This window comes from Leucoraja erinacea, chromosome 14 (assembly GCF_028641065.1).
Source record: "Leucoraja erinacea ecotype New England chromosome 14, Leri_hhj_1, whole genome shotgun sequence".
Taxonomy (NCBI): Eukaryota; Metazoa; Chordata; class Chondrichthyes; order Rajiformes; family Rajidae; genus Leucoraja; species Leucoraja erinaceus.
The window spans coordinates 17,956,770-18,028,858 of NC_073390.1; the positions used below are offsets into that span (position 1 = coordinate 17,956,770).

Below are 72,089 nucleotides of genomic sequence, written 5' to 3' on the forward strand. Positions count from 1 at the left end.
TGTGTGTGTGTGTGTGTGTGTGTGTGTGTGTGTGTGTGTGTGTGTGTGTGTGTGTGTGTGTGTGTGTGTGTGTGTGTGTGTGTGTGTGTGTGTGTGTGTGTGTGTGTGTGTGTGTGTGTGTGTGTGTGTGTGTATGCGCGTGTGTATGCGCGTGTGTATGCGCGTGTGTGTGTGTGAGTGTGTATAGATTTGTACATGTGTGTCTTTCTTTTTGGTGGGGGTAGGGCGGCTATCGTGTGCGCGTGTGAGAAGGAGAAAGGAGAGAAGGATGAAGGGGATAGAAGGGAGTGGTCAGAATGGAAAATAGGTAAGAGGCACCAATGGAAAGAAAAACAAATGTGTGATCGCAAAAGCCATACAAGTTTATTAAAATAATAAATTAGGATAACTCCTATTTAGACAGTTACTCGCATACCAGGTGATTGTATTAATTCGCCATTTCCTCTTTACATTTGTTTCCAACATTATTGGGGGAAATATTGATCGTCTCATTCTTGTAATTTTTATCATGTGACTATGGTCACTGTGGTGAATGTTTATGTTAAAATGTATTTTGTGTGTTTCGTTGCTTTTTATTTGTATGACTGACTTGGCAAATGAAATTCCTCGTATGTTGCAAAACATACTTGGCTACTAACGTATTATTGTGATTGTGATATGGATGCCATAACTTGCTCACGGGCATATCTGAGGCATTGATAATAATCATCCACATTGTAAGTCAATGTGATGTAACTTAAATTGTTACTAACACGTGGGCATATAATAACATTATAAATATTAAATCTATCACATACTTATACAAACACATGTGCAAGTAAATACAAGGAGCTATGACTAGTCTGAACGGAATGCAAGTATGCTTCCAATTTTAAATGTAAAAGCATTCCCACAAAAACAAAAATAAACATACTAAATATAAAAGGAATACATTCATTTACATTCTGAACAATCTTAGATAATAATTGTCATTTATTCCTCCTCCCATTTTTATTTCACTCAGGTATATTGTGATGTGCAGAGCAACTGGTGCTCACCTGAAAACTTTCAAGTCACGAACAAATCACTGTCAAGAGGTAACATTAAAAACAAGTTTGATAACGGAGTTCGGTGCATATGGAGGTCAGGGGTCCATATTTTTAGGAAGTTAGAAAGGACAGCGTATATATCTTTTTTTTTCAAAGTAATTACACTGAACTTTGCTTGGGGGTGAGCTGCAAACAGCGGACTGTCGTTTTCGACATCTAGGCTTGCTGCACACCGTATGGGGTTGTACAGTTTCTATACATTGACTGTAGACTATAGTTTGCGTTTGTCATCGGACTAGACACGACTAAGTTACGTTGAATCTAGAAGAGATACAATTTACCAAAAAAGTTGTCTTCTTAGCATGTAAGCCGCGAATCTTAAAGATTGTTTCCACATAAAAGGTCGTAAGTCAGTCCATTGCTGTCTGACCCTTGAGTTCCTTGTTAAAAAGCATTATTCACACAGCTTCTAATAAAACCTCCTCAGCTTTCACGGAAATGTTTTTATTATTCTATTTTCTTACATGATTCGTTAATTAAGAAAGCTGAATGATTAGAATAGCACCTGCGTGTTGTCAGGACGATTTCTGCATACTAATCTGTACATCTTTATATCTAGTAATTATAACATAAAATAAGACATTGAATAGAACGCAAAGATTTTTTCTAAGGCTTCTACTAATCCCCTATTAAAGGAGTCTTGTTAAATAATTCAGGACAGTTTCCGGAAGTGGGATTAGCGACTCTATTATTTTTCAATGAAATGATATTTCACACTCAAATGAACCTCTGTATTTCTATAACAACCTCTGAAAGGTCAGCCTCTATTTTCCAGAAATTAGAAATCTAAAGGGGAGCTTGATTCTTTTATGAACACAGGATGACAATAATCTCCTTACCCGCAGCCGTAATTAAAAATGCAATGAAGAAACCAGGCTTTTCTCGTCCTTTAAAGTGGAATTTCACTATTTGACCGCATGTCGCCAAATATAAATGTGAACTTCCCTATCAGGGTGCCCTGTTTATTTCAGTTATCCAGTCATCTTAATACGTTAACCCCACTAGATTGATAAGGTTGGGTGTGTATATTTTCTGCATCAAACTCCTAACATGTTCTATGCGGACCGAATAGTAAACCTGAATCACTTAGGCTAAACATTATTTTGTCCAAAGAAGGCAAGCAATGGAAAAGTCAAAAGGACAATTAAAACATTTAGCTTTCTCTAGTTTCAATGCCGGGTAGATACTGTAAATGTCATTGACATGTTAGTAAATTAGAGTTATACTGCAGTGGTTTCTTTTTCAACCAACGTGCTCGGCCTGTTCCCAAATATATAATACAATTCATTTACGTGTAATATCAGATATGGCAGAAGGAGCTCATATGTATGCACCTGAAATGTTGGTAAATAGAATCAGGCACTGTTGCACCAAACATCATATTGAGATACATTCATGATTAAGACATGCCTTAAAAGCACCAGACTGGCCGTATTTATTATTTCTGCAAAGCTGAAGTTTGCATGCTTGATTGATTTATGTGGATCAGCACAAGATGCACGAGAAATACTGGAGCGCATAAAAACAAAGCTGCATGTTATTCATCTAAACTTTGGAAAATGAACATCACCATATACATATCGCCCAAACTTGCATTACCTAAATGACAGTTGTGGCTTTATTCCCCGAATAAGGATTTCAGAATGTTTACATATTTTAGAGAAAGAACAAGTTTGCCATAAACTAATATGATAACCCGAAAGCATCATCATAACTGAAACAACACACATGATGGCCAGAATTGTATTTATTGAAATCTTTCTAAACATGTACCATAATACAATTAACCAATTCACCTATTGTGCAAAGTATGTTTATATGTTTGATTATAAATCGGTTCTGTCTATTTTAAGGTTAGATATCACTTTTGAAGTTCAACATGAATTTTCTAAACAAAACATGTTAATTTGGGTATATAATTGCCTTAATTAAACATACAAAACTATTACAGGTTACCAGCGCGCTGAATGCGCCATTAAGAAGTTTTCAGTTATCCAGACGTGCATATCTAAGCATTATACCTACATAGTTGTAGATGGCGATAAGAAGAAAAAATAAAACATATATTTATTTTCGTTTAATTTTATGTTGAAAATAAAACAGTGCGGGTGTTATTTTTTCGAAAATATGTAAACGAAATCTATTTTGTTTGCAATTGATTTATTGCAATTTATATCATATCTTCAACAAACTGTGCTTCACAGGTCGAATGTAAATGCTAGCTATTTAAAGTTGTGCGGTGGTGTTTCACGATTGCCCCTCTGCATTATTAATCCTGACGAACGTAGTTAAGTGTAAGAAGGAAGTGCAGATGCTGGTTTAAACCGAAGATAGAAAAGCTGGAGTAACTCAGCGGGACAGGCAGCATCTCTGGATAGAAGGAATAGGTGACGTTTCGGTCGAGAAGGTTACGGTTCCTTTTCAGTGGAATTTTAAAAATAAGGTCGGATCTGGTCTTGGTAGAGCAGCAAGATTATTTATATTTATTACCATATAAATCGAAATTCACGAATATAATAAGTATTATGCCAAATCTGGGCGAGCAAATGTATAGAACCAGTCTAGTTGAACAATACCCATCCTTTATCTGAAAAGCCAAACACTGAAATATCGCTATAATTGTTTGTTAACACTACAAACCGTTCTTTACTGAATGAATATTTTTCCGCTTTGATATTTGTTTTGATTATGTACGTAATCATTGATGTATTCAAAGTAAGGATTATAAACTTAAGGTTAATAAAAGTTATGGCGCCTTCTATTGTGAGTGTGATATCTTCCAAAGAAGAACGAGTGCTGGATTGTTCAATATTTTTGAGACATGCCTCTTTTTATGCTTATAATATAAATAAGTCACATGAATAACGTTTAAAATAGTTCCTGAAGTAAAGGCGTTATTTGTGCTTTTGGAATGACAGGAAAATAGAATGACAAAGGATTTTGAAATGTTTATTGCCTGTGTGGGAGAGTAAATAGATTTTAACTATCACTTGGATTCTACGGAGACTCAATTCAGTCTTACTCGTTGGTTTAACAGTGCCTTGCTTTGTCTTTATTCGCCATTACGCCTTTACACCTAGTGTTTAGGAACCATATTCACCACATAATATCTGACGTTACTACGGTTTATTGTGAATTGGATAAATCAACATATGGTCCACAGCTTCAAAGGTTGACCGAAGCTGTATGATTTTAATAAGTCATGTGGGTGACATTGAAGACGTCAGATTGTCTACCAGGGGTGATTGCTTCGGACAAATATTGTTTCTTGGAGCGAACTTCCGTTATTTCTGCTCCTTATTAGATTCACCATAACCAAGAGTTATTCAGCAGCATTATTGAAATAATGTTGTGGCCAGTGTTTTTTTAACCAAGTTGCGAATATTCCCTTGTCACACATTAAAGAAATATAAATGGCAGGGTGAATGGTGTAGGATCAAACGGCGTTCAGCTGATGCGCACTGAACATGATTTTTTGAACCAATAATTTATTCGCTTTGCAATCTGATGTCTTTAGACTAGCATTGAATAATGTGAAATAGGTTTCGACCATTCCCGACGATGCCATTCTACTATTAACGTTACTTGCATTCTACTGGGCAGCCTTTCCCAGTAAAATTCATTCGAAATCACAGTGGATTTTTTTTTTTGTTTTACTTTAAACTCGGATATGATTTGTTTATACATCTAGAACTCCATCTTATTTTTTATTATTATTCAAGTTGCCGATTGAAGGCTTAAACTAAATGCTGTACCACAAGAAGCGGTTAAAATCTTCAACAAGCCTTAAGAAACGCATCGGGGCGCTGGGTGGGGGGTGGTGGTGTGTGGGTGTGGTGGGGGTGTGTGTGTGGGGGGGGGGGGGGGGGGGGGGGGGGATGGATGGATTAAATCTCGGCATTTATTCATAATCGATCACATATCATTTTCACGTAATATGTATAATGTCTATGAATGGAGTTTGTCTCTTCTCTCATAACACATTATGCTTTACATAAGTGTATTGGATCAGATATTTGCGGTGATTGTGTTCTAGTCGATCTGTTGCTGAAATTCAGTTTTGATGATCAATTCTGACGTCAAGTTCCATGTCTAATAAATATCACAAAGAATAAGGTATCGTGCTTTTGATTTCTGTGCAAAATCGATACTTGAATAGCAAAATGACTACTTGCACGGCAAAAATATGGGGCACAAATGTTTGACGTGATTAATTTTTACATTGTTTTGTATTCTGGTCGTCTTGTTGTTTAGGATACTAGTCCTTATACATGCATTGCTTTGTTGTCACGACTTATCAGTGAATGGACGTTAATTAATGCTCTCCAGAAGCTTGGATTGGGTAGATGATAGGAAGCAACAGGGGATGAATCCCTCCAAAATGGTTTGTCAACGATGAGAAAGAAAAGCCAGTGTCAATAAAAGAACCACTAATGATGGCCACACGTCTCTCACCATGTTGTCTAACGTGCCTTTCCATCTCTTGTTGACTATAGTCAAGTGTAATAACTGCATATCCTCAGTCAAGCATTATAGCCTTTCACCGTGTGGATTAATTAGTAAGTGTTGTCACCTCTTCACTTTTTGTGACCACCATTTTGGACAAATATCGAAGGAAGCAAGTACGTGGACATAGGGTGAATGTGGGATTGAATTTCGATTTTCGCTGTTCCTATCACTTAGAAATCCACTTGGTTCTTAAAGGTTCTTAAATTAGAAACGACAGAAAAATTGTTAAGTCACCGGAAAAAATGCTTGCTCATTTCACCATCAACCATAGCGCAAATGAGAGCGCATGCGTATGCTTTTAGACTATATTGTATTTTAACCAAGAAATAGGCCGAACTGGGTTTTATGTGCAGAAAAGGGGAGAATCCTTCCCAATAAAATCAGTTTGCTTGTAGCTCGTAATGACACATGCATATTTTAACCATTTTTGTTTACCAAAACAGAGATATTCGACTGAAATAAATCCAGCTCTAACCAAATTAACTTGGCTGAAACCTTGCATTCATTTTGGTAATTTGCCATCTATTTCACCATCGCGTGACTGATTCGAGGAAGCACTTCATCCGACGTAATATCACATACCGCAGAAACAATTCAAGTTAAATCATGTAATCTTGCAATATTTTAACAGAGAACCGCAACATTTTGACACGTACAATTTACACAGAGATAACATAACATGATGTAATGCTTATTTTTTATCTATTAGTTACCAGGGAAAATATGACCCCGAGTCATTTAAGATCCACGCTAAGGGGGTTGCAGTAAGCATGCGCTGTTTGAGCAACAACTGAAAGAAAATTTGACCACTGAAGAACACAGCAATTTACAATGAGGGTGGGTGGCTATTGATTTCAACAAATATCTCGCTCTCCGGCAGCAATTCGAGGTGATTTTCTGTATTCATTATGATATGGCACTAAGAAACATAATATACTTAATGCAATTCCCAATAATTCCATCGAAATGTATTTCCAACAATTCATTTACCTGCGATCCAGGTCTAAATTTCAGGTCCCTGAATGTCCATGCAAAATAAGAAAGTTTTTCGTGGACTTGGGACGGGATTATGCTGGGCGAAATCTCGAAATCATGGTAATAAATTCATTAGAAGATTGCTTCCCTACAAATTGCAACGTGCCTGTCATGTTGAGAAGCAGCTATTTGCTAACCGAATAGCCTGCTAACTTGTTTCATTGTCAATTTACTCAAATTTGGAAGCGATCGATTTGTGACACGATGCTATAATAATCTCATCCGAAAGAATTCCTGATTAAAAGTTAATACCTATTGTTTCCGTGTGCCTAACTTAGCGTGGACTTTAACATAAAAACTAACAGGACGGAATTGTGGCCAGTTTTAAAGGCGACAAGGATAGAGCTATGAATAGTTTAATTAAAACTAGCTTATATTGTTAAACACGGTTTGGTGAAAAAAATCTGCTGAAAGAATCTGTTTCAGGTTGAATGCTTTTTAACAGATTCCTTTTTTAGTGGTGTCAGGCGCAATGTAATGCTTAGGACTTATTGTATAGTGCCCATTTTCCGTGTTCTCAGAAAACCCCCCCTACATAATCAAAAAGTGAACAGCAAACAAAAGATGTAGGCATTACAAGCGATTGAAGAGAGTGGGGAAAGTGCATTTATTTAGTCAGGAGAACTCGGCCCTAAATCCGCTCAGGGATAGTACACAACAAGAGAAATCCACATTTATCGTGTTTTTATTTATGTTAGATGCGATATGACTGTTTAACAATTGTAATTTAAAAGGCCATCATGTAATAAGCAATTCTGTTGTACATTCAATGCAGCCCATATTATTATGCTTACGTTTTACGTTTACTTTTTAGGTGAACACTTTGTTCAATGAAGTTTGCCCCATCTTTGATTTAAAGCTAGATACAAGACCCCAAAGGCAATGCTGTTCAAGACTATTTCGCTAATAGAATGTGGGAGGCAAATTAAATGAAACGTGGAGGGGGAATATAAAATGGTCTTTGAGTAATAGAGATCACTGCGACTAAACCTCACTACAATACTGTAGAAAATCGCATTGAACAAAATGGCGACCGTGTAGTAGTTTGAAATGTAAAGACCGAGAGTTAATGTTTCTCCACACTGATATTGCATCACCACCAGAACATGAATTTGGTCGTTATTAATGCAGAGAACATTCATGTAATGAATGTATACATTTAGGAAAAATCTTTGGCAAATGTCCGACTCTTCACTCAAAGATTGTGACCTTTTAAGCCACAGCACTCTTTCGAGAGCAATTATTTTTTATCAGTTGAATACATTTGAACTTTCAAGAATGGACTAGCATTTTTTAATACAGAATTTGAACAGGTATAGCATCCTTACATCGGCGCACAATTGGCCTGTAGTCTAAAATGTATCAACAATTCCAACACTGTCCGGTCTGTACACGTCCTTCTATCTTTTATCTCTTTAGGAACGGTTCAGAACTAACGGACAGAAAACGCTTGACAGAGAGGAGAACAAATCGCTGACAAAGAACGCTTTCCGTTTCATCAGCGTCGTTAAGACGACGAGGAAGAATCTCTTAGATAATAACTCCCACTTCAAAGAATTTTGCCCTGAATAGAGAATGTACCATCCTTTTTATACAGCCACAAGGGTTTTCACTAAAGAGGACTCGACTGTTTGGTTATTTTTCACCGTGTTTATTTTTCGCCATTCACTGGGTACTTGTATAAAATAAACAACAAGACAATTACTAAAAGACGAATTCCCAACTTATCTGCTCACGGGGCCCAGATCGAACCCGCTGTGCTCCCTCTCGGAGGAGCCAAACTAGTTCGATTCAGACCATGCCTAATCCGCCTGAGAATTCGTCCCAACCCCAAAATATTAAAGATTATGATGAAGTGAAGATTGACTGTACTAACCTAGCATGAAACCAAAGGTCAACGCAAATGTATCTTAATAGAGTGTCTCGAATCGAATCTGCCTCCTTTGAAGGCAGTTTGCTATTGCTCTGTTCATTACCATAGCGATCCTAGTGTGCGGTGTTGATGTACCATAAAACTCGCACTTTGGAATTCTAAAACCCGGCTCTTTGAACAGCCCGAGTCTGATTAGAGTCCTTGTGCCTTTTATTTTCTCTCTCTAGTTCTTTGGGGGGGGGGGGGGGGGGGGGATAATCTCCAAGTGTTTTTTTTAAGTTTACAGAAAGTTGAACTCACTCCCTGAGTAACTATATCAAATAGGAATAAGAAATAAAACAAGTTAATTGACACTCTATCACAAGCCGTCCCTTTCTCTTCGCTAGGGGTTGTGGGGTTACACTTGATGTTTCATTTATGTTTGTTATAAGTCATGCTTCGCACGAGACTTTCTTTGGTCTCTAAAATAGTAACGCCGTAAAACAAATATATGTATACACTCATATAAATGCACACAAAAACTTGCTTACATATGGCTCTTAAAGAAGTAAGCATTCCGTCCTTAATGAGAAGACTGGACCAGCTCCAGACTTGGCTTTCAGTATTTAAGTATGACTTGTCTATTGCCATAGAAAGCCTAACTCACCATGAAGATTCACCGTTGCGAAGAAATACTTCTTTGTAGATTTTTCTGCTTTGATGTTTCCACGAGTATATTCAGGCTTTTGAGTTGAGGCTCCCTGGATTACCTATAGCAACTGAGTGGACATCTGCAACAAGTAAATAAAAAAAGGTGAACGACTATCCAGCCTAATGATTCTATTTATAAAACTGAATACAATGTTGTAACCTCTGTGGCTCCAAAAGTTAGCAAAATTAACCAAATGTTGATTGAATTAATTTTAAACGTTTTCGCGGTTTTCCCCCCCAAAGTGCATTAAAATAAATATGTGGACACTTTCTCGCCCTACAATTATTCTACTTTAGAATATAGTGGACTACCCCCCCCCCCCCCCCCCCCCCCCCCCCCCCCCCCCCCCCCCCCCCCCCCCCCCCCCCCCCCCCCCCCCCCCCTCTTGGGTGTATTACTGGTCAAAAAATAGGTTCGGCTGCTCACCATGTTTTTCACGTGAATTTGAACACTTTAAGACATAAATACTGCCAATGACTTTCTGACAATGCGCTTCTTCACTTTAAAATTTCGTTTCATGAATAGATTCTTTTCTGTCGTGCAATGGTTTTCGGCGCTAGATCTCTCAAGAAAACGTAATTAAGGAAAAAGAACAATAACTTATTTAATAAGCTGTGAAGGAGGTCAGACAGCCTTACACACTGGCGGTGCAACAGAGCAAACTGAGGAAAAGATGATTGGATTATTAATATCTTTTCACAGCTGTCCAGACTTTACTGGAATATATAGTAGATTAGGCTTTCTCTAAGGGAGAAACGAATATATTAACCCCATATTATTTATCTTGCATAGCAACCTAGTCCCCTTACTGTGCAACACGTTATATGCCCATTTGGTAGGCCCCTCACCAGAAAACGTGAAGAGAAAACGGCCAGGCTGCTGTAACTGCTAATGACAATCCTTATACTCCTGGTCTTTGTGTGTACATGTTTGAAGAATAGAGAGAGAAAAACAAAGGTCCTTATTTCAATTACTATCGCAGTTTGGGTTTATGTAACAACGTTTATTTTGTAGTTCATTGGATTCCCGAAGGATTATAATTTTTGTCAAATATAGATTTTGATTCATCAAATGTGTCACAGGGGGACATTTGCACTAAACTGATACGGAATTAATTTGTGCATGGTGGCGATTAATCAATGGTTCCTTGTGCTGATTAAATGTTTTCAGCAATACTATAATCACGAAGAATGTATACATCTGTATGTCTCTGGTTTATTACTACCCTTCTGTTTATCGGCAATCATTTGTATAATTGGCATCTACGTGGATTTCGATTTCCAATCCCAAGTGCAGCAAACAGTCGGTTTTAATCTTATTTTACAAAATTTATTAATTTTCCAAGACGCATTTATTGGTGAGTTATTTGACAATACATTAAGAAACTCTGCACAGTTCATTCGTACATTGGCAAAATACAAAGTGGTTTCAGTACACATTCCAACGACTTCTGCTTAAATAGTAGCATTTCACCGTAACAATACCTCGGCCATACAACTTTTTCACCAACTATGTTTAGGGTTCCACAAATAGGAAAATGTGCGTCGCCGATGTTACTTATTTTCGACGGAAAATGCGCTTTGAATAACGTGTTTGTGGCGTAAAACGATGTATTAAGAAATGTGCTGCTCCTGACAAAAAAAATGACCAGGTCAACGAGTTGGAGCTGTTCTTTAAATGTGGTTAATCATATATGTCACAGATAGGACAGAACCAATGCTTTACTATACATATTAACAACAAATATGTAAATAGCTAAAATGTCTTTAAACCGTATTCATATCATTATCAATTTATTACAAACCAGTACTCATGTATATCAAAATAGGGTCAAAATACAGAAAGAAAATTATCCTACCTAGTCAAAACCGCCATTTATAAATCACTATAATTTACAGAACACACGCTAATGATTTAAAATAATCTACGAAAAAAATTTACACTAACTGCCCTGTAATAAAACACTTTGGTTCACTTATACAAAATGTGTTTTATTGTAACATTTTAAATAAATTATGTCAAGAAAAACAAACAGGAAAACATGAACGAATTACTTAACAAAGACGGACGGTGCATATCAATACCAATATTTATATGATTTACAAGTTTATTCTGTAAAACCTCCAATACGAAGCTTTTTTTGTGAAATGCTGAAAGCCAAGGAAGGCTTTTAACCAGACAGTATCCATCTTGTTTCGGCCTATAAAGGCTTCTGTACGTTACTATTCACATCAGGTGCATCTTCTAACGCTCTCCTGTCGTTCAAATGGCTATGTAATATATTCCCTCAACAAAACGATATATTGGTTTATTTTCTCCAAAAAACAGGAAAATAACCAAAGAAAAATCAAAAGTAGTTGGCCTTATATGCAAAATGTTATGGAAAATAATTCTACACGGTAATGGGGTGGGAGAGGGGTAAGGTGGGGGCTCTTGCGATCGGAAATGTTTTGTAGTTGAAGGTGCATTATTCCTGACCATTGACTTCAATTTATGTAAGATTTCATTCAGGATACTTCCTCTTTAATACACGTCTGTATCATTTTGTGCATGCCAGTGCATTACATAATTTTCACATTACCTACAACCTAGGCGCTGGGCCTCCAGAAATTCATGTATTTCAAGTCAAATGTTGCAGTAAGTTTGGGATTGCAAACATCTAATGAACACATATTTAGTTAAGAGTTCTTATAGTGAAGGTATGTCCAGATAGTTTGCGTTCCGCGTTAGATCATAGTTCTGGGATCAGAGTTCCTGTAAGAATGTTCTCCTGGTCCAGGCGATGATGAATTGCTTGGAGGAGTTGGAATTCCACTTGCTCCCGTGCTCTGACACACATACCATTCGCTCAGGTTAGCTGCGTGGGAGGATGTGATGGGGTCAAGCTGAGAGGCTGGAGCCGGGGGGTCCCGACCTGAGTCCGAGGACGGAGATACCAGCGAAGGGGTGGAGGATTCGTAGCCCGAGCTTGGAGGAGGAGATTTGCAGTGGACCTTCATATGCTTACGGAGGGAACTGGGGTGCGTGTACGATTTATCACAGCCCCTTACTTTGCAGTTATAGGGCTTGTCACTTGTATGCACATGAGAGTGCTTTTTTCTGTCGCTGCTGTTAGCAAAACGTCTGTCGCAGCCTTCAAACTCGCATTTAAATGGTTTTTCACCTAAAAGGAAACCACAAGGGGCAGCATGATGAGTCACAAACGTTAAGGTATATTTTTCATTATTGACGATAAGGTATTATCTTCCACTATTAAAAGTACACATTAGTCACTAACCCGTGTTTTAATAAATAATGAAATAACCACTTGAGGAATTATAGTTCTATGTTGCGGCCACTGTCTTTTAGATTACAATATACGTTATTCTAGCTGGTATCCATCATTCAGCCACGCTCTTGTGGTTTGCAGTAAAGTCCTGGCGGACCAAAAGCGGAAAAATAGCAAAAAAAAATCATATTGATAATTAACTTAATTTAAAAATTAACTTCATTAAATCTAAGCTTAACACAATGAACGACATCAGCAGTCAATATAAAACAGTGCAGCTACAGTGAAAAGCTACGTGCTTTGCAACTGAGTTCTTCTCCCCGAACTCTCAAAATGTCGATTTAATATTGCACCGTAATTAGCCAAACGTTCAGAAAGCCGTTAGAATAATTTGACCTTCACTTGCTAGGTTGAGACGGCCAATCAACGATATTAGTGTAGTACAAGCTAGTAGTAAGTTAGTGGGCCCATGGGGAAGCCCAGACGCATAAACACTGTTATTGTGCCGTGTCTGGAGCGTCCGACACTACGAGCATGAAGTCTGCTCTGACAATTCCCGGGAGCTCTAAACTCCTCCTGGCTACACATTTCTCCTTCTTTACTATTAATGCTGTGTATAAAAGAATGAGTAATGTAAGATTAACTGCGACCAATCCTTGTTAACTGTCATTTCACCAGCTAGCTTAACCCTGGCTGAAATATTTTAAAAAATTGTCTCAATAGCCTTCCTCAACTTTGCATCAGATAACTTAGGGAAAGATGGCTACCTGGTGATAAACTCCACAAGCTGTTTGCACATTCTAATAAATTATTTTAATATCTACGTTTAATTCCGGGTTTAAACCTTAAGTGGTAATATTTTATAAGTGAGGTGACAGAACTACTGAAGCCTTTGTTTACCCAGAGGCGATCTTTTCATGCTTGTTGAAATAAATAATGTAAAAGGGACGGGATTTCAATTCAATAAAACCTGCCTATAAAGGACTGAAGCCAATCAAACTACATGAATATTTTACAAGATAATTACTTTGTTAATAGAATTAGTATACTTGCTATTTTTTATTTAAGAATTTAGCAACATTAGTATTTTCAATTTGAAACTGAAAGAGAAATGCAATATTTATCATAATTACAGTGATTAATTGCAACATATGGAGAACGCTATTTAACTGAAATATGGAAATGTGTGAGCAATCGGCGCTGCAAAACATTCGGCCCTTTCATTGGTTGCTATATTATTTTAAATAAATAGATATACGGTGGGTCGAATGGAAAGCACTTGTAAATTAAGTGCTCAGCACTCTAAACTGCTGAGCTGAAGTCGATGAAATGCTGGGAAAGTTTGTTTAGGCAGGCACAAGACAATGCTATCAAGTGTCAGCTACGCATAGGCAGCGCGCCTGCCCTGCGCCAGCAACGCCGAACACATTTGCATATGTAACATACTCCACCATTTAAAAATATGGGACGGAATAACGCCATGGCCTGATACATTTCTGAAATATGGTCTATGCATTTTCTCCCCCCCCCTTTTTCCATAAGCAGTTTTATACAGCGCCATCTGTGCTGGATCGTTTACAATATATAGAGGAAACATTTATTTTGTTCTTAATATGCACCCATGATAATTCATGTAAACAAAAATGGTCACAAACCACCTCTTGATCCGATATACACTGAAATTGGACTTCGATCGATAGAAAGCTAACCCACATTTCACGATTACGGGGCGAATAGACGTTGTAGTGCAGCATACTGCCTCGGGTTAAATTATGTCCATTGATTTCACGGAGAATCCTTCTCTCTTTCACCACTCCAAATATTCGCCTCCCCCACCTACCCCCCCCCCCCCCCCCCCTCCTCCGTTTTCGTTCCCTGGCCCTCCCCCATACTTCCCTTCGCAAACTATACTTGGAGTAACCACCGGCCAACAAAACATGTTCTGCTGCCCTCCGAATAGATAATGGAACTGAAATATGTGCAGCGTCTAAAGAGATAGCCGGTATTGGGTGAGGGTGGGGAGCAGAGGGTGTGAGGATTTACGAGTAGCGGGAAGGTGGGAGGTGAGGAGGGGAAGGGGGGGGGGGGATAGATTTCGAGGGGTCTACGTTACCCTTTAATATTGTGTACCCCAGCAAGGCCGCGCGCAAGCAGAGCTCACTGCGAGGAACGTGCCAGCGACGCGTCAGACCGCTGCTTAAAACCAATTAATAGAAGCTGTTCTCGAGAGTGTGAAATTTTTACGTGCAGTTTCATTACTTATAGCTTGTCCTGGGAAGTTCAAAAACAGCTTTCAGTAAGCTTCGATTTACTTGCGGCTAACTAAAACTAGCAGATGTTTTTTGACACAGGTCCAAGTTTCACAAATGGTTCTGCAAAAAGGCATTTTTCGAAAAACTAGGCCTGAACACTTGCTTTCTTTACTCTTGAGGCTTATAACATGTTTAGCTCTATAAAACATAATCAGTGGAGACGGTAAAACTCGCATAAGTCCCGAACAGATGCAAAATATTAAATTGAACATTACAACATTAAAATGATTAAGTTTGTATTTCTAGATTCTCGCAAAATTAACAGGAAATATACGCATTACTTTCTCTTTAAAAAAATCAGCAAAAGTTCTAATTTAAAGCTACTTTATATCAAAAACAATGTTCACAGATACTTGAGGATGATGCGTTGGCAAAAATAAGCCTGCGCCTGAAAGATAAAAACTTAGTGTCTTAATTTTTTTTACAGAAATTGATCCTGCGCAGCTTCATAATTTGAACCTATAAGACTAGTTACAGCTAAAACATTATCAATTATTTATTACCCACAACATTACGAAGTTCTCAGAGCTGCGTCATTTATATATATGCTGGGAAAATTAGGCTAAATTCCAAAACACATAACACAAACAGCGTCACTCTGCGTTTGTATTGAAGTCCCACTGGTAATAAACCGACAGATATATTTTATTATTTTGTTAACTTCTGCACATCGGAAATGAAATACACATGAAATAACGATCCTTCTAAGGTACTGACCTGTGTGAGTTCTTTTGTGGATCTTGAGATTTTCTGATCGAGCAAAGACTTTGCCGCAGCCGGGGAATGGGCAGGGAAAAGGTTTCTCGCCAGTGTGGACCCTGATGTGATTTACAAGTTTATATTTGGCTTTGAAAGGCTTTCCCTCTCTTGGACACTCTTCCCAGAAACAGATATGGTTCGACTGCTCTGGTCCCCCTACGTGTTCCACAGTTACGTGAGTCACAAGTTCGTGCATCGTGCTAAAAGTTTTTGAGCATGGTTTTTTAGTGACAGGGTCCGGCTCAGTCCACTTGCAGATCAGTTCCTGCTTGATAGGTTGCCTCATGTAGCGAAAGAAAGCACCTGGGCCGTGGTGGGCAGCTAGGTTCATGCCACCGTAGCTATGTAGAGGGGAAGAGGCAAAAGGATCACTCCTGGAACTTGCCACTTGGCTGTAGTGTTCAGACCTGGCGTACATATCTCCAGGTAGCCCCAGTCTTAACTGTCCGTTCAGATGGTGTCCAGTTGGGGCTGGATGGGGAGTCTGATCATGGAGTCCGGGGAATAGAGAGTGGCTTCCAGCTTCGGGGTGACCATGGTGTCCGGGATAGCTACCTGTTGTTGATACAAACATTCCGTGGTGAGAACTCGTGCCAGGATATTGATCTGTGAGGCCAGGCATGACTGAGGATGTCAGATCTCTGCGGATGAGGAAGTCTCTACCTGCCGAGATAGCCTGGGCAGTATAGCTGGCGTGAGAGTGCGAGACCGAGTAACTGACTGCTGCTGCCGCCTGCGCTGGGCCAAACGCTGCCGTTGGATTGGAGACAACCTCAGCGTGGCCTGCCATATGATGGTGATGGTGGTGGTGGTGGTGGTGGTGGGGATGGGATGGGCTGAGTTTAAGTGCCGCGGCGGCTGCAGGGTGCCCCATGTGTTCAGGCCCGAATGGACTCGGCCCCAGGCGGGGTTCTCCAGTATTCTCCCCAGGGTGCGTGTGTGCCATTGAGTGGGGATGGCCGCTGAGCCCCGGGAAGCCTGTCATGCTCTGGGGGGGATGGTGATGATGATGATGGTGGTGCGCTCCTGCCAAGTCTACTAATCTCAGCGCTGGGTTTCGCTTGGCGAACGATGGGTCCACCATCGGAGCCCCCAAAGCATCCATGCTTATAATGCCTGACTGCAGGAAAATAATAAAATAAACTTTTTTTTTTCAAAAGTTACCGAACTTTTGAAAACTCGCCCTTTGCCAACGTGGAAAGCCATTCGGTGTAGAGAGTGCAGACGGATGGCAGCAGCAGGAAGCATTGAGAAACTGAATTGAAATTCATGAACAGCTTTGTAGCCCGTCGGGCTCCGCGAGCAACACGCCGTCTCATTGGTGAGTTCCCAATGATAGACAGTGCCAGTTACGGACCCCAGACGGACACATGCGTATTAGACATGGGGTGCCAGTAATGGGTAAGGGGGGACGAGGGGGGGGAGGGGGGGGACGGAATGCAGTTAAGAACATGGAAAAATGGCCGTGGACCGGATGGGGGTGGAACCCCCCTGCAGGGAGCCCGTCGGGCTCCGCGAGCAACACGCCGTCTCATTGGTGAGTTCCCAATGATAGGTTACGGACCCCAGACGGGGCGTATTACACCCGACCGATGTTTGAGGGGGGAGGGGGGGGGGGGGCAGGGCAGGGCATTGGTAATGGGTAAGGGAGGGAGGGGGGGAGTTGAGGGGTGAATGGGAACATGGAAAAATCTTTTTGGCTGAAGGGCGTGGGATTTTTCTGCTAGTTTCTTGAAACACACTAATTTTATTAGGGAAATCTGTAACCGTTTTCGCCTATTTCTGCTCTTCTAAGGGGAATCAGCTAAGGGAATAACAAAAAAACTGTACATTTTAAAAGTTGATCAGAGCGGGAGTTGTTTTTTTGTGAAAATATCATAAATAGTGAATATTTGCCGTTTATTACCTCATTTCTGTGTTTACTTTTGCTAAAATCTGGTCGTTGCCGGGAGCTTCCGCCAACGATAAATTGGGAAGCATTTAAGATTCTGGTCTATATAAAGTATTCTCAACTATGAAATTAAATTATATGCGCCGATTATTAATCTGGATCTCACTTTATTTTGGCGAGATTAAAAGGACACAGAAAGCAGGGATTCTGCATTGCTGCAGGATTTTTAAAAATAATATGAGGTGTTACAACTGTGTTTGTTTTACGGACAAATATACAGTTAGACGTGTAGGAAAGTTTACCCGGTGTCTGAGCCAGTCAAATACCAGTATCTGTTTTGCAACATCAAACACTGTGTCCCGCTCACCGCTGTACTGAGCCACAGCAGATCCTGTGGTTTATGCAAGAATTTAGTTTTTGCGGGCAAGACGGTTCGGCACTAAACCTTAAAATGAGGTTATGGCCTGTTATACTCCGGCCGGATATTAGTTAGTGATTTTTTATCTTTCCTGACACTCGCAGACTGCCAGGCGTGTTATGTTTTTTTGACAAAATCAGACGGCTGGTGTTCTTAGCGGCACAGACGATCAAAGAGATTCCCAGTCAGAGGCATCTGTTAACTTTTTTTTCTTCCCGAGACTGAGTATGAAACTTTCTCAGCATGTAATAACTTATTGAGTTCTCTTGCCCGCAGTCCCGGCTTGGTAATTCTGTAAGCTAGAGTCCAGGGAAAGTTTGGCTTTTCGTGGAGGATGTTGGATCGGACTTGAAGGTGGGGATGGGGGAGGGGGAGGGGGAATACTTCTATTTTCTTAGGCGTTGTATTTTATTTATTTTTTACCCCGGTCGGTACTGTTTTTCTACAGATTGGCAAGCGATTTGAATTACTGCCTACTTCACATGGATGCAAACGTGTTTCGTTTTAAAGCTAAACGTGTTTCCAATTCCAAAGCTACAGCTTGCGAAGGCGATCCCAGACCGTGCTTCGAGAATCTATACACACAGCGTAATCCGCAAATAGGAAACCCGCATCGCTTGTGGTGGAAAAGAAAGTAAACTGTAGAGTGTTTCGGGAGGCACGCAGAAAGATAACGTGATGATAAATGACTGTGTGCTTGTATCATTGCACGGGCACACGTGAATGAAAGGCTTTTAAAGCGATCTCCCGTCTTCATATCAACCTTACGATTTCATATTTTTATTCTAATACCCGAACGCAATGCTGCTTACAATCCCTCCCCCAACATACAGTCTTATGTCTGCATCTGTAACTTGCTTAGTGCAGATCGTCTGTGTACGTCGCCTTGAGTACAGACGTCTGCCATCTAAGTGAAAAGTAGTTTAGACTTTGATTTTTCAGAGAAGACCAGGGTGACAAAACAGGCTACTAACTCAAACATGTACGTTGTGGCTCCTCAGATTATTCACCAAGGGTACAAAAGGGGAACGGAAACCTAGTGCTGCGATATCCGTGGATTTAGGCCGTCGTTCTAAGCTGATCAACGGCAGGGCTTGAAGCCTGCAGCCTTGCACACAGCAGACCTACAGTTCAAGAGAGAGAGAAAAAAAGGTAGGTTTTCAAAGGGAGGTGGGAGTTATAATGTGGAGAGAAATTTGTGGGGGCGGGGGTGGTGGTGGAAAGAAACAGAAATACCAAATTTAAGCTGGGAGAGAGATAAGAAGGAGAAAATGCGTAAGCAACGTTATACGTGTGGGGAATGTATCCAGAGACACAAGAAAGAAAAAAATGGTTAAAAAGTATGATCAGATGAGAACACGTGGGGGAGGGATATAGGCATGGCGGTGGGGGGAAAGATCACAGTTGTTCAAACATTTCTCTTTAGTCATGGCAAATATGTTGAATATAATGAAAGATTTGCACAATTTGTAAACACTAACCTTCAAAACGCAAGGAGGGTCAGGAAGATAATTCAGAAAAAATATGTTATTAACGCATATTCACTGTCAAACAATAATTTCACATATGGGTATTAAAAGGCTTTGGAATATCTCATGCAATAATACTTGTACTACGGTGTATGCTATATATTTATAAACAGCAAATATTTCAATAGTTGACGTTTTTATTTCTGTTAATTCACGTACTATTTGCATCTACCATAGTTTGACCATCAGGTGGAATCACAAAGCGGGTGAATAATCTATAGATTTTTTGCGTGTTTTTATTTATCATCCAAAGAAAGCTCTGCTGTGCAACAGAGAAGGATGCAGTGTAGATCTGTGAATGCTGACACGTTTATATCTTAGCCTCTAGGGCTTCACACTGCTGGCTTAAGATGGGATTTGTACATGTGCGTCTGCATTACCTGATCGAGCCCCCACCTTAGTGTCCGTTTGCCTGCTGTCTTCCGAGCAATTTTTCAGCAGCAATTGTCAATTCCTAGAAAAGAACAGACTGCTTATGCACGTTTCAATATATAAATGTTTCCGTAAACGTAAATATACGAGAAACATACAAGTAAATTATAATGTCGAATAACATGTTCACATGTTGTCACTGTGGATACGTTATTCCACGTATGCATGCACTATTACACCTAAAGTATCGAGGGCTGCAAATTTTGCAGTATTGTTTCGTGTCTTTGAAGTTAAAAGCACTAGACAGTAAGAATATTCCATTACGGTAGACTTTCAAATAAAAAAATAGTCAAAGTGAGATATACACCTCGCTAACGTTGCTAATGCTACATAATAAACGCATTTTAGCCAGATGAAACATTCTGTGCTTTACATTAAGTATAGGATATATTAGATACGGTGAGACGTGCACTCATACCTAACAATAAGGTTGATGTGATTCAACAATTCACTTTATTGTGTTATATAATTGATCCCTTCACACAATCATATGTTTTATTTCAAAAATTAAATGTAAACATCGATAAATTATGTGAGATTTGCTTTTCTGGAAGAGTAGTGCTAAATTTTCCCCAAATTATCTAGAAATTAGAATGTTACTCTTATTTTCATTTACTAGATAGTTTTCCAATGTGATTAAAACATCACATAACAAAACGAGCTAGATTTTATATCCTCCTTATGATCGGCAGTTCACTGCTTCCTGTACCCCATTATAAACAGGAAATTATTTCAGAATTCCAGGTCTGTAGACTACAGGATCAACACGAAAGAAGTCCAACTGAGATACCAAGGAACTTTGATTATACCTTTGTGTTGTATGAAAAACAACGGAAAAAAAACACTACGATGAATGCAATAAATAGACATGGTACTCCGCATAGTTAAAACACTACTGAGCAGTGTACATTCCTAATTATTTCCTCGCAAAATTGTATTTCGAAGGACACATTATAAAGGAACAGATTAGGGAAATAATCTTTTTTGATAAAATCTTGGTGCTGGCGTTATTCTGATGCAATGTGTTCATGTCCTTTTTGACCAAATTTGATATGAAATATAGCGGAAAATCTCGCTATTTTGGGTCCATGCGTTATACTCCTTTCTTTCAACCCACTCATAGAACGTTTAACGTAATGAAGAGGGAAATTCTTCATTCTACTACAGTTTAATTCAGCTTGTTGCAAGTGCGTGAGTTGGTGCATGTTTGCAGTTTAAATCATAAGGTCTAATCTAAGGATATCGTGATTGATATTGCAAATAAACACAATGGACTCATTATATTTCTGGCAAAGGGCAATAGGTTGTCCATTAAATCACCCCAAAAACTTAAAATCGAACAACATGAAGCATTGGACAGCATTTTTAACAAGCAACATAATATGGGATAGTATGTCTAATAGCTAGGATTGACTGCGCACACTCAAGCTGTGAGTGGTTTACGTTAGTGATGTGCGGTGTTGGAATTCCATGCCATTCTATCTTATCATGATACATTTTGCAAATATTTAACTAAAGAAGTTTGATTATGAAGAAGGGTATAACATGTTTTATGTGTAAAATATGCAAACTGTCCATGTTAACTAAAACCAGAATAATACCCCAGATTAAAGAAAGTAGCAACTATATCATACTGAATGATAGATACATCGCGGTTAAGTAGCAACATCAGCGTGGTGCACTTTATACAGAAAGCAGAGTTACTTTTTTACCTTTGCTGCATTTTTAAATTAGATATTTATTCTGTACTTGGCGTACATACGATGCTACATCCAGGCCCCACCCCCTTGTAACTGAGGATATTAATTTCATGTACCAATAAGTCTTAGACTTTTGTCTGGCTAATTATATTGTTGAAAATAATCTTCAAGCAGCACCAATTGAGTGCATTGTTTGGTTTTGCCTGAGCAATATATCAGTATCTCCGCCGTATCTGCTTTTCACTCGTCTTTTTGCAGACGTCAACTTAAAAAAAAAAACAGTTAAACATTTTTATGATACATTTCTTCTAATAACTGAAACTATAAAAGCTATAAAAGCAGGATCGGGGGAGTACAGTTGTTTTCGATGTATTTATAGACGAAAAAAAAGCATTTGTTTCAAAATATGCTTTAGTTTCTCCGAAGGAGGCTGGGGTGTAATAACAGGTTATCGCCATGGTAGAGAAAAATGGGTGCTCTATATACAGTTCTCATTAGGGTTAAGATCACTAGTTGCACTTTTAATGCAGCTACAATATAAACACACTACATATAAAATGCTAAATTATACGGGATTTTGAGAGAATTCAACACACTTTTCAATGTCAGAAACAGATACACGTGATTAGTTAATTTACCCGCTGCGTTGACCGCGGAGAATAGATACCGTAGTCTATATCTCACCACTAGTTTATGACTGGAACTGATTAAGCAGCGGTGGAAAGAAGCTAGAAACCAGATAACTTGTACCATTACGATTGTATGTTTGTAAGAAAAGTGAAACTATCTAAAGATATACTATACTTCCCATGTCTAAAATCGTCATTGCAATTCAGCAACTAATGTCAGCACTCTTTTGCGAATTATATTGAAGTATTCCACATTCATACCAAATTTAGAGAATCGATGCCAATGAATGTCTATAACTTGAAGGATATATATTTTGGTATTGTTCTGAAAATATCCCTATACCTTTAACGGTGACCATGTCCACTAGTAGTGCGTTGTATTCCTTTTTTTTTTTGCAAACACAGAACAATTATGGAGAAAAAGATCTCCTCGTTCAATTTGTTGCCGAATTACTGCTAACTTTACACTAAAAAATAGTCTTGGTGACACTAACCCGAAAACGCGTTTTGCTAACAATATCATTGTTAAATAGTGGTGATGCAGGAACGCTTTTTCTAGAATGAATCGGGGAATTATGGTTGTGGTCATACATTTCTATGTAGTTACCTGTAAGGCCGATATTTAGGAAGATAGAAACCCACCAAGAAAACCAAAGCTCCACTCCAAAGTTGGTCTAATATACTCTTCCAAATCACATTGTATTCAAATTATCCGTAAATGAACAAAATAATGCAACTGTCATGGAAAAATATGGAATCTACGTAGACTGGGTCGAAGGTTGTTGTTACAATACTATGGTCGTCAAATATTAATACTGGTACTTTCAGGCAGGGTACATTGATCTACAGCAAACAGCTGCTTGCGGGATGTACTGTCACTAATTTATACAGTGAGCGACGACATAAAACAATGTAAATGACCACGATTCAGACTAGAGGTCCAAAACGATGCCAATGGAGATCCCATTATGTGTGTGTGTGTGTGTGTGTGTGTGTGTGTGTGTGTGTGTGTGTGTGTGTGTGTGTGTGTGTGTGTGTGTGTGTGTGTGTGTGTGTGTGTGTGTGTGTGTGTGTGTGTGTGTGGGTGTGTGTGTGTGTGAGTGTGGGTGTGTGTGTGTGTGTGTGTGTTGGTAGTTAGACTAATAGTTAGGCTGTTGTGTTTTTTTGAATGGGCAGGTAGATGGATAGACAGACAGACAGACAGACAGACAGACAGACAGACAGACAGACAGACAGACAGACAGACAGATAGATAGATAGATAGATAGATAGATAGATAGATAGATAGATAGATAGATAGATAGATAGATAGATAGATAGGTAGGTAGGTAGGTAGATAGATAGATAGATAGATAGATAGATAGATAGATAGATAGATAGATAGATAGATAGATAGATAGATAGATAGATAGATAGATAGATAGATAGATAGATAGATAGATAGATAGATAAACAGAGAGCGAGAGAGACTGGGAACAGCCAGATACACATGCGTTATGAGGACAACATTATTTTGTGTCAACAGCTTATCAAATAAACAAATTACTACTTAGTTTATTGGTGGTATTTCATTGAAAATGCGAAAATACCATAGAAAGATTTTTAAAATACCTTGATTAGTATAACACGCGGTTTCAATTGTAGTTATATTAATTCGAAATCTATTAATTATTCATTTTACAAGCTTGCATCTTAGTGGTTCGGTTTATATTTTTGATATAAGAGAAATTCGATGATGCTAAATGTCACGCCGGTACTGGAACTGGTTTTGTTCAGAGTTCATCGTGTATTAAACAATGCTGAAGATAATCCAAGAGCTGGCAGTCATCGTCTTAAGTAAAGAACGTCAATTCAAAGGAAGTTAAAACAAACTATGAAATAATATCTATCATCTTTACACCATTTGGGGTGTTTTTTGGATGTCATTTCTTTCCAAGTATGTGTAGGGGCGAGTAAAAGCGTGTAAAGACGTGTAAGCGTATCAATTAAAAAAGTGACTAACCTGCAAAATGCTCATTGTCATATTTCGCCGTGAGTATGCATTTTACTCCAAGGAGGCACCAGCAAATCTAGGGGATTTTGACAACCAAATAACAATTCCAATCGTGGTAACTTTTTGTAGCAATGTTGCAGATAAATAGATATTTATATTACTAAATAACTTTGCGGGCACAAAAGCTTCAACAAAAAAGTGACGTTTAAACGTATAGGGCATGTATTTAGGGCTACAAGTGTTCATTCGGTAAATAATATCAGCAATGCATAATACACAGCGAAATTACAGTTTGCCTTTCAATTTCTTTATGACAATATTTTCTGCGACAACATTAGTATCGCAGTGGATATGAGTGCAGAGCAAATGCAAACTCCATTTGTTTTGAATAGTCCAAAAGCTACAAATGTAAAATGCATATTGCATAAACACCCCCCCCCCCCCCCCTCCAAATATATTATTTATCTACAGATGAGTACAGTGATCATAGCATCTTGCTTATACCGTTATGATTTGGGGTATATTTTGTTCTATATATTAATAATCCTATTAACATCTTATTTGCTACGTATATTTTAGTCAGTTTGTGTCGTAATTTCAATATCGTAGTGTTGAATAATCCTTACAATATCCTCCATAATGTCTATCCCTCCATTCACTTGTATTTCAAAAATTCTGGTAAATTTTCGGGAGCAACATAAAAGGATGTTGCGCCTTGTCGTGCATTAAGGTCATTTTTCAGTAACTATGAAAGATCGACGTCAACAAAGCGCACTGATTTCTAAAGTTCTGTTTCCTTTCCTTGTTCAAATACACCAAACTCGCTCTTCCCGTAATTCACGAATCTCCAGTTTTTAAGACTTCGAGCACCCTTCAGCATCCATAGCTGAAGAATAAATTAAGAAAAAAGGAAAGAGAATAAGTGATAAAGACCTGTTTTGTTTTTCGATCCCGCATTGGATTTAAAACAAATCCCTTTGAATATCGTAGTGTGAAATCCCTGTCGAATTGTAACTATACTAGAAATAATTCAGAATATTGTAATAACTCTGCATGTACAAATTATCCAATACACTTTTCGCACCTCCAACGTCGATGCCATGCACAGATTTCCGGGCAGGCAGTCAAATAATGGGTAAAGTCAGGGGTGGCCTTCAAAGTTCTGCCTCCCGCCCCTAAACTAGCTCAGGCAACCTTCCGATAGTTGCAATTTTAATACAAAACTATCTGCTGAAAATCTCAATAATGTGTCCATTATAGAAAGTCTAATAACTCTGTCTAACTTCCAGCTTCTGGACGTTATTTTAAACAACAATTTGAAATGATATTGGACTTTAGCCGGAAATCACCAGAATACCAGTTGAAAATTATCTTTGCTTTGATGACATTTTAGTTTAGTGCCAGTGTCCAAATCATACATATTTCCGGTTGCATGGTTTTTTTGTCTCAAACAAAGCAAATAGATAGCAAACAGTTCACAGAAGCGCCCACCACTAAAATCCTGTTATTTCTACTATTATGGATATACCTAATGTTAGTGTGGAAACATTAAAAAGTCAATGTGCGTTCAATTTGTTAATTTATATATAGAACAATTCCATATTGAACAATTATTTTCCAGTTCGACGTTTTAGTTCGAGGACAGCTAATATTTTTCGAAGGTATACATTATGTGGCATTGTGTGGCTTTGGCACATGTGGTCGGTCACGGGTCATGGGTCAAACGATATGGTATTTCAAAAGTCGGCGACTTCAGAGCTATCCTTGCGCGCAGAAGCCAACTGACTAACTTCATTTGAATCAGTTTTGATAGAGATAAGTATAATAAACGAAACGATAACACACTGGCTCAGGAATCAAACAATACGATCAACACGAAGAAATTCGGCCTCAGAAACATTCAAATTAACTTTGAAATAATTCCAATGTCCATTCCAATGCTTGGAATATTTGCTTAGAGGAAGCAAGTAAACAATTATCAGTTAATTATCTTAGAATTCTAATGCGTTTTGCTTGCAGGAAAAACACCGATAAACGACACGCGTTGACGGACGCAATTGTTGAAGAGCTCTCTCACTGTACTAGAACATACATTTGAACACAAAACAATTCTAGTTGCGAGTGTGGTTTATAAGCGTAGCTGCGTTTTAAGAAGAGCATCAGTTAATACATGTTTGTCGCAAATAAGCGATTGAAAGATTAACTTCAAATTAGAAATCAAATTTAAGTTTTAAATTGAATTCATGGAACACATCGAATTTTAAATCAAGTTAAAACAATTCCTTTTTTAAACTAGTACTTCAGCCTACAGACGTATATCCCCCCACCCCCGCTCCTCCCTTCATAGAACAACCAAATGCTTTGCTATCCATCGACCGAAAACAATCCGAGGGATAATATCGGTACACACAAGTGCTTTCGAATGGAAATGCATAATTCAAAGCCACTCGCACCTAGTTTTGCTTTTATTGGAACATGATGGCTCCTGACAAGGGCTATTCTGAGGAAACAAAAATCTGACTGATATCTCTATTCTCTTTTTAGTCAATTGCATTTACATGAAAGATGATGGAAATTCAGGGGTCAGGAGTCGTTTAGTATAAGTCACTTGAATACACGTGCCTCTCTTACCGTCCGCCACCTGTTGAAGAAGATGTCTTCGATCATTTAATTCAGGTAACTGAAGTTTTTAAAGAAATCTACTTTGTAGCGGCAACTAGGTAGTCATTCTTCATTTCGCCTTTTCAAGGTTTCTGGAAGCAGTTAGGGAATGTATGATGAAGCAGAAATGAGCCGTCAGGATGATATTTTAATGGCTTATATGTCACGTCGGTGCATGCGGCTTTGAACTCAAGCAGCCTGCGTTTCCTGCGGAGAACGCCGCAAATCCCACTTGATAACTTCTACCATCCTTCAAATTTAAAAATCAGTCCTTCTTTGTATATTGGGAGAAGTAGTCTAAAGATAATGCTATGGGAAACGTTTACTTTTCATACTCCTAAAGTGTCCCTTTAGAATTTGCACACTCAATGAGCAGTAAATCTTTTTGAATCAAATTGCTCCAGCTTCTGCTTCTAGACTGCTGTGATTTTAATATCAATGTTATCAGTATATTGCATCATTTAAAGTAACGCTATGTGGCTAGCTATTGTAATCACCCAGCAAGACAATATTATGTTCTACTTAAATCTTTAAGAACGCAGGAGATCCAGATATCCAACCAAAGCAGACAAATAAGATTTCTTTTTGTGCACAAATATGGGACCTATCGCGTCAGAATAGTCAGTTTAACCACAATTAGTATCTTCTCATAAGGCAATTTTAGACCATTAAAGTACCTTAAAAATTACACTAATTCCCTATTCAATACCCACACCGGCCTCGTGCTTTCGACAAAGTAAGCACGTAGCCTCAAATTGTTGTAAATTGGAAACTCAAGTGGCATGCATTTTAATTTGTTTTTGGTATAAGCTCTTAGTGCGAACCTTGTCGTCAGGTTCCTACCCCGTAATGATAAACATGCTTCCTTGAGCAACAGCGCTACTGTAAAATATCTATAGAACTTTGCTGCCGAATAACGTCCTAAGGTGGTCAATTAAACGCTGGGCTTTCGCATACTCCAATACCTTCGCGCGAAATATTTTGTTCGAAGTTAACCTGTTGTACTTTAACAGTAAATACTTTTTTTTTTAAGTGTTTGTTTGAAAAAAAAAGCGTGCAAACGTGTTCGTGTAAACTGGGTAATCACAAAACTGAATTGGAAAGAGCATAGATTGGAAGAAATAAGACAAGTATTTGAAAGCACTGCCCTTCCAAAGTGATGGTTTGCTAACGGAGATAATAGTTAAAGGATGCGGTAAGATCTCTTTGTTATAAAATAAGACTTTAACTCGGAGGTTTAGCTTCAAGGAAGTTCATTGAAGTGGCGAACAAAAGGTAAATTGAACGATTCCGATTCTGTGTTGGCTTTTTACGTTTCTATTACTTGAATGTAATTAGACTTAATGAATATGCAAACCGTTGGCCTCACTTTAAAAAAAAACTTTACAGGGACACAGTAAATAGACTTTAACAAATTTGGGGCAGCGGATGGGAAAGTGTAAACTAAAAGATGATGTTGTAAAAAGCTATATTTTCCTTTACTGACGATGTGCATAAACAATTTCCGCATTCATTGTCCGCAATCAATGAAAAGCGCACCACTTTTTATACATAAAGGGGGGAAATCCTTACTTCCAGCTATTCTGCGATTGTGTGAGGACCTATAGATATGTATAGAGCAATTCATCGTCACCATAGTAAAAAAAAAGGACCAAGCAAGATGTTTTCAATCGCCTTTTACATGTGGAAAGACAGGTTAATCAAGGGTTTCGTCTCGAAAACAACCGAGTGTTGTATGTTTGTACTGAATCCAAACATATGCATTTTCCAAACCCAATTCAATAGAGTGTTCTTTCTCTTTTTGCTCACTCATCTGGGTAAGTGAATTTTCACCGGCGATCAAAAAGCTACTGAACAACAAAGGAAGCCGCCCGCTTTTTTTTTTCTAGTCTGGAGTTGTGGCACATTAACGAATTTCAAACAGTCTGACAAGGGGTGACTGAATTGTGAAGTCGAAGAAGACAAGAGTTTTCTTCTGTTCTCTCTCCCACCCCCTTTCCCTCCTCCTCTTTCCATATTATATATATAAAAAAACGGAGAGGGGGGAAAAAGAAAGAAAATGCGGACGGCAATAATTTATCAGGAGGGACTGTCACGGGTGCACAATACCTGGGATTGATGAGGCGGGCGGGCCAATCAGGAGGCGGGATGTGCGCCCCAAGCTGGTGATTGGCGCCAGGGCACAACGGGGCAGCGCCAGCCTGGCCAATTGGTGGAGACGCCGAGCGCCACGTGACTCCTCCCCCAACTCCCATTCATCAAGGGGACGGTGTTGTCTTTTCAATTCATTTATCTGCAGGAATGATTGCCGCTATCATTCTCGAGCTCACCGCCCGGCTGATGAGGTGAAAGTTTCTCCCCAGGAAGATAAACCGCAAAAGACAATATTGCATGATTTGCGTTTGCAGAGGGGGAAAATATCTTCAGCAAATTCCCACACGCTGAAGAGAGAGAAGAGAGAAAAATAAGGAGTTTTTGCAAGTCCTGCAGACAGACTCAGAGACTATTTTATATTAAGCAAGTTTCGTTGTGAATTGTTTGTAGTTTGCCTTTCTATATATTATTGTTCACTTTCTACCCCCATCGCCAGACGATGCTTCTGGACGCTGGACCTCAATATCCTACTCTAGGAGTGACTACCTTCGGATCATCCCGACATCACTCAACAGGCGATGTCAACGACCGAGAAGTGGGACTGGGGATAAATCCTTTCGCTGACGGGATGGGTGCTTTTAAAATCAGCCCCAGCACTCACGATCTCGCATCGGGTCAAACTGCCTTCACGTCGCAGGCACCAGGCTACGCCGCGGCTCTGGGTCACCACCCCGGCCATGTGAGTTCGTACAGCAGCGCTGCTTTCAACTCGACCCGGGACTTCTTGTTTCGCAATCGGGGCTTTGGGGAAGCGGCGGCGGCAAGTGCCGGTCACAGCCTCTTCGCTTCGGCCGCGGCTGCGGGCAGTTTTGCCGGACCCCATGGACATACCGACGCTGCGGGGCATCTACTCTTCCCGGGGCTTCACGAGCAAGCGACGACCCACGCTTCTCCAAATGCACATGTAATGAACGGGCAAATGCGCTTAGGCTTTTCTGGGGACATGTATGGCAGAGCAGACCAATACAGCCAGGTCACTAGTCCCAGATCGGACCACTACGCCTCGACCCAGCTACACAGTTATGGTCCCATGAACATGAACATGGCGGCCCACCATGGGGCCGGGGCCTTCTTTCGATATATGAGGCAGCCCATAAAGCAAGAACTGATATGTAAATGGATAGAGCCCGAACAGTTGACGAATCCTAAAAAATCATGCAACAAAACTTTTAGCACGATGCACGAACTAGTTACACACGTAACTGTGGAACACGTAGGGGGACCAGAACAGTCGAACCATATCTGCTTCTGGGAAGAGTGTTCAAGAGAGGGAAAGCCTTTCAAAGCCAAATATAAACTTGTAAATCACATCAGAGTCCACACTGGCGAGAAACCTTTTCCCTGTCCATTCCCCGGCTGCGGCAAAGTCTTTGCTCGATCAGAAAATCTCAAGATCCACAAAAGAACTCACACAGGTATGGAGAATTATTTTAAAAAATCACGGAGAAGTGAAATGTTACGGAGCGTTTATAATCGTTTCTATCATATTAATAAACAGGTCTCCCATATTATTTATTCAATAGCAATTTTAACAATACATATGCAAATAAATATAATGTCAGAATAAAATGCACATGTTTAGCACTTTGATGTTCCTTAACTCTTGATGTTCCTTGCTGTGGCTGCGGTTCCTTAAAAAATAAGAACATATATATGTTTACCGCGGTTCCACGTCATGAAATGCTATACTTTAAAAAAAAAAATTAAAGTGGAATCAGTTAACATAATATACGTCGTAGTAGTATTTATTTTCAATTAAATTGTCAATTTTATCTAAACATGAGAATACCTTTGGTTGCTTGGTTTCGTTAGAAATTCACACCCGAAAGAGCATATACTTATGTTTTTTCACTCCCTTTAGTTTGGCTTCTTTATTGATAGTAATTAATTTTACACATATATATGTTAGTGGATTAGATAAAGCCGCGAAATCAACTTTCGACGATACAAAGTTCTATTCATGTAAATATATTTGCGCGTAAATATTATGTGCGCGTTTGTAAATGTGTACGAGCGCGTGTCCGAGTATATATGGGTATAATACGTTCCCACCGTGATACATATATATTGGGATCTTCCCGGGTTTATCGTCTTGTTAAAACTTGGTATACAGTGTGTTTGTGAAAAAAAATGCACTCGACAACAATGTCGATGTTAGTGGCACATAATGGTGAGGTTGTTGTAAAGGTTTAACAAAGTCGAGATTTAACATTTTCTCGACTGCAAAACCACCAGGGGCACTTAACAACAATTCACTTCACTGCATGAGATGTCCACTAACTCTTATTTTAAATAAACAGAATTGGAAACGGTTTAATTAAAGCGAAAATGCAAATAGAATTAGCAAATAATCATTTCCGTTGTCTGTTTAAAATGCTATTTCAGCATTTGCGTTACAAAAGCTGTATTAGTCTATTAGCGAAGCTATGCTTGTGTCAGGGAGAATCAATGTTTTAAATAAGAATTTGAATCCAAAAACTAGTCAGGTACCTATTTACAACTTTATTTGAGATACTATTGCAATTAAAACAAAACAATTACTCGTGGGCATATATGCATGTAAGGCCGCTACGGCAGCTGCAATGTCTTGTAACTAGTCAGTGTCGATAATATAAATTAAGTAAACGATCAACATTATTAATCTGTGATTCATCCGCCATAAAATTCTAAACAGAGAAGATGGGGACATAACCTAATCATGCTGCAGATATTTAGGAGACGTGAGGCATAGTTGAAAAAATCGTGAGGCATGGTGATCCAAAATACGTATTTGTTTTCATGATGGCTGCTTTTCTTTGTTTTTTTAAAATAAGTTTAGTACTTTTGTATGTACACTCACGCACATACCCGGTCACACAGGCACACACACACACACACACACCCACACACATGTAACGTACACAATATATGTGTAAATAATGAATTTCCAAGAAAAAAAACCTAAAATGGTATTAATAAAAATTGTCATCGTTTGATAGGGGAGAAGCCATTCAAATGTGAGTTCGAAGGGTGCGACAGGCGTTTTGCTAACAGCAGCGATCGCAAAAAGCACATGCACGTGCACACTTCTGACAAGCCGTACCTCTGCAAAATGTGTGACAAGTCCTACACTCATCCCAGCTCTCTGCGAAAACACATGAAGGTAATTAAAAAAAATGCGATTTGCATTGCAAAGTATTTAATAAATACAATGTTATCAGGAAGCGGAATGGTCATTTTGAATACCTGACAGCTCCGTGCAGATTAAATTATGGAGCAAGATCCCTTTTGTAACCATGTATGGTCAATATATTTTACTCTACCATAGGTCAAATTTAAATATCGCCTACAGTTACGAAAACAAATCTATCAAGCATTTGTGCTGCATTTGTTTACTTGGCAACTTTTGGCGATTACATTTTTGAAACTGAATTTTGCAAAGGTCTCATTGTGTTAAACGATATATTATATAGAAATACATTTTACAAATTTAAGGGAAAGCCCTCACACAAACGCTATAGTTGTCTATAAGACTATTTTTATATGGTGGATGGTTTTTGTAGGTCCACGAAGCAGCCTCTCAAGGGTCACAGCCTTCTCCTGCGGCAAGTTCTGGCTACGAATCCTCAACACCCCCTACCATCGTGTCGCCCTCTACAGAAAACCAGACCAACAGTTCAATGTCCCCGACATCATCTGCAGTTCACCACCACACATCCAACCACAGCACGCTCTCATCGAACTTTAACGAATGGTACGTTTAAGTAAACCTACATAAAAATACAAAAAAAAACTTTTCAAAAAAGACTCCAAAGTTACGATCGCGAGGAATCAAAGACAAAAAAGCTGCCAATAGACGCCGAAAGGAATAATAAAAGAAGAAACCAAAACCTTTCAAAGGTTTAGTAGCGAATCTTAAAATGCATGTAGGACGATGCTATTTCTCTAGCCATTGCCAAGTGCTAGATATAGAGAACGATCTGATAAAGCTCTGAAATTGCATGTGTTCTATGGCAGCGGTCTTTTTTCTTTCCTTTTTGTAAATATAGATTTACTAGTTTAAGAGTCTAATGTTTGAATCCTGTACATAGACATATCACAGGGGATTTGTCAACGTGGTATTTGCATATCTGGGTGACGGTTGGAAAAAATGCAATTATTTGTTTATGGATGGCAAAAAGTTACTATAGTCGATGTGTACCAAAATGTGAATTACTTTGTATTTGTCTCAACTGAGCGTCAGAAAGTTAGCAGATACTATTGTTATTAATGTGCTTTTTGTATCCAGTGCAAACCTTTCGTCCCAAAGTCTAGTCAGAGTAGTGAAGTGTTCAAAGTGTTGCTTGTTATGTCAAAAAAATATCGTAGTGCAAGCTTGGAACCCCGTGTTAAAATGTAACTTTGTTTTATGTAAGACTTGATATTAAAGCAAAATAAGAAATTTATCTGTCCATTGCCTTCGCAGTTGCGATAAATTTATGTATATATTCCCAATCTCCATATTTATCCGCATGTACGTAAATTACCGGTATTACGTGTTACAGATATTCGATATTTATGAAAAATGCATTCGTATGTAAGACCTAGTTTACAAACTGTTCCATAACATTTCGTACAATATTAAAGATTCCAAAATCCAATGCGCTGCATTCAGTATTTTTATTCATACGGCAAACTATTGCACGTCACAGAATAAAATAATCGAGGAAACATGGGTAACTGAAATATATTTGCTGGAATTTTCTCTATCAAACGACAACAAAAGTGCATTTGGAGATATAAAAAATGATGGACGTACATATCCCTTCTGAGCACTTGAAATCACTTAATTAATATTCATACCGAATTTTTTGAAATCAAAATTTTGGACCATTGTATAAAAATAGTTTGTATTAACATTGCGATTAACATTATGAGCCATAAACTATTAGAGGCAATAAAAATAACCCAATTCAACGTAAATATTGGCGCAAGATATTATTTGTTGCGTAGTGTAAAAACAACCGCCTGACTTCACAGGAAGTTAGCGGAAGAATAATGTGTCTGTTTTGGGCGCTGGTGTTTCTGGGAATACGTTGATAAATATTTCCATCAATGTTGCAAATTTTGAAAGGCATTTTAGTTTAAAAAGATCAACAATGATTACACATCCCTTTTAACTATTCAATTATGACATATTTCCCAAACTTTTTCTAAGGTAGGGGCAACGAGAGAGCATGGGTTTTACAATTAACTAAGGCATCTGCAGCTTCATATCTTTGCGATTATAATCGTTAATAGCTGGCATTAATTGAAATAATTCTTAATTTATGTTCTTCACTGAATTATAACCAATGGTTCTAAATCCAACCACTTAGTGTAAAATTAAATCTACAAGAAGACAATTTATTTTATGTAATCTGATTTTCTTTGTACGTCTTTACTTATTTAATTCGCATCCAGTCTAAAAAAAAATCCGTTCCATTCGATGATGCTCTGATAGCAAATTACTAAATGAGGAAAAAATAAAAATCTAAATTACTTATGCTTAATGACTGTAGCCGAACGCCTGTTTCACTAAATCAGATTGTCTTCTTTGCTATTTACTTTGATAGATTTGCAGGCTATATTGCTTCCACTAACTTAGCTACGCTTGTTGGAACTGTTAGGCTTTGTTCTTCATTGTAGCTTGCATGACCGCCCCATTAAGCAGACAACATATCAACAGACAACACAAATCATGATGCTAGCTAAAGTTACGAATTCCCGTGATGTCCATGGAGTACACAACAGAAATTGACCTTCCGGGGGATGAGATTGATAGTTTCACTGTGTTTTTTTAAGAGTAGAGTTAGCAAGGCCAGGGCTATATGGTAAGTAGGCGGGTTTGACAGAAAATATAATTTCATATGGTCCAGGAACTGTAATGTAGCATTAAATGCAATTAGATTCATAAACATTAGTTCAGCAATCATACTCTGAAATATGATGTTTGTATTTTATAACATCTTAATGAAATAGTCTTAACTTATTAATAGGCATTTCGCCGAATGCTGATTTTGCCCAGCGAAGATAAGCTTCATCCAATATTTTTAGTAATTAATTGGCTTGCATACTATTTTAAAAAAACGAGTGGCATGTTAGTGAATAATAGCACTTTTGAAAATAATCTTTACAGCAGCTGGTAACAGTCAGCCATAGCAGTGTTGAAAGTAAAATCAAATCATAGAGCGCCACCTTGCAGAGAGAAGGATTGCGAGATTTCTGAAGGCAGAGTGAGCAGCGAGTGGGTTGGAGCTTCACAGAGCAATAACATTAAAAAGGCCATTCACATCCAGGCACACGTATAGCTGTATTCCCCACCCCCATTTCTGGATCAGAGCGGTAGAAACATCAAAATCAGAATGTGGAATAAAAGTACACGAAAAAACCCACATAACCCATTTAAAACAATTCAATGCATGTTTCGTGTAAGCATTTAACACGGGTTACGTAAATGCACAGCATTGCAATACCGCTCCCCACCCCACCCCCTCTCCAACTCCCAGCCATATCGTACAGGGGAGCTTACTGTTTGTAAACATTTTTGTTTTAACTGGTTCCACTGCCCGTTACTAGAAAGGACATTGCCACTACAAATTTATGTGTTGTCCTAATAATTTCTGACACATCAATAAAAGAAGCAGATTCATTTTTGGCGCCCGTGCGAGGTTCACCACTGGTAAGATAAACATTGCGGGAAAGACGCAACGCGTTTTGGATCCGGCCTGAAGGTTGAGATATTGCCCTAACACGATAGCGGATTTCCAAGTTCTAGCTCGTGGTAAATGTCCAATGCACATCCAGCTCACTCTATATACCCTTTTTTTGTAGTTGCAAATGCGAAATATAATATTCATTACTACGCTGCTCGAAACCAATTGGTATTTTGTCGAAGATTAGGACTGTAGGGCGAGTAGATTGAAACCAAAGTTTGGCAAGCGTAACTTATCTGAATAGAAATGAAGCACCAACAAATATATTTTCAATTTCAGGTTATTACGAACAGCCAAATAGCTGTTTTTAATTGTACGACATCTCTCAAATGGGCCTGGACGTTGAAGACCAATCGTAATGGCCAACTATATTAAACCTTCTTGCTTAAATTGTATAATGGACATAAATAATTATTGTTATCGTTTCATAATTTATCAACTATGAACCCCTATGAAGTATTGAGATAGAATGCATTGTGCCACATTATTTAGCCGAAACTGTAGACCACGTTTTCAATAGTCTTCTTAAGAAAATATCAATCCTCACCTATTTTTTGATATAGACGTACGTACTTTTTACTTTTGCGGGGTGTTTTCATTTTCCGTGCTCTATTCATTTTCGGTTTTCCAAACACAACTCTTTTTTTTTGTTATTGATATAATACTGGAAAAGGGGAAATAACAAAAGGGTCAGGATTTCATCGAGAACGTTTATCTGCTCGCAGCGTTCTGAATACAGCGCATACATTGGTGCTTCTAATTAACGAGTTCTATCCTTAATATGGTGGGGCGAAAAAACTGAAGGCATAACTATAATAATAATTGCAATGTCCTAACCTTGTCTGTGCGGATTGATTAGCCTGTATACTTTGGATCTAGGTGGGTTCCGGCTATCAGAAGTCTTCGCTGGCTTATTATGTTGCTCCATTTGTTCTTATTTTAGCAGCTAGTATCTGTTATAGTGCCACAGTCACAAAAACATCCTGTTTCATGTTGACGACTCGAATCAATGCAGGTAAATAAGATTATAGGTACGTATTTGTAAAATATAAAGATTTCGCCGTGTACATTGTCACATACAAAACAAGTGTATGCAAAACGTGTAAATAGCGACTGGCTTTTAAAACCGCGCTTGGAACTTTTTGCCTTTTATATTTCCCTACTTAATCGAAGAAAGCAAATTGGCTGCCATGGGCTCCTGAGAGCTATGCAATCCAATAACTAAAGAAACACGATCAGCCTGTGGAATATCACTGCTATTTTTAACATGCAGCTGGAAGCTGTCATCAATTTGTAATATTTATTCCATCGCACGGAGTTTCCAGATGACGCACTCTGCACAAAAAAAGAATTAAGTGGAATTAGTATCAAAAACATGCTACAATTCGCGTTTTAAATCCTGCCACGTTAACATTAACAGATTCGCCGACGCGATAGTTAAAGGAAAATAAATGGTTTGGCTGCTATATATTTTTTTTTCTCGCGCTCTTTATCCCAAATGATTTTTGCCTCACAGAGAAATTTGCTTTAGTAAACCAAAATATATTTCTGGTACTTCTGTCTGGTGGAGTAACCGTGAGTTGTGGAACATGCGCAGTACGCTTGGCCAACAGTGCCGCACGTGCTGGTGAATATTTATTACAACCAGCATCTCCTGACCTTATAGCAAAGGCTGTCCACTGATTCCGTGCAGGACAAATTAGTTGCCAGTCACTTACGGCAGCTATTAATACAGGTTAATGTGATACCACAATAATTAAATCTGCATAAATTATGATACTTTAAATATCCTCGCATCGATATTTACAATCGCAGTCGATACTCACGCAGAATTAAAACGTTACTTTCCCCAGTTCCTCGATGTACAACATTTATCCAAATCAAGTCGTTTAATTTATTGATGTACGTATTTTAACATTTCAGCTGGTTTGCGTAAGAGTGTTATGAGCGTCAGTTGTCTGTTCAAAAACACCGACCTGAAATCTTTATACTTGATGGAATAACGCTCATATGAAAACTACATTTTAAAAATGTTGACGAAGAACATATTTGGACCTTATCAGAGTTTGGTAAAACGTTTCTGATATGTACAATTGCAAATTTCAAACAGAACTACGATAGATAGATAAATATTCCTCATGTTAATTCTAGCTACTTTATCGATAGGTTGATAAAGTGTGATTTTATATCATGCATTAAGCCATAATTTTAATGCTGTATATTCATTTGTTTGCGTGTATGTGTGACCATATATTATATTTACATAGCTGACGATTATATGATAATGATACGATTATCATTGGTATTTTATGGAACTATGATTGCAGATCATATGTCAGAACAATAAATAATCTGGTCTATTGAATTTGACTGTTCGCTAGGCCCAGTTCAAGTAATACGTCAACTTACACTCGCTTTCTTAATAACCATTTAATAAATATAACATCGTTTAACAATATTTCAGTTTTAATTGTCGTGTTTTATAAACGCTCTCATGTTATGTTTAATATAGATTTCAGCGAGAACATTGAAACATATTATTAATCATCGTATGACCAAGAAATATGCCGTTGCAATAACTATAAATGTAAGTCCGCAAAAATATAGCAACTCCAACCAATATAAAAGGAAAACCAATCGGTGATTTGTTGTTTGCTGCATTTCCCCCCTCGCTTAATCTATCTGGCAATGAACACCCAGATTCCAACTGTATTCAGCAATTGATTGACGCACAAGGACTTAATGTGGATTAAAAAAAAAAAAAAAAAGTTATAATATGATATTCCCTTCAGGATACACCCGTGTTGTTTGGTTTGCCGTGGTCGTAATATTACAAATCGATTTTACTAAGAATTGAGAATGTATAACCATCGTAATGTTAACAACGGGGTCGCATGTAAATAATCTGCAAGCAAGATGAATTTATGGTGTTTTTGATATTTTAATGTAGGATTTTCCGCCGGTTTGCCTCGACAGGATTACGAATCTATTGGAGGTAAACCTACATTATATAACGTTGACGTTGTAAGTTGATTTTTCTTTACATTTTAAGCAGCTAATTTCGGTCCCAGAGCAGCTATTAACCAATACCCAATACATTGCATTTTATCGCGTGCATTAGGCAAATATTTAAGAATAACAGTTGTAACACAAATACGTCCGCCGTGTAAAAATCAACAGACAGTTATAAATTCGGCAGAAATGAATATTGCTATTACTGACTGGTGTCTGAGGTTTAATTATTGATGCTGCTGTATTAACGTATTTTCAATAGTAATTATTGAATGTTAGTAATTGAACTGTATATTTGCTCAAATATCACATTATGTCCAAATATTACAAACACACGTGAGTACGACGTATAAAGTGTTAAAAGCTTATTTTCTACTGATCCCAAGAACGATAATAATCTATGGATTCGGACGTGATGATAATGTGCTTATAATCATCAATGAGATTTACGCATGTTTTATAATATACATAGAATGTGCATTTGATAACGGATATTCTAATTTTCAAACGATCTAGCATTGTCTTTCCATCTAACCAACATTTCGAAAAGTTCCACATTGCAAACCCACAACACTTTACCAACAAGTTTTTCACCTATCATGAAGAACCTTATTTATTGCTTTTATACATTAAAAAATCCTATGCCACATTTCAGATATATACGCCGTGGTTATGTTGTCAATTGCTCAGATTATTTCCTCCACATGATCCTTAGGCAGCAGAAACAGAAACTACTTTACGTTAGAAATTGACATTGAAAACCGTTTGGGTAACCAATGACTATGTGGCCAATTGGAGATTGTGAAGCGCCACGAGTTTGGATGTTTTATTTTTCCCGATTGATAAATGACGGGCTGAATCTAATAGCAAAAATGACGGAATTTATTTTAATTTCCCATTAAATTATTTCCAAATTTGTCATGATTATATTTGCAAATGTTACGTTTGCATATTGTTGACTATATGTTGCATTGGCATTTTCATAAATTTGGAAGAAGACTGCGAGGAGGTTCTATGCTATGAAATACATTTTGCGATTTATGTAACCACAATGAATGTATTAACGAAAGATGAATGCAATTTCTACAAATTCACCCCTGCGATGTCCATTGGTTAAATTACAAAACTACTTCGTTTTGGCTTGTTGGTAAGGAAGGTTTCTACTTTACACTAAGGGTGTGCAGAATGTTGCAAATATTAATTGCGCCGATACTTATTAATAACTACAAAGTATTATAAAAAACAAGCAAATGTTACATTTATCAACCATGAATTTCAGTACCGTTTGCATATAACTTAACGGAAATGAAAAGTAGAGTTGTTTTAAAGTGGAAATAAGTAGTTTGTACAGATGGACATTCATGAGGCAATGAAAAGAAACGCAGGAATGGAGATGCACATTGGATCTGTATAGTTCTCTCTCGCTGTATATGTACATATATACAATCACATATAATGTTATTATATGATATATTCATAAATATACACACGTACATATATATATATATATATATATACGTATATATGTATATATATATATATATGCAGTTCGTTCCTACACACACACAGCTAGCTAGCTAGCTATACTGATCCAATGCACATCTGCATCCCTGCGTTTCTTTTCATTCCCTCGTGATGCCGGGTGAAAGATTACCCTTAATAACTCACTTGCCTGCACTCGACGTGCACTTCGCATCTATCCCTCTGCATGTTGTTTTTTAATTGTTTTACTGTGGAGAAAACTTTACGAATGAACTTTTCGATTCCTTGTATTTGTGCACAGCTAATTTACATTAACGTGAATTACATTAACGGGGCATTGTATAGTATTCTCAATGTTAAAATTACGAACGGAATGCAATTTTGCACGACTTGTTTCTTTTGCAGAATGTTGCACTTTTGCAAAGGATAAAGCTGTAAGAAGCAAGTTGCAGTGCTTCCACCTGCATGAGGAGACCAGGTCGGCTGTGGAGGCCCCTGACTAACAACTGGCCCAGGTACAGGGCACCTGCGCGTTCTTGCTGCCTCGCCATCTAATCACGTAACCCCCCCACTCCTCGATAACGGTTGAATCACGCGGCGCCGCTCCAGTCCTGGTCTGCGCATGACCCGCGCCTTCCCGCCTAAATGCCCCGCGCGCCGCGGGCGTCAACCGCCTAGTTCGAGCTCCTTCCATCCCTCATTCATCAAGGACACCCTCGGCCATTCAGGTCGTTCGCCAAAACGTTCACTTCTGGTGTATTTCCTTTAAATTTTCAGCAGGATCCAATCTTTTTGGCACACCTTGTGTCACCCAGTGGAGTAGTTACCAAGATCCAACATTCTGGCACACATTATGTCACCCAGTGGAGTGTTAGCATAATTCAATCTTCTGACACATCTTGTTTAACCAAGTTTAGTTTAGAAATACAGCTGGAAAAAGCACCCATAGTCAGGACCAATCCTGTGTCTCTGGCACTGTGAGGCAGCAACTCTACTGCTGCGCCACTGTGCCACCCACTGGGGTCCACTGGAGCATCCATTGGAGTAGTTTGCAGGATCCAATCTTCTGGCACAGCTTGTGTTACACACTGGAGTAGTTACCATACAGGATAAGGTTAGTAACCCTGGAATGAGTTGATTCATTGCAACCAACAGATATCATCACAACCTCATCTCCATATATACATCTGGTGGAAATGTGCTTGAGATCATGTCCCCCCTCCTGACCTGGAATGGCCATTGTCTTACACAGAAACCCCAAACTCACTGATAAAATATGATACAGTCAAGAGCAATAAGAAGCCATCATCAATGATGCCAAATCAAAATATTGCAGATACCGGAAATATTAACTGAGAAAAAATATATTGCTGGCAGCATTTAGCACCACAGAAGAGAGGAATAATGCTAATTTTTCTGTAGTCTGACGTAAGAACTGGTGTAGTCACACCTTCTCTACAACAAAATTGTGGCCGAAGCAGCAGCTTTACACCTAGCCGACAGAGGGAGAACCTTGTCACACCCTTAAACCTACCCACGTCCAGAAAAACCTCTCCAAGAATATGCTGGAAGCAGACAAGTGGCGTCTAGCTTAAAACATGGCTGTCTGTTCATTGCAACTAGAGGAGGCTAGAAAATCTTATGAGTGAGAAAAGAACGCAAGGTGCTACTTTTTTTGCAGGGTATGTAGAAGTGTGAAATAAGGCAACAGAAATTATAACAATAACTATACTGAAATTATAACAATGGCTGGCCTATTTTTTAATTTTAGTTACATCTAGTTTAGAGATATAACAGAAATAGGCCCTTCAGCCTACCGAGTCATGACCACCCATACAAAAGTTCTGTCCTACATGCTGGGGAAAATGTCTGGAAACCTATTAACCTACAAGCCCTCACATCTTTGCAAGGTATAACTTGTGTGCCAAGAGTAGTTTTTATCTGTCACGATTTGACAAAATAAATTAATACACTGTTAATAGACCCACAAGGCATTTGAGGGTGATAAAAGCAAAGGAATTTTTTGTGGTTTCAAATAAAATTAAGGATAATTAACTTCTAAGATATTGGAACAGAGAAACGAGACTGACTAGATTTCTATGCTGAGATCTTGTGTGTACTTGATAAACCTAGAAGCTTCTTCCAAAAATTCATTGATGTTTAACAATAGAAAGATCAACAACAAGCTACAAAAATTGGATTCAGTCTTGAGTAACAGCAGAAACTGAAATGCCAGCAATGTCATTAAACATCTCAACCCTCGGACATTAGGGCAAAATGTCTTGATCGTTGGATAGAGATTTTTGCCTTGGAAACTTGAGAATTGTTCTGGGTAAATCAACAGTACCTTCAGAGATTTAAACCCATGGAACATTGAACTTGCTTGCCTTGCAGTGAATAGTTTGATGCCAGCCAATGAACTGGATGGTTTCCAGCAGACATTTCTGGACATTTCTAGCTGCCAAACCAAGATAAAATGGTTCACAAGGCTTAAACACGAGATATCCTTAATTTAGTTATTAGGCAATGGGATTTTATGACAGCACAAAAAGACAAATTACATTCACTGGGCAGGTATGATCAATAAGGAAGAACAATATTTGGTGGAGCAGAATTGATAGTATCCTGCACATGTTCCTCGTTCTGCTTTTAATGCAATTGATTGCACATTATGCTCTTAAACCACCATCACAATAGTGATCCAAACTGAGCTAGAATTAGTAAGGATAGAAATACCGTAAATAGTGAGGTTCCTAATGCAATGATTCTTGCAGTCTAGTTCAATATTCTTTTTAACATTTGAATTATACATATATTGAATATATATATATATAACATCCAGTGGCATTTATCTCAAAAATTGATACATTCCGTTGTTAATATTGAAGAAACAATTGCAGCTGATCGAATTTCTAAGGTAAGGTAGTCAAAAATATATTTAAAAAAAAGAGAATTCATATTATTGTAAATGTCAAGCAGGTATTGAAAGTTAATTTTGAAATCTTATTCTTGAAATTGAAAATGTTTATAAAATAATTTACAAACATTGGTATATAAATGATGTCCCCATTGTTCAGATAAAAATAATGTTATTATATAATTTGGTTCAATGATAGTCTTGACTGTATCAATTTCAGCATTGTTGGCAGCCCACAGCAAAGATAGATCAGTTTTGCATTTTACTTTCTCATTGAATATATAACTTTAAATAAGTTAAGATTTTAAGCTGCAACATTTTGTTGTCTGTGTTACACAGGATTTGTGTCAAGAAAGTTTCATCTAACTGGAGGTGAGCTCTATTATTTTGGACACTTATTGTGGAATTAAATAATCATACCATTTTTTACATGTCTCAATGAGTCTTCATTATAGTTGATAAATGAACTTGATATAGGATTGAAATAACTGGACATGCATTTATGGTTATTGGTGCATTTATTCATGCTCTGCACAAGATTTTAATGGCAACAATATCTGCAGTTCATATTCTCACTTAGTTCTCAGTGTGAAATTCTTATTTGCTACATGTTGTATTTTGATGCTTACAACATAACTATCTTGGAATATAGTTTACATTTCATTTAACTTCCATATATTTATTTAAATCCACTAAAAGCCCAATGATCTGCTATGCTTAGGAGGGTGCAAGGGGTGCAATGCAGTTGAATGGAAGATCAGGAATGGATCCGTATCTTTATTGGTGACAGCAGGGAAGAAGCTGTTCCTGAATCTGCTGGCACATGCTTTCATCCATTTGTACCTTCTGGCTGAAGATAGAGAGAGAGTGACTGGGGTGTGAAGTATTTCTTTACATTGGCTGTTTTCCTGAGGCAGCTGGAAATATAGACGTTGTTGATGGGAGAGAGGCTGATGGGCTAGGCTGCGCTCACAACTCTCTGCAACATCTTGTGGTCTTAGGAGAGCCGTTGTGATTCAATGGGATAAGATGCTTTCTGTTGTTCAAATATAGAAATTGGTAAGAGTAATTGGAGATGTTGAATTTTCTTTGCCTTCTCAGGCTCGAAGGTGCAGGCTCGAAGGGCCAAATGACCTCCTCCTGCACCTATTTTCTATGTTTCTCAGGATGTGGAGGTGATGGAGTGGTTTTGGCCATAATATCAATATTTTGGAGATGATCAAATAAGAATGAGCCAATCTTCCTGTTCATTTGATATCAGAGTGCACTATATTGAGTTAAGTAGTTGCAATTACGACTGTGAGGTGGGGCCGAACTTAGTTTAGTTTATTAGTGTTTTGTTTATTATTGTCACGTGTACTGAGGCACAGTGAAAAGCTTTTTTGTTGTTGTGTGCTATCCAGTCAGCAAAAAGTTTATACATGATTAGAATCAAGACATCCAGTGTACAGATACAGGATGAAGAGAATAATACTCAGTTCAAAATAAAGTCCATTAAAGTCCGACAGTCTGAGGGTCTCCAATGAGGTAGATCCTAGGTCAGGACCACTCTCTATTTAGTTATAGGATGGTTTAGTTACCTGATAACAGCTGATCAAGCCCATGTGATTTATCGATCATCATAGGCATGTCTATCTACATTCTCTCACCATAGAGGTTGGTGAGTGTTGTTGGAGACATGCCAAATTTCCTCAGCCTTCTAAATTTTCAAAATTATTTGCTCTTTTAAATACCAATTCAAATGAAATGAAAGTCACCAGTGACAAAGTTGTGCAGTTACAGGAATTTGGTCATATGCAAAAGACACGTAATTCTATTTGGTGAAAGCATTTAATGCTGATTGTGTAGAATTCTATCCAGAATAGGTTTGCTAGTGTGTCAAAGTCTGAAGAAGGGTCTCGACCCAAAACGTCGCCCATTCCTTCACTCCAGGGATGCTGCCTCACCCGCTGAGTTACTCCAGCATTTTGTGTCTACCTTTGCTAGTGTGTCAAGTCAGGTGCAAAATTCAGCAAATGGTTGACAAAAAAAGTGAAATTGAATTTCATGTTTGCTACTGTATTTGAAGAGAGATTGCGCTGTGGCAAGCTTCCAATCATCTGGATGACCTCTCAGATAAATTATGTAGGTTAATCTGAACATAACTGATAATTTATTTAAAAATTTTGGTAATAAGTTCATGTTTGTAAATATAAACATTGTAAATAACTAAAACATAAACAGGCCTTCAAAGCAAGAAGGGTTTCGGCCCGAAACGTTGCCTATTTCCTTCGCTCCATAGATGCTGCTGCACCCGCTGAGTTTCTCCAGCTTTTTTGTGTGGCCTTCAAAGCATCCTGATTTTGTGTAAAAAAAAGTGCATATTATGTTTTTATGTATCTTTGTTAAATAGCAATACATTCTACCTATTTGGCTAATTATGTCTCGTATCTTGTATGCAGATAATACTGTGGAAGAGTTTTTGCCAGATCACAATGTATTTATGTTGTAACATAAGCAAAGATCTTTCAGAAATAAAAAAACTTTTATAAGATACTAGCCAAGTGGGATCCCTGTCACATGGGAGGCCTGGTCCACCAACGCAACCCATTCCCCAACGCAATATTCCATCACTCACCCATAGCCAACAACTGCACAGGGGCTGCTCATTTCGCCTTATGCACCCTCCCTTCTTTTTAAACTTAAAAATGCACTTGCTAGCTGGCAGAACTCAGTGTCCTGTATATTTTTAAAAAAATGGATTTGCACTGGCTAGCTTGCAGAACTCAGTGTACTGTGACTTTAAAAAAATGCATTTGCTCTTGCTAGGGCTAGCAGAACTCAGTGTACTTGGATAGCAACAATGTTGCGAGCAGGGCTACAATCCCATTGTGACGTCACAGCTATAAGCAGTTATTTTTTTCCAAGTTTCTTCAGATATTTGACCATTTTGATTAATAACTCAAGAAATAATGCATGAATTTTTCAGATAGGGCGAATTTTGACTTCACGGATAAAACTCTACAGGAATATGTAAATTTTTTACCGTTAGAACGTGTAAAAAATTCTATTTTTTAGAAGTATGATCACACACACACACACACACACACACACACACACACACACACACACACACACACACACACACACACACACACACACACACACACACACACACACACACACACACACACACACACACACACACACACACACACACACACGATCAGAGTTTTATAGTTATAAGGATTCAATGGCTTCAGGATATTTCAAAAGACATAATTCTGAACTGTTATATATGGTAACGCACCAACCAATGTATATATAGAAGAGTCCGATGAACAGCAGGATGGTGGGTAAATGGAAGGATGTGCCAATAGAAGTAGCTGAGGCAGAAACAATGATAACATTTAAAATATATTTGGACAGGACTATTGATTGGAATGGTTTAGAGGGATATGGGCCGGGCATGGGCAAGTGAGACTAGCTAGGATAGGGTATTTTGGTTGGCATGGATGAGTTGAACCGAAGACCTATCTCCATGCTATATGACTCAGATGCCATGTTAAAAGACAAATTGTTTTTTTGGTTGTTTGAAGTTAAGAAAAGATTGTGATAATTCCTTGATGTACATGTAACAATCTTGACATTGTGATAATCCTTTGGTGTATATCTAATAACCTTGTAGTGCACCTTGTTTAACATATTTACTTCTTCAATTAGTAAATCTTTGAACTTCTCCACCCTGAGGTGTGCAGACAGTCAATTGTTGATTTTAATGGATTTTTGAAATCCATGGGAACCACGGGGATAGGTCAGAAATGTAGCATTTAGGTAGAAGTTCAACAATGATCTTGTTTAATGGAAGAGTTGACGGGGCGGATTGATCTACTCCTTCGGCTATTTCTTATATTATGCTCATTTCATCCACAAAAATGTACTAAAATGCATTCCTACATCAATAGAAATTACTCCCTTTTAATTTTTGATTATTTTTAATAATCTGGGTTACTGGGAGGTTTAGTTGGAAGGCACTGAGCTGAACCTTCTTCCTGAGACTTTACCAATATTGAGAGGATGAATATAAACATGAAAATAGGTTTTTAGATTCATGCTAACTTTTTAATTACAATTATTGGTATTAATTATTTTACATTTTGTCATGGTTGTTGATATGTGGGCTCAAGAGTTAATTTATATTTATTGTTTTTAATTATATTTGTTGATAGTTACATCGTTGATATTGAAATCATAGACATTTAGGGCAGAAGAGGAATGCATTTGTTCATCATGTCTTTAATCAGAAAATGGAAGTAACCAAAATTAGATTTACTTTTAATTGCTTGAACTGTAGCTTTGTTGGTTTTTGAGTACTTTTCAAGGTATCTTTAAAATACGATAAGTACAGTCGGTCTCAGAACCTCTACCCCTCCCACCTCTGCCTGAGTGTTCTTCCTGAGCTCTCTCCTAACTCTTCTGCCAATTAATTGAAATGTATATATTTTAGTTTATCTCTCTGCCAGGGGATGTAGCTCCTTTTTGTTCACTGTGTCTGGCCTCTCACAGTTTTATATTCCTTATTCATATCTTGCCTTTCTGTATTTTAATTAAAGTTAACCTTAGCCTAACTGATCTTTAAATATAATTTTCCCGCCTTGTCAACAACCTTGTGATGCCCTCTGTACCTTCTTCTCTGCTGACCCACCCTTTATAGCTTGCCGTGACCAGAACGGCACACCATATTCTATTTGTAGCTTAATTTGTGTTTTATACAGTTTTAGTATCATCCACGTGTTTTTATATTCTTTGCTTTGGTTGATAGGGACAAATATACCATTTAAATCCCTATCTACAGTACCTTATAATACACTGTGAAGTAGTCCCGTAGGTGGAGAATGGCACAATGTATGTCACAGCAGAAAATAAATAATACCTTTATTTAAATTGTATTCCCCAAAGTATAAATGACCTTATGTACAGCAAAAACATTGTAAATCCAGTATTCGTAAATTGTGGAATGCCTATTACTAGCTATCTTACTACATATTGTTTAAGAAGGAACTGCAGATGCTGGAAAATCGAAGGTAGACAAAAATGCTGGAGAAACTCAGCGGGTGAGGCAACATCTATGGAGCAAAGGAAATAGGCAATGTTTCAGGCCAAAACCCTTCTTCAGACTGATGTGAGGACGGGGGAGGGGGGGGGGGGGGGGGGGGGGTAGAAGAAAGGAAGTGGAGGAGCCAGAGGGCTAGAGGGAGAGCTGAGAAGGGGAGGAAACAGTAAGGACTATCTGAAATTAGAGACGTCAATGTTCATACCGCTGGGGTACAAACACCCCGAGCAAAATATGAGGTGCTGCTCCTCCAATTTCCGGTGGGCCTCACCACACCCTCCCACACCCTCCCCATCTCAGCTCTCCCTCTAGCCCTCTGGCTCCTCCTCTTCCTTTCTTTTTCCCACCACCCACCCTCACATCAGTCTGAAGAAGGGTTGCGGTCCAAAACGGTGCCTATTTCCTTCGCTCCATAGATGCAGCCCCACCTGCTGAGTTTCTATTACCTATTGTGTTTTCTTTCACTTTATCTGCCCTATCCACTCCAAAGTCCTTCTTCCAACTAAATTCCATTTGACACTTTAAGCTCATCTAATCAGTCTTCCTGCTGCATAGAACACTCTTCCTCTTTATCAAATGCACTGCTAATTTTGCTATCAAGAACAAACCAAATAATTAATTATTATACTATAAAACAAAGTGCCAGCATTTAGACCGTGGACTCCCTGAGCACACAGACCTTTCAGTCGCTGAACTTCATATTGGCTAACTGTTGCCATTTGTGTTCTTCTGCTGAACCAATTTTTAATTCGTCTTGGCTCATTCCTTCAGAATCTGTTCGTTTTTACTTTCCTGATCAATCTGCTTTTTGGGTCTTTATCAGACGGAACGTTAAACTACACATGGACTATATCAAATGAACTAACCTAATTTATTCACTTTCTAGCTCCCAATAAAAATCAGTCATATTAGTCATTATGCCCTTCCCTTAACAAATTCACATTGATTGTCATTGATTAATAACCCTCTCTACATATTGATTTTTTCCCCATTGGCATGTGTACCTCTGACCTGTAGGTATGTGGTCTATCTCTTTCACCTTTTTCAAATAATTACTTTGAATAGCATACATGTGGCCAAAGAAGATTGGAAAATGAGAGCTAATCTGAGCTCTTTATACATTTTTTTAAGAGCCAAGGAAATACTTTTTGGGCACAGTCATTATCCATCTTTACAGACGATAGACCCCTTAATAGTCAATCTCTGTGATAATCTTCTTGAATATTTTAATTTCTTCCTTCCTAATTATCTTGACTCTAATTGCTTTATGATAGCTACCACCAAAATGTTCTCCCACTACAAATATTTTAACCTACCTGGATTTGGTCCTTTAAACCAAGTTGATGGTCATCCCCTCTTTGCACTAGTGGTTTAATGATTTAAATAAAAGGTTCTACTGCATGCATCTCAAGTATTATACCTTTTTTTACCTTTACCTATGCTGTGGTCCCAATTATTTGTCAGGTAGTTTGAATCCCCTACTATTATCCCCCATTGTTATCTTGTTATTTTTGCACTTCTCAGAAACATTTCTACTTATATTCTCTTCTATCTTCCTCTGACTATTTGGGTCTAAGTGCACACTCAGCAATATGACTGCCATATTATTGTTTCTCATTTCAAACCATATGGCATTATTTGATCATTCTAGCATATCATCCCTCCTCAGAGCTTTAATTGTATCCTTAAACAATATTACTCCTCCTTGTATTTAACCACCTTTAATCACAGATGAAAACTGTGTAACCAGGAATATTGAGTTGCCATTCCTGCTCCTCTTTAAATCGTGTTTCCTTAATAGGTACAATATCATACTCCCAAATGTCTATCTGCATCCTTGGTTCGTTGGCTTTATTTCCAAGACGTGCAATTAAATTATATATGAGTAGGATTACCAAACACCTTTAATTCCATGCAATCATAATTTTTCTTAACCTCATCAAAGATTTTCCCTTGCCTTCAAGACGAGTTAAAAAAACTATGACTTCAAGATTCAATTTTGTTTCTATTCTTTCTGAAACTGCTGTTAGACTCTTACAAATGTTCAATCTAGTTCCTCATTGTGACTGATGATCCCTATCAAGCTTCTGCTATTAAAATAAAAGTTGAAAGTCTAGCACACTTTCAGATCAACTGTTAATACTGGTCTGCTTCACAGTTATCCTTAGTTACACAATTGTTATGTTCCCCTTAATTTAACCCTGCTTATTTATATTATTATGCAGCACTTTCTCTCTCTTAACCAATCCTCACATTTATCAAATTCCATACCTATGACTCTACTATATATGTACTTTGTGCTGCCATTCTGTGTATGAATCAGTCTGCAATAACTAAATATTTATTTTAAAAAATAACACATTCTGGCCTATTTTCAAGTCTTGTACTAAACTCCCCTGCACCATACTTATCTGCCTAAATATTTAAGATGCAACCTGTAACTGATTGTCTGTTAATGTTGTTCTGCAACCAGCCATTCAAAATGTATATCCAAATTATCCATATTTTGATTAAGTAGATCTACCCGTATGGTTTAACTCTGATCTTATAACTTTTAAGATGTATCATTGCATGCGGAATACCAAGTGATAATCAGCTTCCATAATTTTTGGAAAAGGAACTGATAGAAAATAAGTATTTTGCAATTTTTTGATTGAGACCTTTGACCTGAAATGCTAACTCTTCCTGTTTCCTCATGTGCTGTCTAAACTGTAGAATATTATTGGTGATATTTTTCTGTGATTTGTCCAAATGCATGGCATGATTGCATTGGGTATATGTATTGAAGTAGAATTTGTCAGTGGCTATTACATTTAAGGTTGTCTTTTATTGCGTTAATAATGAAATCCAGATCTTATGAAGATATGTTGCTGTTGATATCATTCAAATCTGAAAGTTAGTTTCTCTAAAGTAAAGTAAACCCTTTTTCATAATTTCTCATGTTACAAACAAAGACAGCTGGTTTAAAACTTACCAAACTTACTTCGTAAGAACTCCTCCTCCTCCTCCTCCTCCTCCTCCTCCTCCCTCCTCCTCCTCCTCCTCCTCCTCCTCCTCCTCCTCCTCAAGTTGTAGGACAACTTGTTCTATTTCATCTTATTTGATTTTGCACGCAAGGTTGATTGCATTCGAAACAGGGCGGACCATGTGAAGGTTGCAACCTCCCACCCCACAGCTTTATAAGAAGTTGTGGGACTTGGAAAAGGACCTGGGGTAGTGCTGTTTACATGTGCATCTTTTGTCATTCATGGTGATAAATGTCATGGATGTAGAAGGTATGTTGGAGAAGATGCAGCTAACAACTGGAGCACACTTTGTGGAAGACACACCCTGCAGCAATAGTTTGGCAGCATGAATGAATGGTATTGACTTTATTTAGTGTTGTTAGAGCGGAACTCATGAAGGCAGGTGAAAAATATTCCGATGGAGGAAAGAGCATTTGATGGCAAGAAGTGAGTTGGATGTTACAGGATATGCAACCTTGACATGCACTTGAGTAATTGTGTGTACATGGCTGGAAATGTTGAGCTTCAGATCAAGAATGAGCCCTGTATATTGATGATGGAGGCTCAGTGATGATAATATCATTAATTTTTAAGACATACCCTCCCTTGTTGTAGATGACCATTGCTTGGGGCATTTGTGGTATAAATGTCACGAGTTGCATATCAACCCTGGATGCCATCTAGGTCTTGATTTGTATGCAGGCTTCTATCAGTTCATCAGAAATGATAAATCATTTTGAAGATTGTGCAATCGGATAGATATACAAACATACAAATTAGGAGTTGGAGTTGGCAACTTGATCACTTGAGTCAGCTTCACTATTCAATAAAATCATGGATGATCAGTGGAACAAATGTTTGGTTTCGTTTTGGCACTACCACCAATTGTCTTATTCAATTCTCCCCTTCACCCTGTCACAGAAAGGATTTTATCTCTCTTCCCCTCTGCAACTTCAAACTTGGTTCATTTCAAAATTTTCCTTGGACTAATGGAAGTTGCTGGATCTAAAATCTATAATTGTGATTTATGGGATAAACTTTGAACAGCAATCAAAAAGCAAAAGGCTGCAGGTGCTGGAAAAGCGAAATAAAAATAAAACTTTTTCTGTTACACAGTTGGTCAGTTAGCATCTCTAGAGAGAAAATCAGTTCTGTGCAGTCACCTATCTAAAAAAATGTTAACGCAGTTGTCTGACCTGATGAGTTCTTCCAGCATTTTATTTTATCATCAATATTACTAAAAGTTTGATCTTGACTGCTTTTGGCCCACTGTGCTGCGATTTCCGAGAGAACACCGCCACCTACGGCCGTCATTTTTGGCCACCTCGATCAGAGCCCATTTCTGCCTTCCTGGACTGGAGTATTTTTCCCATTGATGAAAAATCAGAGAGAAATTAATGTTTTGTTTTTTTAATCACCATTCTCTCTGCTGCCCCTGCTGGAGGGAGGGGGAGGGACTATAAAACCAGGAAGTGGTGTGCCTCAATCAGTCTCTGCAATATGGAGGTTACTCAGAGCTCTGAATGACACTGAACAAATGTCTACACAACTGTGAGTACCCTGCATGTGGTTTGAAAATGAAAATATGGTTAGTTTGGAGTAAAAAAGCACTGCCTGCAAATGGTTGTTTGGGTGGTTTGGATTGAAGTAAAAAGGCACTCTCTCTCTCTCTCTCTCCCCTCCTCTCTCTCCCCCACATCTCTCTCTCTCTCTCCCTATCCCTCTCTCTCTCTCCCTCTCTCTCTCTCTCTCCCCCCCTGTCTCTCTCCCTCTCTCTCTCTCTCTCCCTCCCTCTCCCCCCCCCCTCTCTCTCAATGTGATCACCGCCGACCATCCCACACACGATCCCCGCTCCTGACTCCCCCCTCTCCCTCTCCCCCCCTCTCTCTTCCCCCCTCTCTCTTCTCCCCCCTCTCGCTCTCTCCCTCTCTCTCTCTCTCTCTCTCTCTCTCTCTCTCTCTCTCTCTCCCCCTCTCCCTCTCTCTCTCCCCCCTCTCTCTCACTCCCACCCCCCCTCTCTCTCTTTTTCTCTCTCTCCCTCTCTTTTTCTCTCCCCCCTCTCACTCTCTCTCTCCATCTCTCTCCCCCCTCTCTCTCTCTCTCTCTCCCCTCTTTTCCTCCCCTCCTCCCCTCCATCCCCTCCCCCACCATCCCTCCCCTAAACCCCACTCCCCTACCCACTTCCCTCCTCCACCCTCCCTCCCCTCCCTGCTCCCCACCTCTTCCCCTCCCCTCACCTCACTCCCCTCTCAGCACCCTCTCTCTCCCCCCTCCTCTCCCCCCCTTCCCCCTCTCTTCTCCCCCTCTCTCCTCCTCCCCCCCCCCCTCCCCTTCTCTCTCTCTCTCCCCCCTCCCCTCCATTCCCTCCCTCCCCTAAACCCCCTCCCCTCCACACCCCTACCCTCTTCCCTCCACCCTCCCCCCTCCCCTCTCCCTCCCTGCTCCCCACCTCTCCCCCTCACCCCCTCTCAATACCCCTCTCTCTCCCCCTCACTCTCACTCTCTCTCTCCTCCCCTCCTCCCCCACCTTTTACCCCTCACCCACCCTCCCTCTTCTCCTCTCCACCCCCCTCTCCCTCTTGCCCCTCTCTCTGTGCCATAATTTCAAGGGGGTTAGTTAGCATGAGTGCGGGGTGGGGGGGGGGGGGGGGGGGATAGTTAGTGTGTGTGAAGCTGCATGCCGCCTCCACCCCCCCCCCCACAACCACACGTTGGGGGAACAGACCCAACGGGTCTGCACTTGGTCTAGTTTGAATCTAAGAACAGATCAAAATTAGGCATTGAGGAGGTGCTGTGCACCACCAACTGCAGCAAAAATGCACATCACATGAATCTCTAATCTCATAGCCATTATTTTCCTAATTTTATAGTTATGATGAAGCTAGGGTATCAACTGTGGTTAAATGATGAGTGCTGAAGAATATGCAAATACATGAGGAATCCAATTGTGTGGCACACAACCAAAATGGCATGCAAAGACCGAGTTCAAAGCTCTGTAGATTTTGTGTATCTTGTCATGAATGGTTGTGGGAAAATGAAATCTTATTGGAAGCAGTGGCCCCAAGAACATCCATATTGCATGTGAGTCTAAATACTACTAAGTTAGTGCTAACTTGTCTAACTCACCTTATCCTGAGATCCTGAACTTCACAGAAATCAGTTTTCAGCTAATTGATTTAGTCCATATGATATCAAGAAATAACCAAGAGTACTGAACATTGAAAATTCAGATGCACTGTGGAAAGCATCTCGTTGGGAACAGCTCTGCGTAAGACCACAGGAAATGTGAGAGTTGTGGACGTAGCCCAGCACATCACACAAACCAACTTGCCCATCGTCTACTCCATATGCATTTCATGCTGTCTTGGGAAAGCAGCCAACATAATCAAGGAACATTTATACCTTTCCCTTTCTCATTCCCTTTTCTCCCTTCTCCTATCAGGCAGAATATATAAAATCTTAAAAGCGCATACCTGTACTACCAGATTCAGGAACAGCTTCTTTCCCACTGTTATCAGACAACTGAGCCCATCTTGCAAAAATGATTTGCAATCTATCTTATTGTAGCCCTGCACTTTTAAAAATTATTTACACTTGCTCTGCACCTGTTTTGCTTAAATGCTGTAACAATATATTCTGCAATCTGGTATTTTTCTCCTTGCACTTGTATGGGGTTTCATTGTACTCATGTATAATATGATATGACTGGATAGCATGGAAACTAAGGAAACAATACCAATACTAATACCAAATACAGTGGTACAAAATATGTTGCTGTTATACTGAGGCTTTGTACATCAGAACAAACTGTAGTTCTAGCTGAACTGTTCCATAGATTTGTAATATTGCATCAACTAAATTATGTTTTAAATTGCTCAGTAATGCCATGTCCACTAACACTAGGGAAAATATTCTTAATGCCCTATCAGTCTTACTCATTTGTAGTCAAGTCAATTGTAGCTCTTTAATATTGGAAATTCTGAATTTGGCATTGCAGGTGATACAAAAACTGATTGAACCATGGGGCATGAGTCTTAGAAATCCTTCTGTGCAAAGAGTCTACGACAAAGTATTTAGACACAAGATTGTACCTAGACCTCTCCAATATACAATGTGTTCACAGGGTCTGTTTTCAAATTCTCTGGCCTGTAACACCTCTGAGACCTGTGACATTTTCAGGCTAGTTTTCAGCAATGCTCTTGTGCATGGATTGCCCTCTACATGCTCGTCATGGTCATGGTTGCTGTCAACTTCAGGTAATTTCAGGTGGCCACTGCAGATCTCAGCCTTATTTCAGCTGCATTGGAGTTACAGGGGCATACAGCATGAAAACATTCCCTTCGGCCCAATTTGCCCATGCCGGCCAAGATGGCCCATCTACACTATTCCCACCTGCTCATTTTTGGGTCATATCCCTCCAAACCTTTGTAATCCATGTATCTATCCAACTGTCTTTTAAATGTTGTAATAGTACCTGCCTCAACTACCTTCTCTGGAAGGTTATTTCATATACCCACCACCTTCTGTGTGAACAGGTTGCCCCTCAGGTTCCTAGTAAATCTTTTACCTCTCACCTTAAATATATGCACCCTGGTTCTCAATTCTCCTACTCTGCATTCACCCTATCTATTCTGCTCATGACCTTATACAGCTCTATAAGATCACAGAGCCTCCTGCGCTCCAAGGGATAAAGTCCTAGGCTGCCCAATCTCTGCAGATAGCTTAGCTCAAGTCCTGGCAACATTCTTGTAAATATTTAATGCACTCTTTCAAACAATATCCTTCTTCGAGCAGGGTGACCAAACCTGAACACAATACCCCAAATGCAACCTAACCATAATGTAACATACATAATGTAACAATACATTCCAACTGCTATACTCAATACCCTAACTGATGAAGGCCAATCACCCACATGGGAGAAATCATTCAGCTTTTTTGGTTGTGGTAAATAGGATGTTTTGTACCTGAAGAACTGCTCCTATATGGCAGAGTTTGTTTTTAAACTTCATATAGGTAGAGGCAATGCTCTTCTGACTCTGTACCGTTTTCTGCAGCGTTATGGAGGAGAACTCCTCCATACACTGTCATTTCACCTATTTGATCAAGTAGTGCTGACAAAACATGATTTTACTCATGTTTTGTAAGCTTGTCAGATTTACTTGTGGAATTCTTTGCACCAGAAAGCTGTGGAGGTCAGTGGATATTTTTAAGGCAGATATTCTTGATTAGTAAGGGTGTCAGAGGTTATAGGGAAAAGGCAAGAGATTGGGGTTAGGGAGGAGAGATAGATCAGCCATGATTGAATGGCGGAGTAGACTTAATAGGCCAAATGACCTAATTTTACTCTTGTTCCTTATGACCATATGATCTTACTGTAAACGTAAATCAGTTATATCATGAAATCATCCCAATGCTTGTTCTATTCTAAGTCCTTTCTGGTGAACTCACACTCTAGATGACCCTTGCCTCATGCCAGACTTTGGCCTATTATTGTTACTCCCTGTTTTACATACATTTTTTAACCGCTTGGTTCATATTTTGTGGAACTAACCTTTGATGTGGTCCTATGGAATGTCGAGCTCAATGGCATTATGTGTGGGAAATTGTGTTTTATGAATTTGTTTTGAAGTTTTTGCAGAGGTGACCAAAGGGATTGATGAGGGAATGGTAGCAGTCATTGTCTACATGGATTTCAGTGAATGCTTTTAATAAGGTCCCACATGATAGGCTGGTCTGGAAGATTAGATCACATGGGGTGCAGGGTGAGCTTGCTAATTGGATACACAATTAGCTTGGTGGAAGAAGTTGTTGGGTGTAGGTGGAGAGTTCCTTTCAGATTGGAGACCCGTGACCATTAGTGTGCTGCAAACATCTGTGTACTGTTCTCTGCTGTTTGCATATATACTAACAATCTGGATGAGAAAAGAGGTGGTTTGATTAGTAAATTGGAGGATGACACCAAAATTGTGATGTTGCGGACTGTGAAGACTTTTCTCTGTTTCAAGTTACACCAGGATCTAGGTCGACTGAGATAATAAACAAAGAAATTGTACATTTAATTTAACACAAACATATACGAAATGTTGGATTTTGAAAAGTTAGACCACGCTAGAATATACCCAATGAATGACAGGGGCCCAGGGAGTGTCATAGAACAGTGAACCCAAGGGATGCAAGTATGTAATTCTCTGAAAATGGCGACACAAGTAGACGGTGGTGAAGAAAGCGTATAGAATATTTACCTACATCAGAAGGGGCATTGATTATAAGAGTTTGGACTACATGATATAGCTGTACAAGACATTGGGTGAGGCCGAACCTGGAATACTAGTGTGCAGTCTGGTCACCATACTGTAGGGATGTATTTAAGCTTAAAAGGGTGCAGAAAAGAATCACAAGGATGTTGACTGGGGGCTTGAGTTATGAGGAGATCCTTGATCGTCTGGTACTGTTTCTCCTGGAGCAAACAAGCGGTAAGTGGTGAGCTTGTGGATGTTTATAAAATCATGATGGACAAAGATAAGGTGGATAGTCAAGTCAGGATACTAAAACTGGAGAGCCTGAGCTTAATTGTGAGAGGGGAATGATTTAAACGGCACCTTGAGGAGCAAGTTTTTACACAGAGGGTGATGTGTATGTGAAAAGAGATGTCAGAGAAAGTGGTTAAAAGGCAATTGGATAAGTACATGGATAGGATTGGTTTAGAGGGATATGGACCAAATGTAGGGAAATGCAACTTGCACAGGAAGGTACCTTGGCATGGAAAGGTTGGGGAGAAGGGCTTGTTGCATTCCTGTTTCTCTATGTTTCTCAGGTGTTATTGTGCACTTTCCATCATCATTATTTAATTTCACTCTTCTATCCTACCCTCTGCCTCTTGTTTCTCCTATGGATACTGCTGCTCATCCTTTTAGGTGTTATGATAGTGATATAGATGGAGGAGGAAGTCTCTTCTTTCATCCTCCAATGACAATGCATTAAAGAGGTATACAAAGATCACCACCATGTGGCGCCCACGATGGCCGCTTCGCCAACAGTCTGTCTCATCCTTTTCTTCTTTGTTGTTTTTTAGTATGTGTTAAATGTATGTTTTTAGTGTTCTTTAACTTATTTTATATGGGGGGTGAGGGAAACTTTAAAACAATCTCTTACTTCGACGGAGATGCGATTTTTTTCCATATCGTATCTCTGTCCGCACTGCGGCCTAACATTGTGGAGTTGGCGGCCTCTGCTGGAGACTGACTTCGGGAGCTCCAACTGCAGGAGCCTATTACTTTAACATCATGGAGCTGCCGATCCCTGTCGGGGATCGACCTTGGAGCTCCAACCGTGGGAACCAGTGGACTTTAACATCATGGAGCTCGCAGTCCCTGGTTAGAGACCGACTTCGGGAGCTCCAAGCTGCATGAGCTTTGATCGCCCCGATACTGGAGCTTTGATCGCCCCGATGCTGGAGCTTCGATTGCCCCGACGCGGGAACTTCGATCACCCGACTGCGGGAGTTCCGATCACCTGACTACGGATGGTTCGACTGCCATGACCAAGGGAGAAAAAAGAAGAAGTAGTTTAGACTTTATTGCCTTCCTTCACAGTGAGGAATGTGGGGAATCCACTGTGGTGGATGCTTATGTTAACTTTTATGTAGTTGTGTGTCTTGTTGCTTTGTTTTAGTATGGCTGTATGGTAATTTGAGTTTAACTGATCCTTAATTGGTACACGTGACAATAAACCTTTGAACCTTTGAAATAATGTGCACTTATGGTGATCCAGAAGGACATTTGAAAATAAAGAAGAATGCGTATCACAATGAAACATTGTTCAAGAACATACCTGGCACATTTTGTATAGTCTCTGCTCATGTCATGCTTACACCTTGGTGGCTCCTCTGTCCATGAAGAAGATAATTGTCTTCTCCACTCTGATGAGGTGTTGTGATAGAGAAATCCTTCCTCAACTATCGGTATCCTCCTTCCTAATCATCATTGTGTTTGCCAAAGTTGATTAGATGAAAGACATTGAAAACCTTTTATTTACGCTACATCTGTAAGCGACTCTTGTCTTGACATGCTGAGGGTATATAATATCCTTGAAGGGGAGAGAGTGGAGTAGGGGTAGTGTCCTTGAGAGGGAGGGAGTGTATAGGGAATGAGCATGTTTGTGTGTATTTCACCCATCTTCTGAGCTCAGGAAAATAGGTGAAATACACACTGCATATTCCCTACACACTCCACTCTCACTTCCCCACTCCCATTATCACCCAACTAGGCTATGTGTGTGTTTCATCTACTTTCTGTGATCATGAAATTTCTTGTGATACTGCTCCATTAAGTGGGCTTTGTGACCTTTGCATCACTTCCTGACAGATCCTTTTTGTTTCAGTTCCTTACTTAGTGGGTGCAGGGCATCCCTTCTGATGGGTCACAAATTAGTCTTCTATGTCCCTTTATGTAAATTATGGAGACCTCTCACTCTCCATCTCCCTTATATCCCGTTTCTCCTCTCTGGCAGTGGGTTTTGCTGATATCTGGCTTCCATGGAAGTGAGATATTAAAGACTGATTGCCCTTTTCTGCAGCTGGTGAATTTTGGCTGACCTATTGAGAACATTTCAGCTATACTTTCCGAGTAGAAAACATACTAACATTGTTGTTCATTTATTTTTGATCAATTTCATGTTTTTCTGTGAGAAACACAAAATGATGCATGTGCTTTAGGCAAGACCAGGGGGCTGCACAGCTGTATTCCATAACACCAGCGGTCCCTGCCCAGATGCCATAAGACCAGCTGGCCACGCGGCCGGGCGCCGTGAGTCCAGCGGACCGCAGCCTGTTGAAGTAAGCCACTGCTGAACTCGGCCCTGTTCATCTCTGACTGATGGACAGTGCCGCATGGTGGAAACTCTCAGATGGCCACGCAGGCCGTTGCCAAACCCCGATAGGCAGCCGCCGATGGAACCGTGACACCGGCGGATGCTGGGCAAAGGACTGATTGGAGAACTGGGGGTCAACCTTCCACACCTTCAAGGTCAGCTGCAGGCGGTGCTCCCCGAGGCACGATGTCTGAAGACCTTGAGAGGAGAGAAGAATAGTTCACTGGCAAATCGAATGACGTGATGGCTGCAATGGGCCGTAATGGCCAGCTAGCTGTAGCTTGGAGTGTGTACAATGGCACCAAAATCTGGAGGAGTCTATTGCATATAGACTCAGTGGGCTGTTTCCATGCATGGGGTACTTTGTTAGGGATTGTCTTTATGTGTTGGCAATAATTGCACTGATGAAAAAATGTATTTCAATGTACCTTTGGTACACGTGACAATAAAAGACCCATTGAACCATTGAACAATGTTTCTTCTCACCAAAAAAAAGGTCCAATTGAATTTCTAAATGTGTTGCAGACACGAGGAATGATAGATGCTGGAATCATGAACAAAAAAACAAACTGCTGGAGGAATTCAATGGGTCAGACAGAACCTATGGAAGGAAATGCATAGATGATGTTAAGGGGTGGAACCCTCCTCAAAGGTCACAACCCAAAACATGATCTGTAATTTTACTTTCACAGATGCTGCTTGACCCCCTGAATTCCTGAAGAAGTTTGTTTTATGTTTATAGACATAATGGTGGAATAGGTCCCAATACAGGTTTTGGCAGTTGTATTAGCAAGCACTTTTATAAGGAAGAAGGGTCTCGACCCGAAACGTCACCCATTCCTTCTCTCCAGAGATGCTGCCTGTCCCACTGAGTTCCTCCAGCTTTTTGTGTCTACCTTTGATTTAAACCAGCATTGCAGTTCTTTCCTACACTTTAATGAGGATGTTGCTTAGTCCATAGCTAATCAAAAGATTCAAGAATAATTAGGATGCAACATGCATTTGATAAAGAGCCCTGTCATATTGGATTTCAAACCTCTCACTAACACTCTGTCATAAATGTATATTTGAATGTGTTACAGATGCAGGAATCCTAAGAGAAAATATTTACAGGGATGATATACTATTGGTTGGTTTTGGCTGTTGCTTTCCACTGACTGTTGTTATTATTCTACATTTGTTTAGTGCTTTCTAAAGAATTTAAACTTGAAATATTGAAAGAGAGCTGCATTTAAAATACTCAAGGACTTTGGTTTATCGTTTAGAATGGTGCCCAAGCCATTTGCTTCCAGACATGGCTGAATAGTTAGGTCCTCAAGACAGGTGATCTAGACGTAAATGTAGATGGTGAATAAAGGGCCTGTCGCAGGGTGACGCCTGTTTGGTGGTGAGTAGTTGCCCAAAGAGTCGTACCTTTTTCTGTTCGCTGCTGGATTTTCAACATGTTGAAAATTTTCGGCAACCTGCTGCGACTATGACTGGTGGCGGCAAGTCGCCAAAAAAAAATCGCATGTGGGACAGGCCCTTAACTTTGCTGATAACACTGGTCGAGTGGGACAGGCCCTTAAGTTTGCTGACAAACTTGGTTGAGTTGTAGACAGTGAGGAAGGCTGTCACAAGATACAGTGTGATATAGATCAGCTGTAGAAATTGGCAGAGAAATGGCAGATGGAATTTAGCCTGTGCAAATGCGAGGTGTTGCACTTTGGGAGGTTGAATGTAAGGAGAGTATACAGTTAATGGCAAGGCGTAACAGCATTGCAGAGGGATCTTGGAGTCCAAGTTCATAGCTCACTAAAGGTGGCAACATACAGTAAGTAGATAGATTGGCAAAGAATGCATATGGTATGCTTACCATCATTACTAGGGGTATTAACTGCAAGTCAGGAAGTCATAATGCAGACAAATGTCCAACGCTGGAGAGCATAGCTATAAAGTGAGAGGGGAATCTTTGATGGAAATATGCAGGGCAAGTTTTTAAACAGAGGTTGGTGGGGCCTGGAACACTTTGCCCGTGTTGGTGGTGGAGTCAGTTACGATAGTGGTGTTTAAGAAGCTTTTTGATAGGCACATGGAAGTGCAGGGAATAGAGGGAAATGGATCATGTGCAAGCAAATTAGATCAGTTGAGATAGGCATCATGTTTGGCACAAACATTGTGGGCTGAAGGGTCCACTCTTGTGCTATACTGATGTATGTTCTATGTTCTATAAATAATACATAGAGCATGGCCTGGTAGATTGAAGAGAACAGCAGCAGCGGTTGTGACTCTTAAATGAACATCCTATTCCCCCACCTGCGTTTTCCATGGACCTGAGAACGGCAGGGAAAGTGGCCATGTGGCTTTGTGAGGAATTCAAATGCAAGCTGCCATTGATTGCTTGTCATTGTAAAGCATGGTGAGTAAATGCCAACATAGGTAACACACAATCAACAATTAGATTATTTTATTTGGTGATCCTGACCATTGGCATGCTTAAACAAAATAATATATCACCTGGCCAGCTCTGAAAGAACTTGGTAATGCTTGAAAGAGTGAGAGATAAGTTGTGGGGGGAGAGGTCGTGAGGGGAGAGGTTGTGAGGGGAGCGTTTGTGGGGAGGAGGGTTGTGGGGGGGGGGGGAGGGGTGAGGGGTTGCGGGGGGGAGGGGTTGTGGGGGGAGAGTGGTTGGGGGGGGATGGGCTGTGGGGGGGTTGTGTGGGTGGGAGGGTTGTGTGCGGGGGAGGGGTTGTCTGGGGGGGGGGGGTTGAGGGGTTGTGAGGGGGAGGGGTTGTGGGGGGGAGAGGTTGTTGGGGGGAGGGGTTGTGCGTGGGGAGGGGTTGTGTGGGGGGGAGGGGTGTGTGTGGGGGGGGGAGGGGTTGTGTGGAGGGGGAGGGGTTGTCCGGGGGGAGGGGTTGTGTGGGGTGGGGGTTGTGTGGGGGGCTCTCGTGCTGGGCGGCTGGGCGGCTCTCGGGCTGGGCTACTCTCGGGCTTGCCGGCTGGGGGGGCTGGGAGGCTGGGCAGTTCTCGGGCTGGGCGGGTCTCGGGCTGGGCGGATCTCAGGCTTGGCGGCTTGGGGCTGGGCTCTCTCACTCACGGATTCTGGACTCAGCCTTACCTCCGGGGCTTTTCTACATTATTTAACCTAGCCAGTGGTCAAGGAAATATGACATCACGTGAAAGATTTTGGGAGAACACTATCATTTTGTTTGTATAATATGCAATGTATATTATAATTGTGCAGAAAAAAACTATGTGTTTAGAAAAAACATATATTGAACAAATATTGACCCTTTGAAAATTAATCCTTGTATTATGACTTCTGTCAAGCTGCAAGGCACTTGTGTGCATGATCTATTGTTTCTCACCACATGCCAGCTTGAAATAGAGAGAGTACAATCCATTTATGTTACAGTACATTTCACTGTTTATAGTGCTGTCCACAAAATCAATGGCATCTTCTATTACAAGGAAACCAGCAATCACTACAAAATTATGTGCTCACTCTTTCTACTGCTCTATGAAACGTGAAAATGAAATACCATAAGCCCTACTTAAATGTAGTGTATCATTGACTACCCCCATGAACCATGAGATGTAACAAATGCCTATAGCACCAACCAGAAAGAGTCAAAAATACATTTTTGTTTATTGCCACAATTATTTGATATCATTTGGTCTTTGTCCTGCTCAGTGGTTGCACATACGACTGTAATAGCAGCAGATTTGAGCAAGGATATCGTCATTGAAATGGATTGAAACACAAAGGTCCCACACTATTCTTCATTCAGATTCAGGTAGGTGGGCATAGAAGGATATTCCTGAAAATTCTTGATAGATATAGCTTTGATCTCAGCTGATCAGCTCTCTTTTTTCCTATTCTAGCTTTTTGTCCTGCTCTATGTGCATCCTGTTAATTCATTGCATCATGCATTATCCCAAGAGGAATGCCTTCTAGTACACTCAAATCTGGGCACAACTTTTCCACGGAAGCCTCAATGTCACAATAAAGTCCATCGGCATCTGCTGCACTGCTGTTTGTGGATGTAAAGAATTTTAAAAGACTGCAAAAGCACCAAATATTTGTATTATCATTACAACAGACAGTAGAAAGCAATTAGCAACTAACTAGACAATAGTTTATGATCACTTTAAGTAGAATCATTGTAGGATCCTTCTTGCTGCTGAATATGTGTTCAGCTGTACATCGTTGGTAGAGATAGAAGGTAGGAAGTAGCTGACTTCTTATGACCACCTGTTCCACATTTACAATCTTAAACACAAAGAAATATTTGGGCTATAGGCGGTATTAGCACAAATCCAGATATTTGTGGAACTTAGAGCCAAAAAAAGCTATTGTAATGATAAAAATCATTGTTGTGCTTTGCCATATTTTTTCTTTTATTAAAGTTGAATGGTTTTCATTACTGTATACCTATTTTAGCTGTCTGCTGCAGTAATGCCAAGTGATTTGGATCAATCTAGACTTCGCTCTACAAAAACACGAGAGATTTTATTATAAATAACAAAAAGTCAAAAGCAAGGTATACTTGGTTAGAGCTATTGGTTGCTATTTTAATTGCCTTATTTGCAGAGCAAATTGGGCATATTGAAAGGGGAGTTGATTTTTAAACAGGTTTTATTATTTTTAGTTCTTGTATTTAATCAAATGTTTAAGGTTTCTGACTGTCATATGCTTTTAATCAGGGACAGAGTCTTTTTCAGACTGCAGAACATATAAATGGACTTCATTAATTTGAAGAAATATGTGAACACCTCAGCATTTATTGGAGGTTAAATTGTCATAGAAAGATTCTTATATGCTTGAAGTCATTTGCTTCAACACTTGCACTTCCAAGTGCATTTTTCCTTATCTGTACTACAGACAAGTTTGGATGACAATGACATATTCATGTGTAAATATTTACTTCTGACTTTATCATACAGGTGTGTTTGTAGACAACTATGAATACTTATGAGTTCACTCTTTTGCTAAAAACAGGCATATTTATACTGTTAAGTTGTTTCAGCAACTAAAGTGAGAAGGAAGTTACTTAAAAATTTGGCCAGCAATTGCCCAATCCCATCTGCTTCACTTGCAAATACCGTTGTGGTGTTATGATTATTTTTCCAATTAATTAACTGTTTAAATGTGAGACGAAATAAATATATTTTTAGGGTGCATGAGTACCAGCATGCAATATTTCATACAGAGAAGTATATGCATGCCTTTAAAAACCATTAAAATTACTTTTAGCATATTTCCTCCCATGCATTTAAACAGTTCATTAAAAGAGATACAGCATTAGTAAACAATACCCTCTTGTTTATGAAATGGAGCAAATGATTTTGACAATGGCCATGATTTTGCATGATGATTTCAAAATTTTCAATTGTTTTCACATTGATTGTTACTATTCTTACCTCTTAATTGAAAGATTTTGGCTTTGGATTACACTTTGGGGATATGAGGACAAAAATCTATTCTTTTTTTTTTTTCTTTCTATGTTTCTATAAAATTGAGAGTACAGTACTGACAGTTTGTTGCACTTTTGGAGATATGCATGGTTTGGATGATATGCTAGAGCAACCCCATGTCTTTGTTTTGAGATACGTAAATGTAAAATATCATAGCAGGATTTTAAATGTTGGGGTATTATCCTCTTTTTAAAATTTACCACTTAGTCAGCATTGCTAAATCAGATAATCTGGCTATTATCATATTGCTGCTTGTGGGAGTATGCACGCACAAGTTAGTCAAGTCAAGCCAAGTCAATTTTGTTTCTATAGCACATTTAAAAACAACTCTCGTTGACCAAAGTGCTTTACATCAGTGCAGGTACTAACATGCTACAAACAGTGGTACATAGATCAACAATACATACATAAATACACACATACAGCACTCCCTCAGAGGACCTCGAGAAACGCTTGTGAGTAGAAATGTTTTAAGTCTAGACTTAAAAGAGTTGATGGAGGGGGCAGTTCTGATGGGAAGAGGGATGCTGGTCCATAGTCGAGGTGCTGCAACCGCAAAAGCGCGGTCGCCCCTGAGCTTATGCCTAGACCGCGGGATGTTCAGTTACCCCAAGTCGGCCGACCTGAGGGACCTGGAGGTGGTATGATGGGTTAGCAGATTTTTGATGTAGGTGGGGGCAAGCCCATTAAGGGTTTTGTATACATAAAGGAGGAGCTTGAAATTAATTCTTAACTACACTGGGAGTCAGTGGAGAGTGGACAGAATCGGGGTGATGTGGTCCCTTTTTCGAGTGCCAGTAGAATTTAAATGAGAATGTAAAACACTATGGAATATCCTAAACGTTACGTGAGCTGTAGCATGAATAGAAACCTGATAATGTTTTCAATTATGATAAAATAAAATGACTTCAAAAATCCAACATTTGATAAGAATTTTGATAGATTTGATATCTTTTAAAAAGCTATTAAATCTCAAGAATTGACAAATCAAGCATCAATGACCTGCCTGCATGTGGTGTACAGAAATTAGTGTATGTAGGTCCCATATTCTGCATAGAATAGCTGCCATGTTCTCTTTATATTTTAGATAACGGTGGAGTGAAGATTTATATTTACATCGAAGTTAAGGAATAGTCCCCAAGAACGTACTCAGATTTACAGTTCATATTCATACATTGTTTTTCTAGTACATAGCTACAGAGAAAAACCTTAGTTAGCAGCCAGACACTATTTCAGGTTAAGGTTACAAACTGGTTTCCTAGTCTTCTAACTTATTGGCAGTCTACATTTACAAAAAGTGGCATAACTTCCAAATACAGGGTTTGCATTTGCAATGTGTCAGTAAGGTCATTACTGCAATGGTCAGCAGGACACCTTGTTAGAAAGGCTTTCCTATGGCCCAGCTGTACTAATAGGAGATCAAACAGCAGTTTTACACTTTGACTGGGTTTCTAATGTCCTGGGAGTAATAGTGGCCACACTTGTATGCCTTTGAGCATCTTCAGAGAGTGAAGACATTTACCGTAACAGGAAACATTTTCATTCAATGAATATGCAGCTGCTGTTAATGCTGTTGATCCAAGTGCTGCTACTGGCACTGCTGGTTCCGCTGTGCTTCAGTGCTGTCATGCTGCTGCACATCAGTTATTGTCTCCTTTTACAGAATCACCAAATCCTCTCTTGGCTTGCCAATGTTTCCAGTACTGCACTCTCTCTCGCAATTCCTTGTTTACATGATAACTTATCTTTTCTTTGCCTTAGTTTGAACTTTTCTTATATACCATAAATGTAACATATACCAAATTGATTGTTTTTACCCTCCACAAGTCACTTTTATTTCTTTGTAGCAGTTCATTCACAGTTTCATTATCCCTGTACATGTTAATTTCAAAAACATCCAACTGTAATGTGATTGAAAATAGCAATCGTTATATAATAAGAACTCGGTTGTTATTGTTCATGATATTTTCTCTATCTTCTATCTATATTACTAAATCTCTGATCTTGACCGCTTTTGGCCCACTGTGCTGCGATTTCTGACAGAATGCTGCCACCTACGGCCGTCATTTTTGGCCACCTCGCTCAGAGCCCCCCTCTACCTTAAGGATGCGGAGGATTTTTCCCATCGATGACAAATCAGAGATATATTAATGTTTTTTTTCAAATCACCATTCTCTCTGCTGCCCCTGCTGGAGGGAGGGGGAGGGACTATAAAACCAGGAAGTGGTGTGCCTCACTCAGTCTCTGCAAGATGGATGAAGCCAAGAGTCACGTCTCTCTGAGCTCTGAATAACACTGAACAAATGTCTACACAACTGTGAGTACCCTTAATGTGGTTTGAAAATGAAAATATGGTTTGTTTGAAGTAAAAAGGCACTGCCTGCAAATGGTTGTTTGGGAGATTCGGCATAAAGATGAAAGGCACTACTTACTGCAAATGGTGGCTTGGGTGTTTTGCTTGAAGTTGAAAGGCACTACTTACTGCAGATGGTGGCTTGGGAGCTTTGGTTTGAAGTTGAAAGGCACTACAATGCAAATGGTGGCTTGGGTGCTTTGCCTTGAAGTTGAAAGGCACCACTTATTGCAAATGGTGGCTTGGGTGTTTTGGCTTGAAGTTGAAAATACACTACTTACTGCAAATGGTGGCTTGGGTGCTTTGGCTTGAAGTTGAAAGGCACTACTTACTGCAAATGGTGGCTTGGGCGCTTTGCTTGAAATTGAAAGGCACTACTTACTGCAAATGGTGGCGGGTGATTTGGCTTGAAGTTGAAAGGCACTACTTACTGCAAATGGTGGCGGGTGATTTGGCTTGAAGTTGAAAGGCACTTCTTACTGCAAATGGTGGCTTGGGTACTTTGACTTGAAGTTGAAAGGCACTACTTATTGCAAATGGTGGCATTAAGGTGAAAGGCACTACTTACTGCAAATGGTGGCTTGGCTTCTTTGGCTTGAAGTTGAAAGTCACTACTTACTGCAAATGGTGGCTTAGGTGCTTTGATTGAAGTTGAAAGGCACTACTTACTGCAAATGGTGTCATTTGCTTGAGGTTGAAAGGCACTACTTTCTGCAAATGGTGGCTTGGGTGCTTTGGCTTAAGGTTGAAAGGCATTACTTACTGCAAATGGTGGCTTGGATGCTTTGGCTTGAAGTTGAAAGGCACTACTTACTGCAAATGATGGATTGGGTGATTTGGCTTGAAGTTGAAAGGCACTTCTTACTGCAAATGGTGGCTTGGGTGCTTTGGCTTGAAGTTGAAAGGCACTACTGCAAATGGTTACTGAAAGGCAAATGGTGGCTTGGGTGCTTTGGCTTGAAGTTGAAAGGCACTACTTACTGCAAATGGTGGCTTGAAGTTGAAATGCACTACTTACTGCAAATGGTGGCTTGGGTATGGTTTAAAGTTGAAAGGCACTATTTACTGCAAATGTGGCTTGGGAGCTTTGGTTTGACGTTGAAAGGCACTACTTATTGCAAATGGTGGCTTAGGTGCATTGGCTTGAAGTTGAAGGGCACTACTTATTGCAAATGGTGGCTTGGGTACTTTGGCTTGAGGTTGAAAGGCATTACTTACTGCAAATTGTGGCTTGGGTTCTTTGCTTGAAATTGAAAGGCACTTGACACTACTTACTGCAAATGGTGGCTTGGGTGCTTTGGCTTGAAGTTGAAAGGCACTACTTACTGCAAATGGTGGCTTGGGTGATTTGGCTTGAAGTTGAAAGGCATTACTTACTGCAAATGGTGGCTTGGGTGCTTTGGCTTGAAGTTGAAAGGCACTACTTACTGCAAATGGAGGCTTGGGTGCTTGGCGAAGTTGAAATGCACTATTTACTGCAAATGGTGGCTTGGGAGCTATGGTTTAATGTTGAAAGGCACTATTTACTGCAAATGGTGGCTTGGGAGCTTTGGCTTGAAGTTGAAAGGCACTAGTTACTGCAAATGGTGGCTTAGGTGCATTGGCTTGAAGTTGAAAGGCACTACTTATTGCAAATGTACAACCTCTAGTTTTATGTTTTGAGAAGGAAGTAAGCAAGACAAGAAAAAGAAAACAATAGAAAAGGGAAAAAGAGGAAAAATAGTTGGTAGAGAATAGAAAAACGTGAAGTGTGTATATAAAAAAAAAAAGAAAGTGGAAAGTAGAAATAGGAGAGAAGGCCCCTTAGCAATTTTCAAATCTTTATTCGGAGATGTAGATCTATCCACGGCATGAACTGAAATCAGCAATCTTTACGGTACCGCTGCATCACATGATTCCAAAACGTCGATGAAAGGAGACCAACTCCTTAAGAATTGGTCATATTTATCTATTAGTCGGAGTCTCATTTCTTCAAGGCGTGCTATGTCCATCATATTCCTAATCCACATTTTAACAGTTGGTATGGTTGTATTTTTCCAAAATTTAAGTATCAATTTCTTTCCAATTATTAACCCATAATTAAAAAAAACGTTTTGGTCTTTATTTAAATTGATATCTTCTACTATTATTCCAAATATAATCCATTCCGTTTTAGATTCTATTCTTGACTTGAAAAGCTTTGTAAATATATCAAATATATCGCTCCAAAATTTATTCAACTTTGTACATCCTACAAATGAATGTGTTATATTAGCGTTTTGAAACAAACATTTATCGCATCTGGGAGAGACGTTTGGATAAAATTTATTCAACCTTGTTTTTGAATAATATAGTCTATGTAATAATTTGAATTGAATTAAATTATGTCTTGCATTAATAGAACAATTATGTGTGTTCATCGGATACTTTTCCCATCTATCCTTCGAGATCTTTATCATTAGCTCATGTTCCCAATCTTCTCTTAGTGCTTCTGTTGAGGGTAATTCTCTATTTAATATATTATTATAAAAGTATGATATTAGTTTTTGTGAATCAGCCTTAATATTCATTGCTTCTTCTAAAGGGTCTAAAAATATAGTTTGAAATCTATGTGTATATTTCTTCATAATGTCACATATCTGTATATATTTAAAATATTGATTATCCTTCAGTTTAAATTTTAATTTTAAATGTTGAAATGATAACAGTTTGCCCAATTCATACATATTCCCTACTTTCCTAATCCCCAGTCTATCCCATTGTTGATATGTTTTGTCGATGAGAGATGGTTTGAATGTGGGGTTATTCAATAGTGGGGTTAGTACAGATAGATGATTTAATTTCAAGGATACTTTTATTTGTTTCCAAATTCTTATTGTATTGTGAATACTTATATATTATACTATTCAATTTTATCGGTGAGAGCAAGATCGTTCTTATATCGTGCGGATAGCACTCCTCTTTCTCCATTCTTATCCACTCCAACTGCTGAGTGGAACTATCCAACCAGTACATTATGTTCTTAATATGCACTGCCCAGTAGGTAATGATAAACCCCCAACTTCTTTAGGTTTACACAAATGCTTTCGTTGAATTCTGTGTGCTCTGTAATCCCATATAAAATTAGTGATAGTAGTAGAATCTAGTTTTTTGAAAATGTATTTTGGAATATATATTGGGATCGCTTGAAACAAATATATTAATTGTGGTAAGAAAGTCATTTTGATAGCGTTAATTCTACCTATCAATGAGAGCGGGAGCGTTTTCCAAAATGTAATCATATCATTCATTTTATTTAATAGTGGCATAAAATTGGCACTAAATAATGATTTGTGTCTTCTCGTAATTTGAATACCCAGATACTTGAATTTTTCTGTTGCAATTTTGAAGGGGAATTTTAGTAAGTGTCTCGAATCCTGTGGTTTTAAAGATAATATTTTGCTTTTATTCCAATTTATTCTATATCCTGAAAAAGAGCCGAATTCCTCGATTGGTGTTAATAAGGTGGGTATACTCGTTTGTGTATTAGTAATATATAAAAGGATATCATCAGCGTATAATGAAATTTTATTCTTTGAGTGTTATATCCGTGAATATTCGGATGATTTCTAATCCTTTCGGCCAGCGGTTCTATCATAAGGGCAAATAGCAATGGTGATAAGGCACAACCTTGCCTATTACCCCTTGATAAGTAAAAGTTTGGAGATAGCATAGTGTTAGTTAATATTCTTGCCGTATGTCTATCGTAAAGTAGTTTAACCTATCTAATAAAATTCTCTCCCGTATTAAATTTTTGGAGTACCTTGTATAAATACTTCCATTCTACCTGATCAAATGCCTTCTCTGCATCCAGTGTAACAACTGAAATATCTTCATTGTCCTCATTGTGAGATGGACCTTACACTTAATTTGTGCAAAGCAAATGTTTTATTCTATCTACCCCGGTTGTATATTGCCACCTTCTGACAGTAAAGCTGCAGAGGGAGACCTTCCGTGCCTCATATTTCAGGAGTCATCACTCAACAAGGCAGACAACAGTGATGAAATGCAACATTGTCTTCATCTTGTCAGCCCAGCCTAATGGGCCTGTTCCACTTACGCAACTTTTTATGCGACTACAGGAGACCATGAGGTCGCCACAATGTCACCACATGTTCGTTGGAGGTTGCCGGGCTGCCGCCTGCATAGTGGTGAGTAGTAACAAGTCGCGGCTTCATTCTGGTCGCTGCTAATTTTTCAACATGCTGAAAAATTAGTGGCGACCAC

General features: G+C 39.2%; 2 protein-coding genes across 6 annotated transcripts; one reads left to right on the top strand and one right to left on the bottom strand.

Moving 5' to 3' along the window:
• Positions 1–10,503: 10,503 nt before the first annotated feature.
• Positions 10,504–19,848, bottom strand: LOC129703328 (zinc finger protein ZIC 4-like). 2 transcript variants are annotated; one of them, XM_055645692.1, is made up of 3 exons: positions 19,754–19,848; positions 15,494–16,090; positions 10,504–12,359 (listed from the first exon to the last, which is right to left on the bottom strand). In XM_055645692.1, exons 2-3 carry the CDS (start codon positions 15,951–15,953, stop codon positions 11,923–11,925), a joined length of 897 nt encoding a protein of 298 aa, XP_055501667.1. In that variant the 5' UTR covers positions 15,954–16,090; positions 19,754–19,848; the 3' UTR covers positions 10,504–11,922. The 2 variants fall into 2 exon arrangements, with proteins under 2 accessions (XP_055501667.1, XP_055501666.1); XM_055645691.1 differs by lacking the exon at positions 19,754–19,848 and having other exon boundaries at positions 15,494–16,712.
• LOC129703330 (zinc finger protein ZIC 1) lies at positions 17,035–33,561 on the top strand. Of its 4 annotated transcripts, none has more exons than XM_055645695.1 (6): positions 18,076–18,198; positions 18,846–18,996; positions 26,672–27,983; positions 29,379–30,357; positions 31,921–32,084; positions 32,485–33,561. In XM_055645695.1, exons 4-6 carry the CDS (start codon positions 29,382–29,384, stop codon positions 32,683–32,685), a joined length of 1,341 nt encoding a protein of 446 aa, XP_055501670.1. In that variant the 5' UTR covers positions 18,076–18,198; positions 18,846–18,996; positions 26,672–27,983; positions 29,379–29,381; the 3' UTR covers positions 32,686–33,561. The 4 variants fall into 4 exon arrangements, with proteins under 4 accessions (XP_055501668.1, XP_055501670.1, XP_055501669.1 ...); XM_055645694.1 differs by having other exon boundaries at positions 26,672–26,803; positions 27,822–30,357; XM_055645696.1 differs by having other exon boundaries at positions 26,672–26,803.
• The last annotated feature ends 38,528 nt before the right edge of the window (positions 33,562–72,089 follow it).

Bases quoted from the DNA above. Each gene is read 5' to 3' on its own strand.
- LOC129703328 (XM_055645691.1), bottom strand. From the start codon at position 16,640: ATGGATGCTTTGGGGGCTCCGATGGTGGACCCATCGTTCGCCAAGCGA. The intron at 12,360-15,493 runs GTCAGTACCTTA...GTTTCCTTTTAG, and splicing joins CCACAAAAGAACTCACACAG to GTGAAAAACCATTTAAATGC.
- LOC129703330 (XM_055645693.1), top strand. From the start codon at position 29,382: ATGCTTCTGGACGCTGGACCTCAATATCCTACTCTAGGAGTGACTACC. The intron at 30,358-31,920 runs GTATGGAGAATT...ATCGTTTGATAG, and splicing joins CCACAAAAGAACTCACACAG to GGGAGAAGCCATTCAAATGT. The intron at 32,085-32,484 runs GTAATTAAAAAA...TGGTTTTTGTAG, and splicing joins CTCTGCGAAAACACATGAAG to GTCCACGAAGCAGCCTCTCA.